At 38.4% G+C, this 72089-nt stretch overlaps 3 protein-coding genes across 3 annotated transcripts; 1 reads left to right on the top strand and 2 right to left on the bottom strand.

Annotated features, from left to right (window-relative positions):
• Positions 1–9045: 9045 nt before the first annotated feature.
• Positions 9046–9690, bottom strand: LOC135471017 (uncharacterized). Its single transcript, XM_064750065.1, has one exon. The coding sequence runs from the start codon at positions 9688–9690 to the stop codon at positions 9046–9048; it is 645 nt and encodes a 214-aa protein (XP_064606135.1).
• An 11591-nt stretch (positions 9691–21281) lies between these two features.
• LOC135471719 (protein obstructor-E-like) lies at positions 21282–25791 on the top strand. Its single transcript, XM_064751037.1, has 4 exons — positions 21282–21604; positions 24405–24578; positions 24852–25110; positions 25478–25791. Exons 1-4 carry the CDS (start codon positions 21325–21327, stop codon positions 25479–25481), a joined length of 717 nt encoding a protein of 238 aa, XP_064607107.1. The 5' UTR covers positions 21282–21324; the 3' UTR covers positions 25482–25791.
• Positions 25792–30077: 4286 nt separating this feature from the next.
• LOC135471699 (protein SSUH2 homolog) lies at positions 30078–63259 on the bottom strand. Its single transcript, XM_064751019.1, has 11 exons — positions 63142–63259; positions 37410–37499; positions 36610–36768; positions 36279–36348; positions 35479–35608; positions 33566–33751; positions 33204–33373; positions 32210–32302; positions 31792–31894; positions 31200–31304; positions 30078–30912 (listed from the first exon to the last, which is right to left on the bottom strand). Exons 1-11 carry the CDS (start codon positions 63194–63196, stop codon positions 30766–30768), a joined length of 1308 nt encoding a protein of 435 aa, XP_064607089.1. The 5' UTR covers positions 63197–63259; the 3' UTR covers positions 30078–30765.
• Between the last annotated feature and the right edge of the window lie 8830 nt (positions 63260–72089).

Genomic DNA, 72089 nt, shown 5'->3' with positions numbered 1-72089 from the left:
ACACTGTTTGTGGGATAATTTGTAACCAAAATGATCTGTATAATGTCTGGTGTATTTTCTATGCCATGGATACATATCTTTTTTATCATATCTGGATACTGGTCGACCCAAAATCGATATGGTTAAGTCATATACAAGTCTTTTGCCATGATACAATAATCAAAGACACTACCATCCTTTTGACAGATATACGTTAAACCATCTTCAAATTTATACGTAGACCATTCATAATTATATATAAACCCTCCCCAAATTTATTCCCACAACTACGGTGAGACTAGTCAGTCATAAAGTGACATTATCTTGGAAAGTGTCCATTTAAATTCACATTACAGTTCTGACGTTAAAGCCCCCCCCCACACACACACACACACCAATATAATTGTCAGGCTCCGAGCGTAACTCATGTAACAGTTCCATTAGGAGTAAAAAAGGACACATTATGAGCCAACTGATACGGTTGCCAGGTGCTTATAGATCTTTGTGTGTGAGGTGCAGGATTCAGCGACGATCATAGCTTGCCACTTTGGGAGATGTGCTTTTCTAGTGTGAACGTTCTTTCTCAACGATTCTTTGTCTCCGGGGCTAAACCTTCAACCAACGAGCTACGCAGATTGAAGTGTGAGTTTAAATACTTCTTTTAATTCATAGTGTTAAACTCCTGGCGAATCTTGGCTTCACTCAGAGAGAACACATTGCCACGGGTGACGTCATAACTATTAAAAAAAAAACAAGTGTCATTTGGACAATGGGCGTAGTGAGTAATTTGTTTTACAACAGCTGCACCAACATGCGGTTAGAGCAAACTGCACGCAGTATCACAATCTATACTACTGTCGCCGCGAATAGACTACATTGTTTTTTTTACAACAGAATTTCCTAGCATCCAGCCTTAAAACCATACTGCCGTGAGACGATGTACTACAATTGCTTGTATTTTCCTCATAAGGAAGTTGAAGTCCGAGATATCAAAATGTAGAACTTGTGGTGTTACGTGTCGAGAACAAAAAGGTAATTTTTATCACAGTGAATACCACTGATATTACAGAGAGTTGGAAATATGCGACAAGTTAAACAGACTATAGTGACACCATAGGGATGTTAAGTAAGACACATCTCGTATGCGTCGCGAGATAGTTCAGACAAGAGGCCAGAATCCTCTGTCGGGTTACAGAAAAACATTTTGAATATCTTCTACCCAGTCTTTAATATCAGCGCTTCGTTCATAAAACTAAGACCAAAACAACCGCAAGGTCACGTGCTCGAATTCAGCCCTCGCTGCCACGGCTGCGGCTTTATAAGCTACATTAAACGCTTGGTTTTTATTCCTTAATACGGATTATATGTTTCGGCTTAAACTATAAAAGTACTATAAGCTTCTCTGGTTCTGAATAAAAATGACTTTCAGCAATTTTCTAGGGTTCGAGCGGTAAGTCCGGAATTAAGTAGCCTGTTGTGGTGAAGTCAACGGTGATAGTTATCAAAACAACTTTCATTCGGTAAAACCTCAATTGGGGGATCGATACTGGTTCCCAGTATGTTCATCGATTACGTCATTTCTGAATATTTCGGAATCCGAGCTTTGACGGAAAATCAAAAATTCATAAAACAGAGGAATTACGAAACATAAAAAATATATATATATTTTTTATAAATATGTACACGTGAAAATATGGAAATGTTCGCGTAAAAATTACTTACTTTGGTGATTAAGACGCTTTTTCCATGGTACGTTTTACCCTCAGTTAAACAAAATCTTTCTTAAATACCAAAAACACTTTAAAATGTTAAAGCTTCACCCGATTGTACCTTATAATGTTCCATTTCATTTCCTGGTGGCTCTGCTATATGATTTCTAATACTTTGTGCACAATACATCTCTTGCTCTCTCTCTAAACACTATTTCATCATTTGACTTTTTCTGGCTTATAAAATATGTACATAGAAGTCTACCTCTTTGATCATTATACGCTCCATACATGTTTGTTATGAGTCTCCTGTTATAAAAGTCGTCTTTGCGAACTCTGTCCAAATCATCCGTTTCTGTGGACTGATGAACAACCAATGTTGTCTCGAATATATCTACTGTCCTCCTGCTTAACTCGTTCGCCCGTAGTACTAACCAGTTGTCGTACGATGCTAAACCTATGACTATATCCGGCAATGTAATCCAAGGAAAATTTGAAGAAGTTATGAAAACATCTTCAGCCCATTCTGTGTCCATGACGCCTTTCTCTTCACATTTCTTCCGCAGAGCCACAAGATCCACAGCGTCGCTGCGTGTCACGTTTTTGACCCGTGTCCTTCGGGAAGTTACGAACAAAGGCTGATCATCTAAAGCACTTAGTACTTTGCTGGACAATACAGACTCCAATGAATACGCCAGACTTTCGTCGAATAATATGTCTGCATTGGCATATCCATATAGACAGCCTTTCCTTGTAAGCATGGCTTGAAGAAACATGGTCGGGAGAACTGGGCGTCTATCTGCACCTGCACGACGCAGAACAGGGCAGCATAGCCATCCAGCATGCTTTGCTTTATCACAAAGGTAGTTGTCATCCGTGAAGAAAATAAGTGTAACATTCCATTTCCTCAACAATGACCAGTTGTCGATTGTATTTTCATACACTATTGGTCTTCTCGAATGTCCTGGAGCCGAAGTGAACAGCGTCAGGCCGCACGACCGGAGGTTTGGTTCAGAGACGCTAGGTCCAAGAAACACAGTTTGCATACGGTTCACGGGTTTTCTTTCTTCTTCTTTTTGCCTCAAAAACTGTCTACAAAATGTCTCATTATTGACAACTATCGTCTTTCCGGAAATATCATAAAAACAGTACACCGCCAAATTTGCTACAGCGAATAGGACGAAAATCAGGACAGCGGCAAGGGTTGGGTTTCGCTTCATTGCGGCCTTAATATTAGGCAACACAACGGGATGGCAGACTTTCATTCTTCAGGTGAGAAACAGCAATACGTCAGAGTTCTCTGTAGAAAGATGACCCTAAAAACAATGTATATAATAAGAGGTAAGAAATGTGACATATCTCGTACTTTGAATTATATTTATTTGATTGGTATTTTACGCCGCATTCAAGAATATTTCACTTGTACAACAGCATTATGGTGACAGGAAATCGAGCAGAGCCCGGGAAATACCCATGACAATCCCACGTACTGGCAGACCATCCTACGTATAGCCGGACAGGAAGCCAGCATAAACTCACAGCGACCGCATTGATGAAATTCTCATGGGCCCTTCCGCCCTGCTGGTGTGCTAAGCCTCTGGACTATGAAGGCCCCAATTTTGAGCTATAAAAGTGCACTTCATGTAAAAGAGTACACACTGGAATGATGTTATCATTCTCATGTTGAAATCTAGGTGTCCAATGAGACGTTCATGTAACAGCTGTCAACCAAAACAGACGTTCATGTAACAGCTGTCAACCAAAACAGACGTTCATGTAACAGCTGTCAACCAAAACAGACGTTCATGTACCAGCTGTCAACCAAAACAGACGCTCATGTACCAGTTCTCAACCAAAACAGACGTTCATGTACCAAGCTTTCAACCAAAACAAACGTTCATGTACCAAGTTGTCAACTAAAGCGGATGTTCGTGTACCAAACTATTAACCAAAACAGACGTCCATGTACCAGCTGTAAACCAAAACAGACGTTCATGTACTAAGGTGTCAACTAAAACGGGTGGTCATGCACCCGCTGTTAATTAAAACGGACATTTATGTACGAGCTGTCAACCACAACAGACATTCATGAACTAAGGTGTCAACTAAAACGGGTGGTCATGCACCCGCTGTTAATTAAAACGGACATTTATGTACGAGCTGTCAACCACAACAGACATTCATGTACTAAGGTGTCAACTAAAACGTGTGGTCATGCACCCGCTGTTAATTAAAACGGACATTTATGTACGAGCTGTCAACCACAACAGACATTCATGTACTAAGGTGTCAACTAAAACGGGTGGTCATGCACCCGCTGTTAATTAAAACGGACATTTATGTACGAGCTGTCAACCACAACAGACATTCATGTACTAAGGTGTCAACTAAAACGTGTGGTCATGCACCCGCTGTTAATTAAAACGGACATTTATGTGCATGATGTCAACCACAACAGACATTCATGAACTAAGGTGTCAACTAAAACGGGTGGTCATGCACCCGCTGTTAATTAAAACGGACATTTATGTACGAGCTGTCAACCACAACAGACATTCATGTACTAAGGTGTCAACTAAAACGTGTGGTCATGCACCCGCTGTTAATTAAAACGGACATTCATGTGCATGATGTCAACCAAAACAGACGTTCATGTAGCAACTTTCAACCAAAACAGACGTTCATGTATCAGCTGTAAAGCAAAACAGACGTACATGTACCAGCTGTTAACCAAAAGAAACATTCATGTACCAGTTATCGACCAAAACGGACATTCCGAGTCAGTAATCGTAAGACCAATTATCAAAACAACGTTCAACATAAATCACCAAATAACTAAAAACTTATATGAAGTAGGAATCCGAAAGCCATATCTCTTTCCTGGCTCTGGTATTTTTCATCCATAATGTGGCTGATGTGCAGTCAAGGTGTCACCGGGCCTTTAGTTTTCGACCATTCATTTTAGATCATGTACATTGCATTTTATAAACATGAACGTGCATTAACTGAAGTGTGCGTTATCTTTGCTGATTTTAAAATTGGACATTTGACTTGTTTCATTTTGTTCTCAGTATTGCATCGAAAACCATTGTCTCGTCTCCTTGTTTAAATATGTTCTGCCTATAGCTACAATATTGCCAAATTCGCTTTAAGTCATTATCGTCTATTCAATCAAACCGGATATGGCACAAATTGGTCCGGACATTGAAATATTTTACACCAATTAATAGAGGACATCAACATGGCTGGCTAACAATATCCTGTTACACGCTCCGCAGTATTTTATCGACCATGCAGCTCTTGCTCCTATGGCAGTGGACATATCCAAAACTGGGATACAGTCTTAAAACCATAACCGCTTTGTCTGTATATTACTCGTGTTATTTGATCCAAAGACCTCAAAGTCCCATCTAACATTGGTTAAATGTTTTAAAGTGGATTTATTTCGAGAAGACCTTTGTTTCAATAAATGTGGATAGGTCCATTTCTGAAGGCATGCGCAGAGTGGACATTTTAAAAATGCTGCCACATCAGATGGGGCAAATCTCTAGATGCACCACAGCCCTTACCTCCATTATAGCAACCAATCACTGTCAACATTCCCCGACTGGTGTAGCAGTATTCTTGAAATGTCCGTTCCGCCGATGTTACGCTCGATCAATAAACATTCCAAGAATGCTGCTACACGCCAGAGGGTGAGAAATTCTCAGACTGTCCATTACACACTGCAAGAATGGGGCCTTCAAGAACGCTATAAAGCATGTGCATGTGGGCATAATGGCGGTGCGGAGTCCTATTGTGTCACTCCGGCCCGTGGACACTGTTTAAGCCGAGCATAACCCACGTATGTCTTTACGTTACCGTGGTACCTTCCCCATCAGAAATGAATCGATCGTCGTCCATCCACCCAGGCTGCACTGATGATTTCGCGTTGTACTGAAGGTAATGCAAAAGCTCGATTCCACGGAAACCCTCGTCTGGCAAAGAGATAGATAGCTAACTCATAGACTAACTACACAAGATGTATACAGGTATGATAAACACAGAAATCATTCCCTCGCATTTACCTTTTGTCCGTAGCGTTGGCTTCCCCCTGTGTATAGTTAGCATTTACTATAGTGTCTGCCAGGTTGTGCACTGTCACGGTAGACTTCACGTTTGTCACAAATACGGGCTTCCTGTTCAGTGTAACTTAGCTCACTCTCTGTGTCTCGCGTAATTACCTACAATTTTCCAATGTTTACCGGTTAGCTCCAATTACTGTCTGAAGGGTAAGCTTGTGTTCTGATCATCACTAATGAACTCTGGAACTCTGATGCTGCACGTAAGTCGAATTTAAAGGCAGAATGCCAGACCCGTAGCCGGCATTATAAAGGAGCCGGGTAAAGAAGGGTGAGGCGGGTTGGTGCTGGGATGGGGTGGGTTGAGTTGTTGGCGGGGTGGGGGGCATACAAGTGAAGGGGAGCTACTACCCAAGCGAATCATGCACCAGGGCCCTTTCCATGGATTGACTGATGTTGTGGATCCCTTTTTGTCACAAGCTGAACTAGTTGTGGGTTTGTATGGGTTATGTTGTCCTTTCTGGGTCTCCAGTACGGCAGTGAATCAGTAAACACACGAGACAGACAACCAAGTATATAGAGCAATGCCTAACCTACAAAATGCACGACCGTCATTTTGTTACCATAGTGACATCAACTGTTTTTTTTTCTGAATTCAATACAGGCACATACGATGGGCATTATGGACCATACTGATTATTTCTGTAGAAACTGTATCCATTTTTCAATTTACATCGTGGTCATATCACTGAAACTTGTGAACTGCGACTAAACACTAAGCACTCACCCACTCACTCAATTTAAATTAATTAAAATCAATTTTCTCTTCATCTAAGTCATTATGTGAGTACCTTTTTGGTTTATTATTAGTACTATGTCTTTGCATATTTACACTTTTAAAACAATTTTTCACAGAACTTCACTCGCCCTAAATAACCTTTTTATATAGAGGGCTTCATAAAATTTGAATAATAGAATGTATCTTTGTGAATAAAATAAAAATAAAAATGACCTTCCTTTTCAAAGAAAACATCTGAAAATTCACACGCTGAATTGCTCAGTCATGCGATCAGTATTATCTGCAGCAGAATTTCACAGTGGACAAGATTAACATCCTTTGGTAGATTGTCATAATTTAATTTATATGCAAGGCCAATGAACATTAATCTAGTCAACTGAGCAAATTTACGTATTTTCAAGCGAAACCATAAGGCATACACAAGGTTATAAGTTTGTAATCCTCCTTAGTCATTGCAGATCCGAAGTTCAGTGCGGTCTGACATAACGCCATTAGTCTTCTGTGAATACAATAATTGTTGTTCGACATAAGTATACAAAATTTGTGTATTTCTGTTTACCAGGTATTTGTAAGAAATATAATATTGACAAACATGTTATGGACAAGTAATAATGAAGTTATCTGTGTATTCAAGTTTCATAAATAGTTCATAATAACGACTTTTGCAGGCAATATTAAAAAAAAAACATTTAATTTGTTAAACGGCCATATTTCCCACACTCTTGGTAATAGGCAGTTCAGTATAAGTATGGGGATTCACACCTTGTATGTTATGATCATCGTTTAAAATCTGACAGTGTTGCTGAGTTTGGGTGTCACTTTCACTGAAAAATGTCCTAATGTGGGCAAGCCAATTGTTGTCATCTGCATGTTAACGTGGTGTCCGTTTCCGGATAATTTGTAGTCAACCCTTTATACCGGTGTATAACCTGTTTTTACGCACGGATAGTTGAGAACCGGCCTGACAAGTTTGGGCGATGTCCGTGTATGTGCGTGAAGGCCTGGTGAGTGGATCAGGGGTGCACTGGACAATGTGAGGCGGGAAGCCGGAGGCAATATATGGTGAACTGTATTGACTGAATTTGTGTATGCTTGTATATCCACGGAATATTTCACACTGTTTTTTGGGATAATTTGTAACCAAAATGATCTGTATAATGTCTGGTGTATTTTCTATGCGTTGGATATATATCTTTTTTTATCATTTTGCTTCTTTTCCTTTAATAAGATACTAATGAATGGTAGAACTATACATATAGAGAAAATATTAAGATACTTTTCATTTCTCTGTTCCCTCTACTATCGTAGTTTCTTTCTAAAATCTTGTTTACACATTTTTATTCCTTGTTATATCATGTATGTTTTCTTTGACCGACTGAATTATAAGTCTAAAACATTGCCCATTAGTCTAAAACATTGCCCATTATCTACCCTAATCCCTCAAACTTTTCCGACATGAAATAGTAACCTTCAGTGCAATTTATGCACATTTATAATACGGTTTTAGAGACAAAACCACATTGGCTGGATTGGCTAATCTTATGGCTTCACAAAAATTATCATTTTATCAGTCTACACAGAATGCCATCAGAATATACTGGAATTAACACCTTGCAAACATGCAATAAGTTTGAAAAAATACAGTAACAGTGCACAGTTACAGTTACAGTAACTAGGCATAGTTCGACAAACTTGTCATACATGTCTCTAATATCAGCGCTTCGTTCAGAAAGCTAAGACCAAAACAAATGCAAGGTCACGTGCTCAAATTCAGCCCTCGCTGCCACGGCTGCGGATTTAAAAGCTACATGAAACGCTTGGATTTTATTCCTTAATACTGATTATATGTTTTGGCTTAGCCTGTAAAAGTACAATAAGCTTCTCTGGTTCTGTACTTGGAGAGTAAAAATGGCTTTCGACCAGTAAGTCCGGAAATTAAGTAGCCTGTTGTGGTGAAGTCAACGGTGATAGTTATCAAAACAACTTTCATTCGGTAAAACCTCAATTGGGGGACCGATGCTGGTCCCGCGTCCCCAGAATGTTTATGAATGACGTCATATCCGAATATTTCGGAATCCGAGCTTTGACGTAAATTCAAAAATCCATAAAACAGAGGAGTTAAAAAAAATTCTTTTCAATTTTTGTGCATAAATTCCTTTCGTTTTATAGTACCTGTTTCATACTGTTTATTTATTTTTTATAAATATGTACATGAGAAAATATGGAGGTGTTTGTTTAAAAATTACTTACTTTGGTGATTAAGACGCTTTTTCCATGGTACGTTTTACCCCCAGTTAAACAAAATCTTTCTTAAACACCACAAATGCTTTAAAATGTTAACGCTTCACCCGGCTGTATCTTATGATGTTGCCTTATAATTCCATTTTCTGACGGTGAAAGTCTGTGTGCTACATATGGCTCAGCTGTGATTTCTAATGCTTTGTGCACAGTACATCTCTCGCTCTCTCTCTAAACACTATTTCATCATTTGGCTTTTTTAGTTGCTTATAAAATATGTACATAGAAGTCTACCTCTTTGATCATTATACGCTCCATACATGTTTGTTATGAGTCTCCTGTTATAAAAGTCGACTTTGCGAACTCTGTCCAAATCATCCGTTTCTGTGGACTGATGAACAACCAATGTTGTCTCGAATATATCTACTGTCCTCCTGCTTAACTCGTTCGCCCGTAGTACTAACCAGTTGTCGTACGATGCTAAACCTATGACTACATCCGGCAATGTAATCCAAGGAAAATTTGAAGAAGTTATGAAAACATCTTCAGCCCATTCTGTGTCCATGACGCCTTTCTCTTCACATTTCTTCCGCAGAGCCACAAGATCCACAGCGTCGCTGCGTGTCACGTTTTTGACCCGTGTCCTTCGGGAAGTTACGAACAAAGGCTGATCATCTAAAGCACTTTCTTCCAGCACCTTGCTGGACAATACAGACTCCAATGAATACGCCAGACTTTCATCGAATAATATGTCTGCATTGGCATATCCATATAGACAGCCTTTCCTTGTAAGCATGGCTTGAAGAAACATGGTCGGGAGAACTGGGCGTCTATCTGCACCTGCACGACGCAGAACAGGGAAGCAAAGCCATCCAGCATGCTTTGCTTTATCACAAAGGTACATAGTTGTCATTCGTAAAGAAAAAAAGTGCAACATTCCATTAACCTCAACAATGACCAGTTGTCGATTGTATTTTCATACACCATTGGTCTTCTCGAATGTCCTGGAGCCGAAGTGAACAGCGTCATTTCCGGAAAGACGATAGTTGTCAATAATGAGACATTTTGTAGACAGTTTTTGAGGCAAAAAGAAAAAGAAAGAAAACTCATGAACCGCATGCCGACTGTCTTTCTTGCACATAGAGTCTCATGTTCATGTAGCAAGTTGTCAATCAAAATAGACGTTCATGTAACAGCTGTCAAAGTAAAACAGACGTTCATGTATCAAGCTGTCACCCAAAACAGACGTTCATGTATCAAACTGTCAACCAAAACAGACGTTCATGTATCAAACTGTCAACCAAAACAGACGTTCATGTATCAAACTGTCAACCAAAACAAACTTTCATGTATCAAACTGTCACCCAAAACAGACGTTCATGTATCAAACTGTCACCCAAAACAAACGTTCATGTATCAAACTGTCAACCAAAACAGACGTTAACGTACCAGCTGTCAATTAAAACAGATGTTCATGTATCAAGCTGTCAACCACACCAGACGTTCATGTACCAAGCTGTCAACAATAACAGACGTTCATCTACCAGCTGTAAACCAAAAAAGACGTTCCTGTGCCCGATGTTAACCAAAACGGACGTTCATATACGAGATGTCAACCAAAGGAGACGTTCATAAAGCAATCTGTCAACAAAAAAGGACGTTCTTGTACCAAGCTGTCAACCTAAAGCGACGTTCAAGTACCACTTATCAATCTAAACGAATAGAGGAATTCGAATCAACACATGGTCCGAACCAGTTGGCTAACAATATCGTGTTATACGGTCCGCAGTTTTTTGATCGATCGGGATACAGTCTTAAAACCATAACCGCTTTGTCTGTATATTACTTGTGTTATTCGATCCAAAAACCTCAAAGTCCCATCTAACATTAGTTAAATGTTTTAAAGTGGATTTATTTCGAGAAGACCTTTGTTTCAATAAATGCGTCCAATGTGGATACGTCCATTTCTGAAGGCATGCGCAGAGTGGACATTTTAAAAATGCTGCCACATCAGATGGGGCAAATCTCTAGATGCACCACAGCCCTTACCTCCATTATAGCAACCACTCACTGTTAACATTCCCCAACTTGTGTAGTTTGTATTCCTGAAATGTCCGTTCCGCCGATGTTACGCTCGATCAATAAACATTTCAAGAATGCTCACCCTCCGGAGTGTAGCAGTATTCTTGAAATTCTCAGATTGTCCATTACACACTGCAAGAATGGGGCCTTCAAAGCATGTGCATGTGGGCATAATGGTGGTGCGGAGTCCTGTTGTGTCACTCCGGCCCGTGGACACTGTTTAAGCCGAGCATAACCCACGTATGTCTTTACGTTACCGTGGTACCTTCCCCATCAGAAATGAATCGATCGTCGCCCATCCACCCAGGCTGCATTTCTGAAATGGTTTAGCATTGTACTGAAGGAATTGCAAAAGCTCGATTCCAAGAATACCGTAATGTGACAAAGAGATAGCTGGCATAGGCTAACTACACAAGATGTATGCAGGTATGATAAACACAGAAATCATTCCCTCGCATTTACCTTTTGTCCGTAGCGTTGGCTTCCCCCTGTGTATAGTTAGCATTTACTATAATGTCTGCCAAGTTGTGCACTGTCACGGTAGACTTCACTTTTGCCAAAAATACGGGCTTCCTTGACTGGTCAGTGTAACTTAGCCCACTCTCTGTGTCTCGGGTAAGTACCTACAGTGTGCAAATGTTTAACGGTCCACCTTGATTTGCTCCAATTACTGACTGAACTGTAAAGTTTGTTTCGAATATAACAAATGAACTCTGGAACCCTGATCCTGCAAGTAAGTCGAATTTAAAGGCAGAATGCCAGACAAGTAGCCGGCATTAAAACGGAGCCGGGTAAAGAAGGGTGGGGCGGGTTGGTGCTTGGATGGGGTGGGTTGAGTTGTTGGCGGGGTGGGGATCCCTTTTTGTCACACGGTGATCTTGCTGTGGTTTTGTATGGGTTATATGGTCATTTCTGGGGCTCCTGTACGGCAGTTACTGAGTATTGTGAATCAGAAAACACCCGAGTGAGACGACCAAGTATTTAAAGCAATGCGTATCGTACAAATTGCACGACCGTCACGTTGTTGCTATAGTGACGTCAAATGTTTTTTTTTTCAATGATTTCAATACAGTCACATAAGTTGGGCACTACGGACCATATTGATTATCTCTGTAGAAACTGTGTCCATTTCTCAATTTAAATTTCGCATTTTCTTGCCATCTGAATCATTAATATGTGAGTACCTTTGTAGACTATTAACAGTACTACGTCTTTCTATATTTACACCTAATCTGCCGCCACTGTCGTATACAAACGGGATAGAACAATTCCTCACAGGACTTCACTCGTGCTAGATAAACTTTTTATATACAGAACTTTATGAAATTGTTATACTAGTGTGTATAAATACACACTAAAATAAAAATATTTTATTTTTAAAATAGTGAATAAAATAAAACTAAAAATGACCTCGCAGATATTTTGTACATGGCTATGTTAAAGTCTGGATAAAAAACCTTTATTTTTACTCATGCGTGTGCCATTGCATAAAAAAGCGAATCTGGCATAAAATATCTGTTTTAGTGATTGAGCCATCACTGGCGAGTTACGTTACCAATTACCAATCTTGGCAAATAGATGCTGTCTACATATCCCTTACTCGCATTTCAAAAAAGCTAATGAAATATTTTCTGTTTCCATTCTTTCAAATACGTGTGTAAAACCATTACTAGACAACAATACTTTTACCCCTGTGGGTAACTCTCTGAAGTGCCACATGTATTGACTTCAAGAAGAATTTGACACCTCTCACGGCTGTGAAAGTGAAAACAATGGTAAGAGGGAGCATTCACTTATGTCAAGCACATTGTGCGCAATTTTAACAGTTTACATTTTGAACTTTTCCCACCAGTTCATAGATTTGAAAACCTTAAAATGCATACCTTCACAAAAAGCAGATTTAATCTGTATATCTCGTATCATGAAAAATGCGTTCAGAGGAAATTGTTCCATTGTCTTGAAAAGATCACATATACTAAAGTGCCAAAGTGCTAAAGTGCTGCCACCAGTCGACACCAGATATGGCACTCCACCCAGTCGCATTATACTGGCACTGCACCAACCAGTCCTGCTTTTTTGCTTTAAACTGTCATTGCTGAGTGCCAAGCTAGGCAGCAACAAGTACTGTTTCACAGTTAAGCAGTTTAATAGTTTTGGTGGAATTCCTTTTAATGGCAGTATGGTTAACATATTTTTTCTCCACAGAAGCACAAAGATTTCATGAAAAAGCAATTAATTTGTTGAACCACCATCTTTCCTTCACTCACGGTAATAGACAATTCGGTATCAGTGTGGGAATTCATAAACACGTCTAAAGGATTGCCCAGCATCTAACAGTGCATTTTTAACTACGCGTAGTTCGACAGTGTTTTCAGTGGTGGTGCGTATAATCTCTTCAGCAACAGCAAGCGAAGTGTTCTTCATATTTTCATTAAACTGGCTTAATTTATCTATATGCCAAATACTTTTTCCCCGAATTTGAATGTTTATATACATTATGTGAGGCATTTTTAAATGTCACCGATTCTGCCATAGGTCTAGATTATGGTCGACCTAAAATCTCAATACTGGTTAGGTCAGATAGCCTTTTGCTGTGACACAAAATCCAAAGACACCTTTTTAACAGATATTCGTTAAACCATCTTCCACCTTGGGTAGACCACACTGTCCATACACGCTTATATATAAACAACACAAATCTGACAACACAAATCCTAAAATTTACTCCCAAAGTTATTCCTGCGACTAAGGTGTGACTAGTCATTCATGAAATACAAATTATAGACAGGCTATAATGATCTTTAAGGGTGGACAAATTATCGTTTCATAATGTTTAATTCTAGATCAACGCTCCCTTTGGAAAACTGGTCTCCACTGTGAGAGTGATCTCCCCTTCTGGGGGTGAGTTGACTGAGTTCTGATAACCTCTATGCACCATCACTTGTGATCATCACATGGCAGGGTTCATCCCTATGGTGATACTAGCATATAGAAAACAGCGTGGCCTCATTGCGGCCTTTCCAAAATTTTCTCTCAGGGAGGCAAGACGTGGTTTGTTTGAAAGAAATTTCCCACTCTCCTCTCCCTTGGGGGTGTGATGGTTTAAATTTCTGTCTTCAGTTTGCCTCTTTTTTTAGCCCCCACCGTTTGCGGATTCTAACCTCTTTTCATTTCCAAGTTTTAAAATATTAAATTCATTTCTATTTTTAATTTTCTGTAACTAAATTCTTAATAAATTTGTCATTTTAAAAATGACCTTATTACACAATCAAAATTGTTGTGGCATTTGTTTTAGTTGTTGTTGGATACGCAAGTCTCTGATCAATTTCATCTGCACATAAATGACATTATCTTGGAGTGTCGATTTAAATTAGGATCGCAGTTCTGCAGTGTAAGTCTCCCAGCATAATATTCAGGCTTCGATATGTAATCATATGAAAATGGCCTAAAACGCGACTGCAAATACCTGCAATTCTAGAGTTTTCTGGACACTGGCAAACTCTGGACCATCGCATACTGGATTATGATTCATTATGAATAAAAAAAACAAACACAAAATAACTAAAATGTAAATCGTTATAATTTTGTAATTTTAGTTATCAGAAACCATCTAATATTTTTTCCGGCTATCTAAAATGACAAGTACTTCCGGGATTTAGGCCGTCCCAGCCCCACCCCCCTCCCTTCTCCCCCACCCCCTCCCTTCTCCCCCATCCCCTACTGGACTGGGATACATGTAGTAGTTCCTCGGCCATAAATATAAATCAAATAAATAAACAAACTGAAAGGTCACAACTTGGGGTGCGGGCCGATAATAACAACGATCACTCATTTTCGTTCGTCAGTGATACGTAACACGACACGCTTAACATATTCCCAAGGAAAATGCAGTTAGAATACTTTTTCCTATTTCGTTACATTACACTCAACATGCCCGTTAACCAAAGCAAGACTCCTCAGGTGACATCATAAATATTAAAAATCAAGTGTTATGCTGGATAATGGAGGAGTCCAGCATGTCTTGGGGGAGCTTGATCGACCTTACTTTGGAGCCCTTTTTCAGACTCTACCAGGACATTTTGAAACTGTTTTGGTTTAACATACATAAAGATTAAAAATTCATTTTATCTCTCATTTGAAACATGTATTAAACAGTATGATTTCAAGAGCTTTGTGTTGGGAAATTCCGTTATCTAAAAACAATGATATTTATTTGCAGAGACAGTATTGTAGACTTTGCGTGGAGTTTGTTTTAACGGCTTGTTGTCCTAATATCCACGCCCACTGCCCAGCATGCCGCTTCTTTTTGAATACCTATGGCGTCACCATAGGCAATCAAATATTGGTTTCGAACCCAAGCTTTTGGACTTTAACATCATGAATTAGTAAAATAATCCAATAGCTCATTCTTTAGAATGATTAAGACGTCTAACCTATCGATGTGTATAGAGCTTGTGATGTTATATGTCATTGATGATAGACAATTTTTGTAGTCCACAACACGTTATTTTTAAACAATGAAATGTCCGTACTGGGATTACAGAAAAGACCCTGCTATGCAACAAGAAAAAGTATAAAAGTATATCAGTATCAGAAAGAATTCCGGTTTACTCTTTTGACATATTGTCATGGTATTTACAGTTAACTGAGTTGCATGGTCAACTGACCGTCCACAATGGCATTTTGAAGCCAGGTCATTATCACACTCGGATCATATTAAGAAAAATATACCATTGCGTTTACACTCACAAAAAAGCAGATATCTGGCATTTAAACCCGAGATAAACGTCTCTTTGCAAAGATAATGAACGTGTTTAATTGTAACATATACTTAAACATGTTCATTCAACAGTTGATAAGACCGCTTTTATAATGTTGCTCTGATCGGACTATCACATTGCTCTGGTTTTATTATGTTCTAAGTCTTTAATTATATTCCAAGACATCTCCGATGATTATTCAGTCTGAAAAGGGCAGACAATCTGAGTTAAAATTATATGGTTTGAAAAACACTTGCATAAGAAACGTAAATGAAACAATATGCTAGAAAGTTATCCACCATTTAGTTGAAAACAAATGCTTCGAGAAGAGTGAATTTGTACGTGATAAATGAACTTCAAAGACTCGTTGATTGACTCGTATCGTTGTCAATCATATAAACAGACAAAAATGTTTCCAAAGGAACGATTGAGTCAATCGTTTTACCACATTTCTGATACATCACTGACTAGCTGATATATAATTGACGGGATTTGAGTCGATATTGTTTAATGATGGAGCTTGAGGAAAGAGGATAGGGAAAGGGCAATTGTCAACCATATGCTTGAATTTATTGTAAGCCCTTTACCTGATGGTGTACTAGCCCTGAATGAATATTTAGTATCCTACAGTGGTGAACTGGGATTAGGCCATACCAAACAGAAATTCAATATAAATATTTATATTTCAGTCCGTTTCAATTTCGACAATAGATTGCCCAAATACAACAAACTTATCAAACAGCTTATTCATTTTCTGATACAGCCCAAGATGAACGTTCAGTGAGTGTTATTCACCCACATGGCTGTCCTTTACAGTGATAGAAGACCTTTCAAACCATCTATCGTTGGGACACCTGTATACTTCCTTGATATGTTCCTCTCAATTCGTATGCTATAATGCAATTGTTACTTTTCTTTTGCCAATTTGCTGTTCATTTAGCGCTTATATGCTATACAGCATACTGAGAATAGTTTGAGAATAAAATATAGGAACAATACATGCCGTTAAGTAACATTCGAGTGTTATCTGCTACATTAAACGCAACATGCAACACAAAAAATGTATAACACACACTGACAAGCGTAGTGCCTCTTTTATTATTGTACAGCTACGGTGTAAAAGAAAGCCGGTCTGCCAGCAATCTGCGGATGGTCATGGGTTTCCCCCCTTGCCACCATAATGCTGGCCGCCGTAGTATAAATGAAATAGTCTTGAGTATACGGCGTAAAATACAAATCAAATTAATCAAAAAATCAAATTAAAACAAAGCCACTTTGCATGCCACGAGCGTCTTTAGTTAGTCGATACTGAAAGTGAACTTTCGTCACATGAAAAACATTTACAGTCAGAGAGTAGCTGTTTATTTCCATATGAATGATTATGGCTTAACCCCACACCGGCAATTTTGCAGCCATATTGTGGAGAGAAGCCCACATTGACGGCAAACTTTACTGTAAAAATACACTTAGGTTTTGCTACACGCACATATGCACGTGTACGTTTATATATGGATCAATATAAGCCATCTGAACACAGATTTGAAAAAGTGCAAGCGTTAACATGAAGCATGTAAACAGCTTTCATGTGCACAGACAAATTACTTGTGGACCCTTCACAGCTGAGTGAACTGTACGGGCAAGTTTTTGTTCTAGAGCTATGCGCTTAAATAACATACCTAGGAGGCCCTTGTGCCACTGCCTGTAAGATAGTAGATGAACACCCTCTTCCTCAGTTGCCCTTCTCCACCACCAAATCCAATAACGTCGAAAAATTTATCTATATGAGCTACTACTTCGAAAATCTCTCATTGGTTACAGGCTATTTCACGTTTTGTAACCTCACAACCTGTGAATAGATCAACCGAGGATAAGATATCTTAATTTTAAATGGTAACGAATTATTATATTCACCAGCGGTACTGAACTGCATGTTTAGGTTTTTAAGTCGTACGTTTTAAACCACCGCTAATCCATATGCTTCGTACACGCACCTCTATATCATGTTCCGAAATCGGGGGTAATTTTGAATATTTAATGTAGCTTGATGGTCCCTGATGTGTGGGTGCGTGTATGTGTGTGCGTGTGTGTATGAGTGAGTGCATGTTTGGGGTTTAACGTCTTACTTAACAATGACGGCGAGGAGACATTAGGTGTATGTACATATACTATGTCTCCTTCTAGCTAGAGTACATGCCGCCAAAGTACTGCCGCAGCAACAAGTACCACTGATAGTCTTTGAAATGAACCGGCCCAGGTTTGATCCTTTAACCAATTGCCCACCGAAGCGGTCCATGTAATACGTAACATAAAAACGAAAGTTGATGATGTGTGGATGGGCCTGACAATTTGCCTAACAGAAAGCTTGCAAACAGGGGTATTATATAATAAATAAGTAATAAAATGAACAAACAAGGAAAATACTCACAGAGAACAAGATCAATAGGTTTACTATTCTGGAAAGCCGGATTAAAGTGAAGTTTTTTCTTATTTCGGGCTGTATATTCATGTGATATGTAATTGTATTTCCCTTTGACACATGGCGACCCCGTAAACTTTACATTCATCTTAACGAGGCTATTCCAACATTTTTTTAACAAAAACCATATTCCCTAATCAAATAAAATTTCTGTACTTATTAAGTGTAGCTCAAATTATTTGCCTTTCAGTACATATTAGAATCGCCATTGTACTATATATTTATATTATAAAAAATTCTAAAGTTTGAAAGCGACAAGCTTTATCAATTACTTAACTTAATTACTGATTTTAAACGAAACGCGTCCACGAGGCTGTTATTTTGTAAAAGGCACTTATTTCGACAATTCTAAATGGTGGTTTCCACAAAGCTGGCCGTCGTTGGTCACCGCTAAAACTAACATCAGAGATAACAAAGCTTTACTCATTTCTACTGCAGGTTACTTTTCATGGGATGTTTCGTTCTTCATCGAGAATTTCTCATCACTAAAATCTTTTTCATTAAAAACTGTCTTCTCGCTTCCAGACTTTACGACAAAACAGTGATGGTATAAATAAGTAAATGTAGATGGAGCGTCCAAAATCTCTTGCACTGTGCTTCAGGATTGTGTGTAATTCAGTTTAACTGTATATTCGTTCAGTTTCAATCAAAGCTCTAGTGAGATACATATTTTATTATCGAAAACTTATACACCAAAATGGTCTGTCACCAGCCACCGGATGGTCGTGGGTTCGCGCGGACTCCCTTTGGTGTCCTCCCACCATTTTGGCGAACGTAGTAAAAGTGAAATAAGGCGTGAGTAGGGCGTAAACACTTATCACATAAATAAATAAATATACCAACATGGCACAGCCTTTGAATACTGATAACATTCACTTGCCTATATCATTCTTTGTCTTTCCAACATAAATGAAAAATGTTGACTGCTTCGCTTTTCATGATTCCATCCTTATTTCATACTTTATACACTTTCTTTGTTCTTTGGTAGTTTGTGTTAAACGTCGTTTTGAGAATTGAACTTGCAATTATTTCGGTTAGGATGCAAATGTCTGTTTCGATGCATAGATTAAGGTGAAATATTCTTGAGTATAAAACACCGATGAAATAAATAAATGAAACATAGTGATTTCATGTGTACGACCCAAGGAGATTGTTTTATACTTGTTTTTCTGATGCCATATATATACCTATAATATACACTGTGGTCACTATAGTTCTAATCCAGTCACGGCCCACTGGTTCGACAGGGGCTTTAGGTACAGAGGTTCGAAAGCTACTTGGAGAGCTGGGGATGTTTTTCCTGGGCTCTGTCTAGTTCCACATCCATAATCCTGAAATATCAAGAGACTAAACATTCATGTCTTAAAACTTTTTGTTCAAGTCATTAAAATTGACCCTGTGTGGTATATCCTTGAGGCTAAACTGAAATGTATCATTATGAGACGATAATGGAGAAAACTGATATAACTGTTAGGGTTTTATGCTATGTTTATGTACATGCTTAAACAGTAGCTACTTAAACGCCCCCTATATAGCAGTATGGCTTAACCGTAATTTTCTACGAAAAAAGCACTGATGTTGAAACGCATTATTCGTCACTGGTCTAGAATCACTTAAAGTGATATGTTTTCATCACATGTAATGCACAATCACATTAAAACAATGAAAATATACAGGGCCCTCTTGCACAGAGAGATACAATGGATTTTAGACCCTATAACTGAGTTTACAACTGATTTTAAAAATAAGTTGCGCCGCTTGTACAAAGGAATTGTAAGGAGGTTGTGAATTTTGTAAAGTTACAATCGCGACCGTAGGCCAAATTTGACTCGTACATAAAGGTGGCCTGTGTAAATAGACATTGGACCGGTCAATTACTTTTCTTGCCTTCATTTTCAAAAGAGTTCTACATCAAAATTAATCAGCAATTAACAATATCTGAAAACATGCTCGTAAGATCTTTTTGAGATAATTACATTGTATATCTTTCAAACCGTGCCGAAAAGTACTATATAACAGTATACCTATTTGTACTTAACGTTAATTTTGGGGCGACTGAAAATATTTACAGCTGGGCGGATCGTATCTTACAATCCCTTCGTGCGAGGGGCTGTCGATTGTTAGCTAAGGCTACGATTGTGATCCTGGTCATTTACTACCAACTTAGACTTTCGACTGCTTTGTGCAAGGCACCCCACTTGTAACTAACTCCATGAGTGGAAAGTTCTGTCCGCAACGTGCGGGTGGTCGTGGGTTTCCCCCGGGCTGGCCGGGGTCATATAAGTAAAAGATTCTTGAGTATGGCGTAAAACACAAACCAAATAAATAAATCAAATCACATTGTAGGCAAATAAAAACACTCTATGTTATGCAGATTAAATCCGGTCCTTGAACATGGAATTTATAGATAAATGTTATGCGTTATGTTAAATGTTAATTCAGATGGTCACCTGCGTGTCTTCAATGATTAGTGCGTGAAAGTCTGTGCGTCGCTCAAAGTTCATCATTAGCTTGTCCGTGGTTTACTCAGGGCCCTGTGGTTTCTTCACCCAACTGAGGTATCGCGATAAACAAGAATCAAATAACTTCCATTTTAGTAGAATGTCATATACATTCTTTTGTGACTTTTACACGGGAACAAAGCCCCCTTGTTGTACAATGAACACGGAGGGGGATCATACATCCCCTATCCTCTCTCAACGTGTGGGCAATGAGCGCATGAATTATAGGCCTTAGGCGTTGCACTTCCCAGAAGGTACTCCAATTACATTTCCAAGGTAATCATATGAGGACACAAAGTACACACAGTTTAACGTCTGTTACGGATTACCCAATTTTGGCACCCATATGTTACTTCAAAAGTATACAAGCAAAAACATAAATCTTGCTTTTGCTATTGGTCCATTAAAGTAAATATGGATCTAAGGAAAATGTTCCGCATTAACATGATAAATTATATTAGGTTATCTCAGTTACACCTGTCTATTTATTTAGTTTGAGTTAAAAATTCTACAGCTTAGTAAATAGATGTTGGAGATTGGGCGATATATTACATATCTACTTTCGAGGATTGACGTAGACGCAAACTCTGAAGATTGTAAATCACGCTGTGATCATAGAAAGCTTACCTAGGCACCTTAGTATATAAAAAGGACTGCCCTGCCTGTTTTGGGCGAGCCCTTTTCTGCTCATCGAGAAAACCAAGTCAGCACGCCACAAGATGCATCTGCTACAAGCGGTCTTCACCGTATTCCTGGTCGCTTCCCCAGCCTTGTGTGAAGTTTCTGAGCCAGCAGCTACACCGCAGTACGTCCCGAAATGCCGGGGTTTGCACGGTCCCAAGAATTATCCAAATCCCAAGCAGGCAAACACATACTTCCAATGCGTGTATGGTCGACCTGTCAAGCTCTGGTGTCCGTCAAGACAACTCTTCAACGCCGCTAGAGGAAAGTGTGTTCCCATCAAAAACATCGATGAATACCCTGACGTTGACCGATCCAGTAATATATTTTCCTATTTACCTTCTGTCATATTCTGATATATCTAAGTCTTGCTTTTTGGTTGCTACTTATAAGAACAATGAACAAGACATACTTCTCCGAGGTGGTAAATAATTCTTCCTGTTTGCATAAATCACCCTAACTCTTAAAGGTACCTGAGCAACTTGTAAAAAATCTGTTGAACATGTTCCAACCAACCCAACCTCAAGCTCGTCATGTTCAGATTTCTGTTTAATTTCACACTATATTTTCCTTTGGATTTTCCTATCATATCTGTTGATCACTTCATGTGTTTGCTTTAATATGCAGGCTTTTTGTACATTTTTGTACATATGTACATACAGTATAGGCCTATTAATTCCTTTCAGACACTTATTATGATCTTTTATAAATGCATGTGACAATTCTTACACAATGAAGCGTCTTTAAATTTGTCACTACTGAACTGGATCCTTCGCACTTCTTTGGGAATATTACTCAGTGGAACCTGGTGGATATTACGACTTTAAGTCGGACAATGGTCTGGACACAGATTTAAAATAGGATGAGGGGAGGGGAGGGGGTCTGAGTGACGCCCGTTCATGGTCTTTGAGTGGTATATCGGTATTGGACATGATGCTTATATTCACCGACATATGTTGCATTTAGCCTTCTATAAATCTGTCTTATTACAGCAAACATAAAGGACGATTAGTTTCTATACACATTTACAAAGAAAATATTCACACCCTTTTAAACTGTGACTCTAAAGTTGGGGAACGTACAAAAATTCCAAACGACGAATGTCAAAATGAGTCACAATGTAATGCGTTTGCTTTATTTTTTATATTCTTTTACTGTTTGTCTTATAACCAAAAAGAAGACTACGTGTTACTAAGACATTCTCCAAGGGTTTTAATGTGTCGAGAGTGAATTTCCTGTTGTTAAGTTCTATTGTATTCCCATTGTATAGTTATGTCTGACACACCTGATAATTCTAGTGCCGGATATGACAATAGGTTTACAATTAGTATGTTAGTTTGTCAGTCTATCAGTGTGTTTTACAAAGTTATTCGTCGTCCTGAATTGCCTTCGAATTTCGGACAGTTCGTCCATTTTGGATATAACTATGGTCGTTTGTGTTCCTATAACAGTATTATCGTTAATAGGGATTACACTTTCTGAATATAGCACAGATTCTAGTGCTGAAATTTGGCTAAGACCACTGCTGGTTTCGAACCAGCGACCTCAGAGTCACGCACCAAATCGCCAGCATTAAATGTCAACCGTCTAGGCCACTCGTCTGCTGTTTCGTATAGTTTTCTGGGCATTTTGCAAAACGGTTCATCGTGATGAATTGGTACATAGATTCCCTTTGACAAATTTCAGTTCAAGTTTCTGTCAGTTTCATTTCATTTCAGGGCGAAATTGCGACTATTTTTGTTAGGACTTTCATAGTTTTCCAGACTATTGGTTGTCCTAAATTGAATCATGGCTTAGTCCATTTTCATCAAAGTTATGGGCGTTTTGATAGGTTGTGATGTTTGACATCTCAAACCGGTCGGGGGGACATTATTGCTTTCGCCATATACTTCCAGGATGCTGTTACACATGATTGAAATATTCTTTATGTGTCAGAAATCACATCGGCAAACATGAGTTTAATGTTTGCTTAATGCGTATTAAACATTGACTTCTGTTCGAATTACTACTTACAGTTGTCGTTTAAAGACTTCCATGATGCTGTTCATAATATGTATAAATAGCATACGCCTTCTTACGAACGGATTTGTCACGTAAATCATGTAAATGAATGAAGTATTATGGTTTATTGTAGGCTATGTACCTTTATGTATGTCTGTTCCATTTACATTAACATATGCTCACACTATATTACAGAATGCTTTTACCTCCGTACACAACACGTACAGAAATCACTATATAGCAGTGGGTCAGTAAGAATCAGATATTTGCCCTGGAAATTATGGAACGAAACGGCGATTGTGTGTTTTTTTGTAATTAGCTGCATACTTAGGGGTTTTCATTTTCATAATTCTGGATGCCCTTTCCATATGTACGTACAAGAGAATTATATATTCATTGTAAAACCTAAGAAACTTAGGGTGAAGGCTTTTGATGGAATAACCGTGAAACACTAGTTTTTGCAGTAATAACTTGTGACGTTGGTTGAAATCGTCACATAACACATGGGATCTAACAAATGCTACAGGGCTAGATATGTACACGCCATGTGTAGAACCTTTAACACAATACCAGAAGATTTGTATACAGAGTCAATTTATTCGCCTAGAATATTCCTTGCGTCTTTTTGTCATATGAAAACTCTCGACTGCTTCTCTTCATATGAGTCCGTGGTAAATTTCAGCTTTATAAACCTTTTTAGTTCCATGGTGGTTTGTGTTGAACATTGCCTTGGGAATTGCCTCCTCATTATTGACCTGAAAAGTCCGTTATGGTTAACGATCATACGCATGTCGCTTTAGACTCCTTAATATTTGGCAAGTTACAGGCGAACTGTTCCATATTCGATATACGTCGTTTTAGTATAGAAAGCAATTGGCCTCCATCGAACTTCATAAGACCAGACACAAGTGTGCCGTCGACCTGTTTTTTGGACCATATCTCTGAGCACAATAAAAGCAAGAGAACCCTGAAAATCCCTGTCAGAGAATATGGTTTAACCCACATCACCTTGGGCTTAAAAGGCGAGCAAGTTTATCACTCCTCCATTACCTCCTCCTAAATAACCTTTCACAAGTTGATATAAGTTGACAATGTTTATATGTTTCCCTTTCTGCAGAGATAAAATGTCGCTGGCATGGGCAATACATATGTAATCCCTTAAATCCACGTTCCTTCTACCAATGTTCGCATGGAGTGCCTTACCTTCACGACTGCCCAGGAGGGCTAGTCTTCAACACGTGGTACAACGTCTGCAACTATTGGGCCCCTATCAATGGATGTGGATCTACTAGTAAGTCGCACTTAAATGATTTGGGTTTTGTTTGCTTTCTGTCACAGCGAGGATAGTGATTTTAAAAGTTCGGCTTTCCATATAATGAAACTGAGGACGTTAAAGTGCAATTAGGCAAAGTTTGAGCTTGTGAAATCCAGACAGTGTCATCCTACATGATTGGACTGGTAAAGTGTAAATCTGTAACTAAGGCCTTTACGAGATATAAATTTGCATAACAAACATTGAATTCATATTTATTAGACATAAATGTTCGTAAAATTAATTTTACAGAATGTCCGGATGGTGAGGAATACAACCCGGACACAATGATGTGTGAGCAAGCCGAAATAGATCCGTGTCAAGCAAAGCAATTACCAACCGGTTTTTACCCTGACCTAAGCACTGATTGTGAATACTACTACCGATGTGAAAATGGCAGTCAAGATGGCGACATTCTCAAATGCCCCGAAGGGCTCAGATTCGATCCGCGCACCATGGAATGTGAATCGGATCTTTCAATCATTTGTGCTCCATGTGGCACAAAGAATTGGCAAGTAGTCTAAGCATCAGTTTTATTTATGTCAATAATAGAGGATGTATCACTAAAATAACTCACTGAAGCGATACTTGTGGGTTCACGCTTAAAGTATGTGGCAATAATAATTTATATGGAGAAAATGTGAGTCATTGATAACTGTACGTAAATCTGATGAGCTGTGGGCCAAAGCTGCCTGTCAAAACGTTTTGCTGTAAGCTTCCTAAGTATGCAACATTCCAGATCTTCATCCAGATATGCCTGTGCATGGACATTTAGCTTGTAAAAAGGGATAATATTTCTAATTTATTGCCATTTGAATTTTAAAACTACAATTAACGTGATATTTTTCATTAACTTATCATTGCCTTTTTAATTCCAGTTAAAGCATGGCGACGGACTGTCATTGGTAATTCCATTCCATAGACCTACATATCCTATTCCACTCCGCAAGACTGATTAATGACAACTGAACAGAATAACTACTGAATAAAGTCTGAATAAAACCTTTTTAACAAAGCACGAGTTTAAAAACTCAATTCTTGTGAGAATACACTGCATTGCTGTTTTATAAAGCGATCTATAGTTGAAGATTAATCATTGTCATTATCTTCTATTCATTATCATTCAAATGAACTATGGATCAATCTACATGGAACACTGAGTCAAATAAATCATTGCCTCAAGCAATTTTGATGTTCTTGTTTTCTTGTTGTTTTTGAGGGAGAAAGGAATCCGTCTGGAATAGTTAGGAATATGATGCTGGCTACTTCCTGTGAGGTTCCATTCAAAGTTTTCTACATGATTAGGAAATTTAAATAGGTTAAAGTGTTTACATGGTACCATTCCATGTTGATAGTAGGATAGTGTATAGAAGCTGCAGGGGCGATGTCTCTTCTCTACCGATAGGATACATGCGACTTCACAAAAAGACACCAGAGAAAATTGATTCGAAATCCATCCTTAACATCGGATTCACCACCAGCAGTCTCTTTACCATATGTTCCTAGGTTATCAAGTCGTGTTGGTAGATAGCGAGTGTATGTTGCTGTTTGCTCCTTGTTTATTGTCACTCTCCGCAATATTTGTAGCATGGAGTTTACAGGCCAATTCGAAATAAAAAGCTACAAATGATGTAATGTAAATTGATGTTCTACTGTAACACATGAAAGTAATCGACGTATGAGAACAAAATGCACATCTCAGTCTGAAAAGGAAAATTACTGTAGTTACAGTTACCAGAAACCAATAAATACGATGGCCATGGAGAAAAGTGCCTTCAGGTACTTATCAGTTGCTTTCTTTCCCATTAGGGTTCAGTATTATTATGGTCATATTACGGCAATGTATCCTCGATAAAATGCAAACTGACTACAAATATATGTTAGTGCTGACTCACTGAAACGTTATGATAGAGACATCATAGTTGACAGTCCCTTCCAATAGTGGACCACACCGGGCACGATTACTTGGCATAATCCCAAGTAATTGCAGCCAATTAGTTATTTTATTCATTTGATTGGTGTTTTATTTCACTTTTACGACGGCGACCAGCATTTTGATGGGAGCCCTGAGGAAACTCACGTCTATCTCCTGGCTCCACTTTCCCTTAATTATGCTGAATGCGAGGGGAAACCGAGAATACCTACTATCAGGTCTTGTGCATATCTTGAGTTCGGTCGTGTATTCAACTATATAATTAATTAATGTACATTTTACATATTTTTTTTAAAAAGATCTTTGGCAATTGAAACAAACTGAGACTTTTCCCAGTAATGTGTTTTCATTAATCCCTTTCAATGCCGAGGATATGACAACACATCTCACTAGTGGCAGCGCACGGCTAATCGTATATACCGGGACGGTCAGTACTTGGCTCCGTTCCTAATACTCATAGAGCCAAGCGAGCAACGAAATCTGTACTCTGTCAAATCTTCTTCAGTAAAGTTATTCTTCTGACTCTTGATGAAAATGCTTAACCGTCATCATCTATCTACCAAGTTTTTTGACAATGAGACTTATAGTGAAAAACTAAGAGTGAGTGAGTGCTTAGGGTCTAACGTCCTACTTAACAATTTTTCAGTCATATGACAACAAAGGTGTCCGTAAAGTGCATGCACGTGTAATGTGCCTCCTTGTTGCAGGACGGATTTCGCTCATTTATCTAGTGCTGCTTCAATGAGACGACTTACCGAAGTAAGCCTCCCCACGCCAGCCATTATACTGATACGAGTCAACCAGTCGTTTAACTATCTCCTTAATGCTGAACGTTAAGCGAGGAAGCTACAGCTCCCTCTTTTAAGGCCTCCTGTGACCCAAACCAGGATTGACCCTGGATCTATCGGTCCCGAAACGGACGCTTTACCAGCTGAGCCATCGGGTCCGGAGAAATCATTAAGAAAAACTGACCAAACACCTAAAGAAATACAGTACTATTGAAAGCAAACAATAAACCTGTTATATATACAAGTTCAACTTGGCGTTATCGGCATATGATATATCTTTTTCAACGATTGTCTGGAAGAATAGTAATAAATTATGTCCTTTCTAAACTAAGTCAATGCCGTCTTCAATACATGAAGACACAAAGAACGAACGTATCAAAATAAATTGTCAACCATGTATGCAGCCACACAACTCGGTCCAACTTAACACACATCGAATAACTGACGTGTTCAGATTTTCATGATAGATGCACTTAGTGACCCTTTATATTGAATGACCTTTACTACAAGAAACCACTCCAGAGGTCGACTTCGATTGTGTATTAAGAAGAGAAATGGGGTCTAAAGTACGCATTCCAGCCGCCAAGAATAAAGGCATTGTGAACCTTTTTCAAAACAGTTATAAAATAAGGCTGTTTTCATGTAAGCAAGATACATCAAAAGATAGCGAATACTCCGGCGCCGCACGATTTAATCGAATCGAATCCACGTGAGGGGTTTCATCTAACACCGTTCAGGACGAATTTGCACGTTCATATTCTATCTACAAAATGCGATAGCGTTGAAAATAATTCGCGTAAAAATTCTCATTCCTGCCTATATATCATCCTCAGCATATGTGTCAAGCTTCTAATTGAAGAATGAACGAGTTGCGTTTACAAACACTTCCCCTCCTTAAACGTAACTCACACAGGGCATACACATCTGTATGTCTTCTCCTTCGTGTGCCAAGTTTCACACAATCCGACAAAACTATGAGTTACAAAACCCTCAAGAGCACTTTCTTTCTTAAGTTCAGATTAAATCTTGGATAGCCGATAACTCTGTTAATAAATAATGCAAGGTAACCCCAATATCACATGCACAAGTGTGTATTATCCCAGCCATGCTCATCAAGTTTCATAGAAATTGGATAAATACTGTAACACGAGTTGCATTCAAAAGAAAATGAATACAAACAGATCTATGAACGGGCCATTGGACAGACAACTGCCATATTAGACATCAAACCCTAGTCAATTTCCGATTATATTAGTTGTAATATGTACAGATTTATCCCATAATTTGCCCTTGTCCTTGATATAATAACAGTGACGTAAATTTTCAATATTCCACGCGTTATATGAAATATCTGCAGATTTGACTGGTCACCTGAACTTACATTGCATACATCACGGAGGTATTAACTCCATGCATACACAAAAGCGTACTACGTACCGGACTACTTCTATTGTTTGCTGTCGTAAAAAAAAAAGCCACGGTAGCGATCACTTACTACACCGTGACACTGGTTTCCACCGGTTTTTGACACTGGATGGGAATAGAACTTATCTTCGGGAAATAGAGAAAACAGCAAAATTTGATGAAACGACATGAAGTGCTTGACCCCGGCTTGTACCCCGAAAACAAGGTGCACACAAACATGAGTTCAACCATCATCGACAGCAGAATGCCTCGGTATCAGATTTTCACGAAATTGAACACCTACAAACTTCCCATACTACTTTGTAGAGCAACAAAGAGTTGTCTCGTGTGTATGAACTGGTCTGCAACTGATGTACCTCAAGATTATTCTTAAATCTAGTCCATTCTACTTACCGCATCGAACACGACAACTGGTCACACTGTGACCTTTAGATTCAAAATCACGTATACCACACAGAAAGTCCAAAAACTGGACCAAAATCAAACCCTTTAAAACACCTTAAACACTATTTTGTCGCATTCTGCAAGTTCCAAGATGGATAGTAAGACCAGTAAATAAGTTTTGCGATGAACTGTTCGCGTTAAAAACCTAACTTTGAAGATTTCGTTCAGTATACTTTTCGAAATCACCGCTCCTTGCACCCTGCATGTCATCGCGTGACACCAGTTGTCATAGATATATGACATAGATTTAGGTCACTGTTTTGGAGCCAAATGTTTTGATAAATGAACTTTTAAGAATGCTGATATTTTTGAATAAAATTTAATCTGGCTATCGTATCGTTCACTAATGGACTGTTTTATCTTTTCTGGTCACAAAAATCACAGATTCATTTAATGTTTTCCAGAACTATATTTAGTGAAATGTGTGTTCGGTTCCAACCGTTTCAAATATATCGATATCTCATTTACATATTTGTCAAAACAAACAGACATTGTCTTCACTATTAACCACCTAAAACCGTTCAAAATAAATCATGGGATGAATAGAATATACAATTCGTGACCCATAGTATCAAATTTATTAAATTCGTGATGTAATTTTTATTTGTTCCTTGCCTAAGGCTCGGAGCAAATGAAAATAACACCACTCCCCTGGCTCTGCCCGGTTTCATCCGGCACGGTCGCCGTCGTATAAGTAAAATATTCTTGAGTATGGCGTAAAAAACTAATCAAAAAATAAATACAACCGACCTCTGAGTTTTATTCAGCATGTTCAACGCAACAGCGGTTAAAAGATTGAGTGAGTTCTTGGGGTATAACGTCGTACTTAGCAATTTTTCAGTCATATGACAATATATGGCGAATCATGTGCATGTAATGTGCCTCCTCGTTGTGGGACGGATTTCCACGTTTTTTCATGCTGAAGGTCTTGTAATGTCTTAGGTGTGACTCAAACCAGGATTGACCCTAGATCAACCGCTCCAGAAGCGGGCGCTCTACTAAGTGTGCTATGCGGACCTGTGTGGTTAAAAGAAACCTGTTGGTTCATGTGTTGCTAGACTGTATTCCAGAAGTTGACAATATAACTGTATACCTAACGATAAAGAATGAAAAACTTGTACATAGGAACACCGTCCTAGTTATATACCCTTTACTTGAAAACTCGGGAAACATAGACCTGTGCCTGACAACCTGTCGTCTCGAAATGGAAATCTACCATAACTCACGATACACCTCATTACATCTTTCGCAACATGTATATCCATGCAGTGCAATTGTGAGATGTGTGCACAACTTAGGACCTATACATCAATATTCCAAACTCCGGCAGACAAAATATTTAAACCATGACACCCAGTTTTCCTAGTTAAGTGTGTAAAGTGATGTCAGATGTCAATCTGGTCTGATGTGAATCTGAATTCGCAGAAGATCGTAATCTGCTCTGAATATAATTTAGGGTGTACAGCATACAGAAAAACCAAGACCAGCGACGACAGTGTGATGGTTGGCAAATGGTCACACGTAAAGACATTTCGTGATCACAGATTGTTGATGTATTCACATTGTATGAAATCTATCACAATATAGTGCATCCCCAGCAGCACTGTTGCGGATACTCGGGAGCGTGGACCTTCCTTTCATTGCCGTACACCCAAAATCGGAAACTTGCATCTTTCCACTGATACAGTACCTCCGTTACAGGCACCGCCCTTAATTGCTGCCGCTAAAACGAATAAAATTCAATGTTAATGACCTGTTCAATCAATCTATATACTTTTCACATTGTTGACAGGGCACGTTTCCAGTTTGTTGTAAATTTGTAAGTGGATATAAAACATAAATGCCGGTTTTCCTCTTAAAGTCTACAAGAAGCGGTTATTAACTGTTCAGTAAAACTCAGGACATCCACAGACCTAACACAGAAGCTGGAATCTTTTTATTTTTGAATTGTGTCAATTGGCTCAATAATTATATGTATTTATAATATTTGCACATTTGAAATTGACGTACCTGACTTATCTGCTTTTGAGCAGCGAACCTCTGTCGGTGATCGCTCACAAGTCGGGCGGAAGCATTACAAATTTCAGCGATTGGATATGATGTTATTGGCCACACCTATCAAAAGAGAATGACGAGATGTTAGCGGCAAAGTTTAGTCCTACTACGTTGATTTATTCCTATATATATATATATATATATATATATATATATATATATATATATATATATATATATATATATATATATGTGTGTGTGTGTGTGTGTGTGTGTGTGTATATATATAATTATATATATCTTGAGCTCTTAGTCCAAACTTACGAATCTTTATGGATCGACAAGATATCTAGAAGAAGATGAAAATCGATTATCTGTTTTAGTTTTTAAGGACTACCACTCTTCATGGATTCAGAAAGGAAGACACTATATAGCAGTAATACAATTCTTGCGTGTAAGCTCCTCATATCAAATATCAGCTGTTCAAACCGCTCAGCATATGATGATAACACATTGCCTCTTTGACGGGCACCTGTGTCAATAGATATTGCTAGGAGAACCCTTTGTTCTTGGCTGTAGTGTGTAGTTATGTTTTCCTGATACTCACAAAGGGTAATGTTTGCTCCATTATAACGGTTCCTCCAACATGACGGACAAGTTCATCTGGCATGTCCGTTTTTTCCAGGATGTGATCGTCATAGTTATTCACGCTAGACGTTGAAATTAAAAAATTAGTTAAAATATACTGGATAATGAAAGACCGTTTTACAACTACAACTAGCAAGATGTGCTTATTTTCTTTCTTCGCATTCATCTTGTTAGAGAGTGTACACTTCGATTAATACTTCTTTCAATATCATTTGTTCATGATATCGACCATATACATAACCACAAGAAAATTTATTACCGTATGTATACCATATATTCATTAACATAAACATGTTATTCTTAACTAATAACTTAACTTAAAACACCTATCACAATCATTTTCCCATAGAAAGTGGAAAAATACAAGCTGAACTTACAAGGCAACAGTTAATTCGATGTAGCATTTTAGTCGTTTGAAACCCTGACAAACAGAACATGTGATTCTACCGTCTCCTGAGCATCTTCCACAACTGTCAACATAAAATACCAATAGATTATATTGTCAGTACAGGCAGTGAGTTTGATTAATCTTAGCATCGTTGTTTCATGATTTTTGCCTTGTCATGACTTTGTTTCTAAAGCAGGAATGCGTTCAAGACCAACATACTTTGTAATGTCATGCCGAAGACAGTTAGTAATGTCATGCCGAAGACAATTAGTAATATCATGACGAAGACAATTAGTAATGTCATGCCGAAGATAATCAGGAATGTCATTTCGAAGACACTTGATATGAACCACCCTTATTACAGCATAAAGACACCAGATCTACATGCACCGTGATTGTCAATGTAAAAATCGTAAGTGGATATACACGGCGAGAGATTTTCTCCAGTGGATTTTTGTGCATTCTTTTACAACCATTATGAATACATGTGTGTTATACCTGACTGTTGTAGTAAAATGTACTATATTCGAGAAAATATGGGCTTGTACACCTGCTTGCCTAGCCCTCTATATAAATAATATTATTTGCAAATTTTCAATCAGTCGGCAAATGAGGCCCAACTTTAACAAGATAAACTTGATTGGACAATGGTGATAAACCCATCGGCTATGACTGATCATTTTACATTGCCTTGGTAATCTCGGAAATTAGATGCATGTATTTCCACGAGAACCATCAATTAGCAGCATCTTTTTGGGGTGATTGCGGTGTTTACGAATGTTCTATTTGGCCATTTTAACCTACATAAACTGAAGCCACGCGCTATCAGTGGTTTAATATCACCTATCATACACGTACAAACGACTCTTTTACAACAACAGCCATTTCTGTGATTTCCTCTCTAATCATATATATATATATATATATATATATATATATATATATATATATATATATATATATATATATATATATATATATACCGTTTGTGGCCATCTCCACCACAAGTGTTACACGGGGCATTGTAATGTCCTCTGTCGCGGTCGTATCGTTGAGTATTGCCTCGCCCATGACAAAACCCACAACGGACCTGCCCTCTACCTTGACATCGGTGGCAACGAAGCCAACCATGCCCATGGCAGCCATGACACCGCTGTAATATAAACAGTAAAACCAACATGAGCGCGATTTTTGATTTCAGCATCCAACGCTAAATAATATTTAATTGTATGTGGAACTACAATAATAAATAATATCACATGTATGTTTCAAGTTACAATGCGACAGAACAAGTTGTTTCACAATTCAGATCTACACTTAAAACACACCATGCTGTTCGACATACCTTAAGTACAGCGGTGTGAGGTACTTCGATTTTCTTTGTATGATCATGGAACATTTGGTCAAATGTGCAAGGGATTTGCCACGGTAAAGGCGGTATACCGTATTCTGGGCCATCTACAAAACCTCCCTGATAGGGGCGAAATACGTATCCTGTAGACCGGTTCTCGCAGAAGGTCTCCAGTGTATACTGCAAGACCATAATAAAAATATAAGACGCTACCGTATAGAAAAGCATCCGAATATGTTATATCTCTTAATGTATTCGTATTGGTTTTGTTTGTATTTGTTCCAGACGCTTTTAAGTAATTCCAGGGCTGTTAAAGGACAATCGACACGATTTTCCGTTATTTGACACTATGAATCTGTTAAATCTCAAAAGGGGATCTCGGATGTTGAATGTTATTGATAGAGGATAATAAATGGCATTTGTAAAGAATTAGCGTATTTCTCCATTTTCTAACAAAAACTTTCTGGAATTGTGGAGCAACCATATATGGATAACATGCTTCCACTGTATGGGATCAATTCACAGAAACTCATAGATTTCTGGTGTGTTAAAAACTAATAGCAAATGATCACGGCTACATGTAATGCACAAACGACTGGGCTAAAATTCAACGGTTTCTCTAAAATTAAGTTTACAGAAGGTTATAAAATGGATTTTTGGTAACGGGCTGAAGTGGAATGTCTTTAAAAATGTCATAAGGTTCAAAATGTAATTCCTGAAAAATTGTGAGCAATTGTGTGTCCGCAAAACAAAGCCATCCTAGATTATCACCGCGAGCTAGGCAATGTAACGCAACACGGCTCCTTGGAGACCGGAGCGCAGCAATGTCGATAATTAATATGGGATGGCATGAAAGCGTGTCTGAACGACATTCATATATAGTGAGAAATATTTAGGCAGGTGTGTGTACAGATTCCTAGGGGTCCAGTCGACATAATTCCGTGGATGACCTGCTCACAATAGTCATGCAGGTTATATCAAAACAGGTCACATTTCTTGATTAAACTTCAGCATGCGTGTCGCCAACGGCTACACCAAATTAGGACAAATACAATGTTGTTATTTTTGTTTTAGTTATATTTGGACAGTGTGCGTCTCTCAGGCCCATCTTTGCACTCTGTACATTTAGTACTATCCACAAATACTTTGTTGCCGTAATTTATGGTAAAAAAAAAGTCTAAACACAACCATTCACTTAAAGTTTATAGTTAGCGTGCTAATGCGGTCGGTGTGAGTTCAAGTCCGGCTCATGCTGGCTTCCTCTCCAGCCATAAGTGGGAAGGTCTGACAGCAGCCTGCGGATGGTAGTGGGTTTCCCCGGGCTCTGCCCGGATTCCACCCACCATAATGCTGGCTGCCGTCGTATAAGTGAAATATTCTTGAGTACTGCGTAAAACACCAATCAAATAAATAAATAAAAAAATAAAGTTTATATCATTTTCGCATCGCCTCAAATCCTAGCAAATCTTTATGGGCATTCGTCTCAGCTCAGTGGAATGCATATGTACTTGACTTCACTTAACGGGTGTATATAGAGTGTGAGTTTCAGGTTTCGGGATGGTCTCAACCGTAACAGCGGACCCTAAACTCGGGAATGAAAAATATGTAATTATACCTCATAGTGAACAGTTACCAGCAGAGAATATGGTGCTGGCTTTCCAAATATCAATCAGTTCTTTAAATATTAATAAAATACTTTAAACACCTCAAATCAATTAGTTCTTTCATTCTAAATATGCATAGAAAAGATGTCAGAATTGCAAGATCACCACCAAGCTGCAATTCGAATTGTATAGAAATAAAAAACTCAAAGTAAATCCATTAATTACTGTCAATGCTTAACCCATTGGCGTTATGGAAATTAGTGAAATATTGAACATATACATGTGTAGAAAAGGGCTCCTTACGTGCAAGGCGCTCAGTGGTAATATTTTATTAATCTCCATTTGCCGAGCAGCTTTCTTTCCGAAACAGCAGTGTTCACTGACGTAGTTTAGCATGGCCTCGCGGCACTGTTCCTTGTTCAGATTAGCAATCCTGTAAAAAGTCAAGAAAATTCGCTTCAATAAAGCACATTGTGGGAGAATCAGTTTCTTCCACGATTTATGATAATAAAGCTTAATATACCACAAAAAGTAAATTATTGGAAATAATACATTTCAAAAGTGGTAAATTTCTTGGGATCTTGTCATATAACCTGCATTATATACGTATAATGTGCAATCTGATTCTGACCCTTGCGCATAACATATGCATGGTGTCATACGTTTGAGCTTTTTACGTATCCATTGAATTATAGGCTATCGTTTCCATTTCGGCAGATGAGGTTATCAGTTCTCTATAGAAATTTAATTTCTCACCTACTTGGCTATATTGCCATTTCCCACTCCCAGGCATATATCGTCATTTTTCAAAGGATTTGCACATACAATGTGTGAATGTGGTTTATTTCTTTGCCTTCATTTTTGCTGGTTAATTTCGTTAACCTCACATTTGCTATTTAAATAAAGCCCAAGGGGATAGCACGGGGATTAGTATGCGGACAAATAAACCGTCATTTCATTGAAATGGCCCTATCCATCAAATCAGTCTAGTTGTGGTTTTCTTAGTTGTAACCTTTGACAGGCTGCTGCTCCTGTTGCGTGCCATTGTATGTAATTAGATATTCATTGAACAACATAACTAATGGTTATATACAGTTACATACTGGTCGAATTCCATACCAGGAGGGTCACCGGAGGGAGGCTGTGGAAGCACTAAAGGTGGAACCGGTTGCGCTGAATGAAAACGAAAAAACCAAGCTTTTCTTCATCAGATCTCTCCGATCTTTATGAAACTATATAAAATGATGCGAGATGTAAAAAAAATAACTGAAAAGGTATGGTAGTGTGTTACTTTTTAATAGATTACCAGAGACATTTCCACAGACATTTACTTACACTCTTAATGTAATAAAATTGATTAAAATTACCTTTTTGAATTTATACTTTTTTAATTGACTGGGTGCGTTTTGATTAAAAACTTAGTATTATGCATACTTCGGCCAAATCCGCCAACTTTCTCGTATCCTTGGAACTGCCGCACGTCGTGGATTGATGGTGGTGGGTAAGTCGGATCGTGGGAATTTGGGTCATCGATTGGCAATGGGCCTGTTCCATGGAAGCCAGGTGGTGGCGGGCTTTGGCTGGGGTCCCAGGCTGAAGTTGAGAGATAACAGAAACGGACAAAATGTAGAACTACGACAAGAGAACAAGACATCTGCTCACAGCGATCAGAGTCAGAAGTGTACGGACAATCTGTCGGGTTATGGGGTAGCTTTATAAGGAATGTCAACATCTCGATGAATAAACCAACCTATGCCAAACGAAAATAATTAACACAATTTCGTATGCAAATTCACGGGTGTTCATACTGCCCTGTTGACTATTTTTTTGGAGGAAAAAGGAAGCCCAGGTAAATCACGTCAGGTACACGTCAGTCATCCTGATTCTTTCATTGCTCGCTAGAGGAATCAGAGAGACCGAGTGCTAAGGCACATACAAGATTGCATTACTCAAACGGAATTCAAAATATTAAAGAGATTGCATGTTACTTAACTGAGGTATGATCCCAGTAAGACCGATATCTTTTTTCCATCCCCTTAAAACTAGTTTAGCTTATTTCAAGGAATACCAAAGAAAATAGTTCCCATTTACAGGCTCCGTAGAACACATATAATCACACATAATATATAAGTAATACATACAGTTGTACATACGTGATTTAGAGATAAAGTTATCTTTGTGGTAAGTAATAGAGTTCACTGTGAATTATCGCAAAATACAGTGTGTGTACACACGTTGTATGGACGTGAGTTCCCTCCCTGGAACACCCGGCGGTGGGGGTCCGTGAGGCGGGGGTCCGCCATATCCACCGTGCGGAGGGGGCCCTGTCAACATAGAGTAAAACACATATTCACATACGAAGTACCTCTTACTTGACTACATGCGTGGACAGCCTCTATATAGAGGCATCAATGTGACAGACAGGGTAAAATAGTTCAGCAGGTATATTTATGAGTCTTCTGTTGGAGTGATCCTTAAATCAATACCTTATATTAAACAATATTTAACTAAAAAATGCTTAGCATTTCCAAACGGACGAGTGTCGACCAGGAGTGTTTCGCTCATTGACATTTGATCTGTATTTACATAAGACAGGGCATACAAAATCTGTTATTGTAGTATCTGCTCCGACAACAGGGATTATAATGTGATTTTCACTCATGAAACCACCTTCCCAAGGGTGTGTATAACGCTGTTTTCAGAGTAACATGGAGAGAAAAAAATACACGTTTTGATGTTATACCCTACTGCTTCTCACATCGAAGCTTCTATGTCACCGAGCGACATTGGGTAAAGTGGGTAAACATAGTCTCTAAGCAAATAAACAGCGTTGTTGTCACTTGGCAAACACATCTGACGTTCGTGATGGGTTTACACTGCATCGATATCTCTAGTACAAAGTTAATAATACAGACTTCACTAGATGATCTTACAGCACATTATCCATTCTATGCTGTAGGTTCTGCTGGCTAAATTCAGTCGGATTTTACCTGTTATGTTTCAGTGTTACACTGGAATAGATTGTTTGTGAATGCATTATATCAACGAGTACATGCAGGAAAATAAATGGTATATTTTACATATGGCGTGTATGTCACTGAAATATTTACACAATCCCTGCATATGTGAAAAAGTGTAAATGTAGGAACTACTGCACTGAAAAATCTTGTGGTGATATTTGGTTTAGCAGAATGACACATGAAATCCCTCATGCTGCCATTCGACCTATAGTCCACCGCAAAATCAACTCGTTTGTGCCGTTGTTTTGCAGTTGAGGCTTGTGCCGTCGTGATGGAAACCATTCATTAAAATGGGCTACCTTCAACACAGCTCTTTAGCGTTTGATTCCATGCACGCTGAGGCGAACCGAGAAGCTGTACATGAGAACACGTTTGCATTGTCGGTATAATACACTCAGCAAAGGCTTTCCAAACTCATACATTCGTCCACAATTACAAAGGATGAGTTAAATCATTGCTATTGTTGCATTTACAAAGTAAGTATACGTCTCCCATTTCTTATGATTGTATCTGGTATAGAACTCGCAACAACACATATCCCAATAGTTCCAGGCCCTTAACCAAGTATGAGATGGCAGTGTTAATGGAGATAACAAGCCAATTACATTACCCCAAAAAGAAATAATTGTATAACCAATCCATATGTGCGTCAGACATTTATATACCTCTCGTAAACAACAAAAGAACCAAGAAATGCAAGACCTATATCCGAATCAACCCAAAATATCAGTTAGCAGAGCAATATACAGGAAACTATTATACAACTAATAGACCAAACTTAGACCAGAGACAAGTAACCAGGGGCGACTTACCGCACTAACGTCTAGAACTGTTTACATATTGATTACAATCCTCAGACCTCAAAGCTTTATCTTATGTAAGTTTCATTTGACTGATTTCACCCATGAAGTATTGTGACAGAATATGGAGCTCTCGAGATCGTGTGTCGAATTTGTCTGCAATTATTAAAGACACAAACGATGAGTCATCTGTAGTCACATCAGTGAACCATTAAGGTGTCATCATGTTCACGAAGCCCCAGTTCTATTCGCTGCAGCTTTCCGTTTTACAATGTAGGCGCCGGCTTAGAACAATAATCAAATATATCGGCGTGATTTTCCACAACATCACATTGGCTTCCGGCTTGTTGCTCCGCCGGAAGGGCAAAGCCTAGTTATCAGCCTCCAGATCGATATGGTATCTAATCACCTCCTACTCCATGACTAAGCTGGTGGCAGAGAAGTCGGCCATTGCGTGTCATAGATACACCTGTACGGGCCGCGCATGCCTTCACCGCCAAAACTTAAGACTTAACACACCCTACATAAAGTCATCAACTGGCAGGTGCTCTGAAATTATCGCATGAAGAAATCTGTGAGCTAACGCATTTGGCAAGCCATGCACGTACAGCCGTATGTTTAGCAATGCAGGGAGCGCAAATCAGTTGAGTGGTACAAGCGCTTGCCTTTCAGTCGTTAGGTCACACTGCGTGTTTGCAAGAATCCGTCCGAATTTCTTACTTTTCATAGTGATTGTTACTATGGTTGTTAGTGATTTGGTAGTTTACGTGGAATGTTGCTATGGAAATTGGTTTTGCGATTATTGATAATCTGTATACGAAAATCCGTTTTGACTCTAGATACACTACGTGTGTGTTCAATCCCGTTCTGAATTCTTTAATTGTCACCGGCGGTAGTAAGTGTTCGAAAGTGCTCGGCAGCTTCTGTTTTGTAATCTTGCAAAAATTTCGTTGCAGATCTCTTGCTTTGCACATTTGTGAGAAACTTGGTCAGTAATTTGACAAAAGGTTTGTGGTTTACTATGGACACACCGTTTTCTATCAGCCCAAAACCTTGCCACTGTCTTAGGAGAGTAGGGTGTTAAACAACAATAAAAAATAACAACACAGATTCTACACAACTGCTCATTCAACAGTAGGTCAATCCACTGCAGGTTTCCACATGAAGAATGGCTTCGGGAACTATGGTATCCTACGAGCCTATCAAAAATTTTTTACGTGTACTTTGCTATGAATTAGGTTGCAGAGGCAGTGCCGATATAAATGAATCATGACCGCGTTACTGGATTAATGCAAATAATGAGCACTGCTTACGCTGCTTATGCAGCGCGTGTGTCACTATAAAATGACACCGTAGCGAGCAAAACCACATACAGCAGCGACAACAACATTCTTTTATCTATATAGTTAGCAAACGGTGACACCCAACCGGTGAAAACTGGTCTCTTGTCAATTAACGCCAACCAAGCAAGAGCTATGACTATCTATTTAGGCCCACGGTGAATGGTAGCGATCTTTAGATCGTGGACAATTGTGGTCGATGGAAACCTAAGAAATAATTTGCATCTAAACTGACACTTCGACTCTTTCCCGGCCTAGTATAGTAAGTCAATATACGGTGCTCGTACGACAATGCTCGAATTTACTCACGATGGCCATCGATCACTTTTGGTCGCAGCTGGTTTTTGTACCTTCAGAAAAAAAAAACACCTACTACCACACTTGATTTCAGGTTCGTTAAGATTCGCTAAAATCTTTCAAGACTTTTTACTGGTTAATTTACTGGTTACCCATAGATTCCAAACTCACTCTATATTACCCTTGAATTACTCAAAATAAAATGTTTAACAATTTATGTGGCTTGTACCAATTAGAACATGTGAGCACAGAATTAAATAGACTTTTTGGTGTTGATGATTTGCTGATGATTTGCAAACGTTCATATTAATGAAACTTACTCCTGCATTGACTATAATTAATAATAAATGGATTCATCGTGAAACACACTTAGTTTTATTAGACGTTACTTATACCTGAGAAGAAATAATTTCTGTAGGGATTGTAACTTCAAACACAAATCAATGTTTCAAATGCATATTCAAAGATAGTCAAGCAAAATAACAAATCTATGTGTCGAAACAGATATTCGTATAACAGCCGTCAACCAAACTGAGCGTTCCAGTAGATCATTAATAAACTCTGTGCCACTAGTACAAACCTTATCTACTTATTAACTGACAAATATAATGGTTTGATCCATTTTAACAAAGTTCCTACATGAAGTTACCTACTTGCAAGAAGCAAGAGTCATCTGTGTTTAAGTGTGTTTGAAGTAAGTTACAAACACACTTCACCAAGACACCATACAATAAAGGCTAACGACGTGAATAATATATGTGTCATGTAACAAAATTTTCAACTAACTTCAGGAAAACATTGATTGACTGGTCACAGTTTATGTTTCCCAGACAGGCAAAATTGCAAGGAATTAGCTAGATATCTGCCAAGCAGCGTACAGCGATTTTTAAATTCATAAAATTTTAATTACGTGACAAATTCTGTAAGCTGGGATTGAACTATGACATCACTGGCTGGTGTGAGTAATACAAGCCCGGTGTGACCTGCCTAATGTCAATTTCCCAAAGTCAATCATCTTCGCCGTTCAGTGGCACAGGGTTAGCCAATCACAACTGCAGTACAAACCACATAATCAAGAGAACACATACACGATATATGTCTCCAGGCTAAATCAATGTGTTTCAATTTGTATCTCTCGAATTGCGTACTTTGGCTTGTGCGCATTTAGCGAGAAAACTACTGATTGTAGTTACCATAGTTCTCGAGTTTCAGGTCATTAAAAGTTTCAGCTTATTTGACTATATCTCAAAAAGTTACAAAGATAGTCAAAAAATAAAAGCAGATTCTGAATCAGCGGCTTGAACTACACCAGAGTACGCTAAAAATTGAAATTTCAAAACCAGTCACATCTTTGATCAATGGCGAGTTTCCAAATTTTTAACTGGAACTCAACGATTTTTCGAAACCTATTGACACCAACGGCCTACCTGCATGTCAAATTTCAGACCAATCCGTTAAGTGATTCTTGAGAAGATGTTTAAATGATTTCATATAAATACAATATGGCCGCCAATCCACGTCATATGGAAAACACGAAATGGGAGATCGCACAACGTCAGTTATTGGGGGATTTCACTGCAAAATATCACGTCAACTGATCAAACTGTTTAGTCTGTAGCGATTTCAAAAATTTGGATAAATAATACCTGGGACACGCCTGGGGATGGTTTTCTCTCATCATATAGAACACACATAAGTTAAGTTAAGCATACTAAACAACATATGGCTAAATTATTTGCTCATTTAAATCTATTAACATTTGTTGCATGTCCATATTTTGCCTTTGTCAAGATGGCGATCGGAAGTGATTTTTAACTAGATTCCAATTTCTTTCTCAAACTTTATTTCGCTGTCTATGGGTTATATTGTGTTAAAATTTCAGTGTAATTTATTTTGCACTTTTTCACTTTAAGACTTTCAAAACATTTTCACGTTTTTCATGCCACGTGCTTTCATGTCACGCAAACTTCATACACAATATATGCCATACATTTGTCTATTGTTCGAAACAAAAAGCAATGCTTTTAATGCCGGTGTTATCTGTGTATCCTAATTAATTAATTTGGATATTTAAACACACTAAAAATGCATTATTTCAAAATATTTTCATATACGACTAATATTGAGCTATGCCAAATAGAATGGTATATAATTTGAAGCAAATTGGTCCAGCCATTATCCAGAAGAAGCTTTTTAAAGAAGGGTCGGGTTTATGAAGAAAATCCAATATGGCTGCCATGTCACATGACCGATTGTCACCAAAAGTCACGGCGCAAAGGTTTAGACAGAGATCTATCATGTGTTAAGATTTCAACATTCTAGCTCTTACCAATTTTCTACAATTCAGAAACAAAATCGTGAGGAATAATAATAACCTCAAAAAAGATAACTAGAACTGCAAAGCAGTTTCGTCGGGGTCCACGTCGTTCGTTGTTGTATTCATCATTGTACGCCATCAAATATTAGACATGATAGCTATAAGTAATGGCACAACCGTTTCAGGAAACCATGGACAGTGCAGCAGAAAGCAATAAATATAAGCGTCAAGTCCGACATTTCTATACCATTCGTAGTCCGTAAAGGGCGTTCCAAGTCGATAATCGCAAGATCCATTTCCAAAACAACTTTTAACACTAACTCCCAAAGACAAAGGTATGTAGGAAATTATGCAAATAAGAAATAAAGCCGGTAACAAACAAGAGAGAAGCGGTCATCAGTTTTCAATGATGCCGGGCAGACAATGAATATTCCAGGCATGAATTCCATATCAAAGTTCAAATTCGTAGTCCGTAAATGAGTTCCATGTCAAATGACAATTAAACAAGTATCTCAGTCGCGCTTTAATTGCAACTGTTCATAAAGGCATCATGCTGATGTAATTAGCATGGCTACCTTTAAGGCCCCTAGCCCCAGGTTAAGCGGTATTAGATACAGTTTGAAAATGACGAGCGTTACAGACCCTAACCGATCAGATTGTGATTCAAAAGTAACGGACGATTACGTCTTTCCCGTTAATATGTGAAGACCTCATGCTACAAGAGGCGCCATCTATGATGTTACACATGACATACAAGATAGACGGTTACACTGGGCAACCAGCGCCATCTATGTTGTTAAATACCATGTACGTGATAGATATGTAAATAGGGATAACAGCGCCGTCTATGTGGTTGATCACAATGCAGATCGCCAGAGATTCTGAACATTTTGTCCATACCTGCCAACGAGAGTGTTATACTCAGTGTAAAATTTGAGAAACTTAGAATGAAGGCGTTCGATGGAGTATCCTTGACAAACTAGTTTTTTAACTAGCAACTTGTGACGCAGATTAAAGTCATCACAATTGACGCAAGATCTGACAAATGCTACAAGGCGAGATATGTATACGCCATATGCAGGACCCTTTGGTATATTGCTATCTAAATAAGGATAATTTACAATATCAAACTTGCAATTATCCCTTTTGTCGTAAAGGCGGCGTGAAAGGAGACCTTGTTCGTCTTTGTACAGATATAGATCCAAATAAGATGTATCATCAGGACTATCTGTTGCCTCCTTTAAATCCAATTAAGATTTCCTTCACAGCTTCAGCAATATGGGGATTATTTAACGCCAGTAGATCATCAATATACCGCTTGGTAAATGAAAAGGATCGAGCTTTAAAGATATTACTTTTAAGTAATTTCTGCATATAGTCGTATTCATATGAAAACTGGTATAGGTCTGCCAAAAGAGGCGCACAATTGGTACCCATTGGAATACCTATGCACTGTTGGTAAATGGTATCTCCGAATTTCACATAGATGTTATTAATGAGAAATTCAAGTAATTTATTAAATAATGTAACATCCCATGAGTGGTAACCTTTATAAAGAGTAGAACTAAAGAAAGCCGGATTGCTTCTGACATTAATGTAACGGTGACCTGTTTTAGTAAATACCGAGAGAATTGGCGACTTTCTCAAGTTTTAACCGGACGTCAACGATTCTCTCAAACTTATTCAAGCTCGGACGAGTCTACCTGCATATCAAAATTCAGAACAATCCGTTCAGTGCTTTTGGAAAAGATGTTTAAACGATTTGCTACAAATCCAAAATGGCTGCCAAAAAACGTGACATAGAAAGAAAACGAATTGCTGGACTGATAACAGGTACAGGGTAAGTTTACAGCAAAGTTTCAAGCCAACCGGTCAAACGGTCTGGGCGTCTAGACAGTAGCGCGATCACAAAATCGGTGAAATAATAATAACAATAATAACCAAAAAAAAATAATAATAAAAATAACAATAAGAGAAAACACAACTATTACAATAAAAATCCCGTTTGGAGAGAACGGGGTCCCTAATAATAATACGAACGATCTCAATAGGTGTCCCGCAGGACTACCTGCATGGACCCCTAATAATAAGAAGAATCCGAACAATTACAATAGGGCTTCCAGATATGAGGTTTGAACCTCTAAATATACAAATGCGATACTGGTGAGTGAACCACTAGGTCTACAATACTATAGCAATGAACTATCATCACGCCACAGGCTTAATTTGATACTGTACGTGGTCATGTTTTGCAGGTAATCTTTCCCCTTTATATTCTTTCAGACTTGGGCATCGTTGTCAAATGTAGTATCGGCAAAATCTCTGACCAGCTATTCTGTGCAGCATGCATTCCTGTTATATGCCAGTCAATAGCAGAAGAGGCGAAGGACCCAGTCATCAAGGATTTTGCACTTCTCAGATAGCCACTACTTCACCACTCAGGCACTGTCGTTTATCAAGGTCTAAATTGCACACAGTTTGATGAGGCATTATTGACGTCATAAACATTTCCGAAAATTCGATCAGAGTGGCATGACCAGATTCATATTATGTGAATGATTCCAGCTGTTCCATATAATGGATCGCCTATTGAGACTTTTATAATAACCCAATAAATGAGATTTAGTCAGACCTATAGTTGGAGAAAATTAGGTCAACCGCTGCAACACACTGCAAAGGAACCATCACATATAAGTTACACATTATTGCAAAGTTGAACACATCCCCTACGAACATAGGCTTACTGGTCTTGATTAAGCCCATTTTAAAGCTATTAGACGAACCCCCTATCGTATAAACACGGTTATTTGATTGAGTGCGAAAGGAAGGCAAATAAGGGGAAACCTCAATTAATCTCTCGTTACTTATGCTCATGGGAAATTAATTTCAGTACATACAGAGGTACGTGAATTGCCCAGTGGACCTTTTGTCACAATAGCAAGTAGAGATTGCCGTGCACCAATATCACACCTGTCACAAAAAGCATGTGAAATTTCCTATAAACATCACTCTCCAGGAGATATAAATCAGCAACACACCCATTGTCCTTGAATCAGTAAATGTATCTCGGGTACGCTCAGTACATCCTGGATCACGCAGTCGTCGTATAAAGGCTTCAAGGTAGACATCTGCATTTATCATTCAGGAAACTGCAAGCAACGTCTCTAGTTTTTGTTAGTATGACAAGTCTATTCAATTGTCACATACAATCAAGACAACGGAAATGTCTTCTTAGCACTCATCTCCCGTTAAGTTCTATAAAATAGAACGAGCAATATTTATCAACAAATGTATGTATGTATGCCTGTGGTTTTATGTCGTACTTAACAATTTTGAAGTCATGTGATGAGTCATTAAACGTGTGCACACATACTGTGTCTTCTTGTAGCAGGTCGAGTCCATGCCGCCACTGAAGTGTCATTGTGAAAACAATGGGCATGAAGTCCCATCCAATCATATTATACTGACACATGGCCAACCAGTCTTGTTTCCTTCTTCCAACCTCTCTGTGCTAAGCGCCAGGCTACAAAAATAACCATTTTATATTATCAAGAAGGACTAGTGCAGCAGGTGTGGGGTTTGAAAATAATTTCCAGGAGGTTGGGACATACTTTGTGTCCATCACACGCTTCTGTTGTATTCCCTTTAATGGAGTTCTGGTAATATATGCCTAGCATTATAAACTTGGGAGTAAAAACGGAAATGGACGTATTTTTGGTTTCAATGTTGCTGGATTTCAATGTTGCTGGGTTTCACTAGTGTTGTCATGTGACCGCCTCAATGTAGTCGACCCCAAGCTGGATTCGAATGTGTAATTGGGAAAAGAGCACTGAGGGCGCTTTATTTCAGTATTGTTCCTGTTGCACCCCGTTCCAACGTCGGAGAAATTTTTAGTAAAAATCTCCTTCGCAAAAGCCGGATTTTGAATTACACCAATTCTGTCTCCACATCGGCCTTGGCAACAGGACTGACGAGTAAACTTTAGAAAAGAGATAGGCCTAATGTGCGCCAGGCGTTATTTCCGTTCTACATGTAGCCTATGCTGTCGAGGCCGTTTTGCCAGTTTTGCTACGTGGCACAATTGCAATAATTGCAGGAGAATCGGTCGACCGTAACTGGCTTCTCACACGAATATCTGTGTATGTCACATTCACTATGTGAACGAAACAGAGGTTTGAACAACAAATCAAACAAAATAAAATATATAGCTGTTGCGTCCCTTTCAGTGACGCGGGGGTTCAAGCCCAGATTTCCTGTCTATAAGACACCAACTCCATGCATTCGGATGTCCAATGGTACTACGAGACCAATTAAAAAGGACCACAGAGGCCTGGTTTGCACAAATAAAATAACTTACAGAGAAGGTTTTCGAGAACACCTCTATGTTAGAATGAAATCTGTAGAGTCGGTCGTTCTAGGGGGAAGTATTCCGATGAAATTGCAAATAATCCAATATAATCCTCGAAGTCATGTGACATATGGCCAAAAGGGTTGAATTGAGTGTTATAAGATGACAAGATTTCAATAGCATGTATTTGTAATGGCTAGGGAATAAGTGCAAAATTTTGGAGTAAAATGATTATCTAAATAAAAACAACAGGGCTTCCAGCAGAAAGACTGAACCCTAATGGGCATTAAAGAAAACAAAATTAACAAAATGTATAAAAAATGAACATAACTGGAGGTTCGAAAGAAGCTAGTTGTGCAGTAACTACCACATCCTTCGTTTCAGTTGTCTCCCTTTACAATGATGGTCTTATGAGAACGTTGAGAATGCCATCAATAACAATCTAATTAAATCCAACATTCACTTGGAATTTTCATGACTAATTATTTTTAATTAAGACATATATTTGCAAAAAATAATTGTTTAAAACGGTGTTTGATTTTTGTGTTTATGATCTACACAAGTATTTCCTTTTGTATTGACACGATCTTTTTATTTTGGAAGGATGGATGAAAATTTAAATATTCCGAGTACGAGGGATGAGCCTCCAAAGAGAACATGTTAATTATGCCAAAATTACCAAAGTTGATTAAAGGAGAAAGTGAGCATTAAGATTTTCTTGACACTTTTCAAGGAATTCAGAGGCCTTTATTTTCATTTAAAGGCGATGAGTTGTCTTTTGAGCATGTGACACAAGATATCTATGTTCATATGACTATTGCTAGTTTTAAGATAAACATCTTAAGCGCATGTGGATGGAAAAGAAGAAAATGAAGTGAATCTCAGTTTTTGACTTACCATCCAGGAAGTTGTTGTAAAGTCTGGCTTTATCAAACCGTATAGCAGCAAGCATTCTCGTGGCGAAGATGTACTTTTTCGAATAGCGTAGATGTCCGACTATCACAAGAGTCACGTGAACATGCAATTGTTTCAAATGCAATCCCTGTTGCATACGGTACATATGTAGGTTACTACAAAGAATTCTTCATCATGCACACGAATCAATGGATGCCTACTGTTATCACCTTATTTATGAGAAGCTTTATGGATCTATTTTGACACATGCTCACAGGAGGACAATGGGGTAGAATCCTTCACCAAAAGCTCCGTGTAAATAGAGTAAATGCGTAAAACGTGGGTTGTCATTATGCTGTAGTCCATGCGTCGAATCAAAGACACTTCCATCGTATTAATTTCTAAGGATAGTCTGGCGACAAGCAGGAACAACGAACACCTTTTCAGGGTAGGTTTACCGCACGGCGGAGGCTATGTATAAAGTACGTGACGGTATATTAACGAGTTGTGCGCACCACGTTCACTTTCTCCTGCAAGGTTACACTCGCCTACCACCTTCGGCAACTCTCTCTCCAATCGATCCAGCCACAGGTTTGTACCCAAAGCGAGGCCCGCTGTTTTAACTATGTGCACGAACAGATAGATTGATGTACCTGGTTTGTGTGAACAGAGGATAACTGTCAACTGAATTAAGGTCAGAGCGATACGTTCTAATTACTGAGCTCCGGTGTAGTGTGTTTTACATATAATGCCCGTAAGAGCATGCGCTGTCCATATATTTTTTGTGTTCCAGTTAACTGTTGGATTTAATTTGTCATTTCACAACTGTACCAGTAAAGATGCTTTGTTCCTATTCTACCTGTTACGTACATATTGATCTATAAGCTGGCTGAAAGGCAAACGATTTGGTAGTACCACCAAGTAGAAGTCTTAAGATCAGCCTAGATTCTGGTAAATATTATGGCCAACAATATTATAGTAAAGGAGATGACATTCAGAAGTAGCTAGAATTACAACAGAGCTGGCGAACAAAGAGTCGTCTGAACTGAATCATCGATTAAGGCTCTCATGAACGTCAGAATGGACGGTATTTGACGACAGTCTAAACGAGAAAATCACCTGGAAGTGGTCTCCTTAGAAAGCCTTTTGAAAAGGTCAACAAGGGATTTCTTAAAGCACGGCACACAGTCAGATAATCAGAGGGCAGTTTACGCTTTACTTTCGGTGATTGCACGGCAACCGCACAGTGCATGAATGACAAGTGATCGCTCAAATGAGTATGATTATTACCTTCTGTCACCATGACAGACTGGCATGTGAGCTGGAGAAATAGTGAAGCTATTAAAAAGAAGTAGAAATTTGCACAACACAAAACAACCTTAGAATTCTTACCTATAGCACTGGCTAGTGTTTACCTGGGATCTCTGCCCGGTGGTAAACACTGACCAATGGTTTTATAGTTGGCGAAGTACATTAGCCTCAAGTTGAAGCAACGGATATCACATGACGATAACCGGGTGCATTAGATAACTTTGAGTATCATCTGTACTGAAACTGATATACTTGTCATCACAAATATAGTCTAATGAACCCTATATAATGAAATAAATATTGGTGGCCGTTTTTTCTTCAAGTTCATATTTTCGCGATTACCGCGGTATTTAAGTCAACTGCCGTATCGGTGGCAAAAAGCCATTGTGTATAAAATGCATTTCAACATCGTACTTATCACTGTACATTTATACAGTCAATAGTCGCAGGCAAAGGATATGCAGGACAGAATGCATGGACACACGTATTATATCGAGCTTTTTGTTGAAACTGCACCATTCACGTTAATGGGAAATTATGGGTACAGGGATGGATCAGACTACCAGTGTTTGATAATGGCTTGATGTTAGCGTGATTCTTGTAGCGAGATGGTTGTTGTCGGCTGTAGAGCTTCTCTTCAATAATACCGCTGACGGGTCCCAGGCTGCAATTACTCATACCACCTGTTTACTAATTACCTTGGAGATACAGCGTCACGGGTCCTCAGCTGCTACTCACACTACACGTATACATCAATAATCATTCGTTCGCTTCTTACGCTACTCTGTTCACTCTCACGTTACCATTTAATCTTCTGATTGCGCTACAGAAGAACAATCCACTTTGTACACATGGGAATTTAACATTGTTCTCTAATGCTAATGAGACTGCGACTTTCTTTGAGCAGAGATTTCTTAATGGAATTATTAACACGTGTACATATTCATTTTTTGTTTTGTTTACAGTCTGTGTACACGAATTCCTACAGACAAATCTAAACACACAGAAATATCCAGTTTTAAATTAATTCTGCACAAGAAGGCTTAATGTTAAATTCGTGCAGTTACTTTTACACCTAGAGTTTTCAAGAAGTATCATAACGTTTTAGGACGCATTGTCGCCTGAGTGTGTAAAGATTATGATCAACTCTCCACATTGACACAACGGGTTTGAAAAAGGTTAATGAATAAAATCTTGACCGAGGATATCACCTCGATTTAATTTAAAACATTATATTGTTGAAGTTGTATTCAACTTGTTGACTCCCCGGAAAGTAGTTTAGATTTAATTTGTTCTGCTTTTGTAACCCTTTTATATGTCTGGCAGCTGTTTACCTAATGCTTTCTTGTTTGTAGTATCAATCCATGTCTTCAGAAGCAAGTATTAACGAATTCATTTACGGCAAGAATCGGATCAAACCTTTGTCGATAAAACAATCTGAGCTGTACATTATGTGCAAGGTAAATTGCATGCAGTGTCATTAATTAGACAAGTAGACAGTTTTACGCAAAAGTTTAACCTTATCCTCACGAATGAAATTCACATATATGAGAGTACGGAAGGGAAGACCACGTTTTGTGGTATTAGGCCAAACACTAATTTCACCTTAATATTTCAGAGTAACTAGCGTATACATCGTTCTTTGATGATCATTGATATTGAGGAATTCGTTTACACACACAACAATATTCATATTAAAACGCTGAACACACTGCTAACTGTAGACAACCGTTTAGTTTGTAGGACGACAGCCTTTGAACTTGGGAGTGTTGAAATAGTATATGTATGCTAGTTAAAGCGGTAAAATGAATCTGTCTGCACTGTTATGTCAAACTTTTTATCTTTATTGAACATTAGACCTTCATTGCTATGTGGTACTGAACTTTTATCTGTCTTGCTAATCCCATTGATCAGTTTTCAAAGCCTGTTCTGAAACGTAATCCTTAAGTCATATTCACAAAAATAGATTTACAATGAAAATGGCTTCAGTAATTCAGGCCAAAGAGACACAAAATCAATAGAGAAACATGTAACGGGGTGAAATGGTGTCAGATTACCAATATATAAAACAGGGATACAGGAAAATACCCAACAAATGCTAAATTATGGTTCCATACATTTTAGCTGAACTCCTATCTCAACGTGGAACGCTCACATCTCTTTACAAATGTTAATATTTTTAACATTGTTTTATTAAAGGCCAGTAACCCGTCTATAATCCACAACTAATTTTCACATGTCCACAAGTTTACAAGATTCAGAGGGAAAGGGAAGTTTTTCTCCGAGTGTCACATTCCCCAAATTCATACAGTACAGATTCACTCTGAACAATAATAAAAATGTTGCTGCTCTACAGATGCTTGTATTTTCAGCATTTGCCCACAATACTCTCTGTGAGTGCATTTTCAAGGCTACATGGGTTGCGTCGTTAAAGGGACATATTGCCGACGGCGGAAAAATTGTGCTCCAGTATTTAACGTCATCTACACATAGTTAAGACTTCCAGAGGACTACTGACAAATATTTGACCTTGAGTTCACAATCGCATAATCAGTTTTATCGGTTCTTTCATGTCGCTATATTTACAAAACATGACCGAAGATTGACTTTCTGACAGAATTACCCTCCCTTGTAGCGAGATCTGTTGTGTAGATGACTGGAGCCGTTCAGTTAACTTCAAATATCTCACACGGTGTTGTGTTGTAATTATGCAGCCTACTAAACAACTTGTAATTTCAGTTCTGCCGTACATTTCGTTGGGAATTGCGAATATTTTATAGAACATGGGCGACAGAAATGTAGATAATATTTCAATCCGTCATATTGTTGGTTAGTAGATGTGTGATCCACGAGCGAAGGTTACTTTGTGGGAATCTCCGTGCTGCCTCATTTGCATGTTATCTCGTCGGGAGGACAGTTTACATCAGTGACGGATTTCCTCTTTTAATTGTCGTAAATGACAAAAAATATAGACCAATGGCGTTTCGTTAGTTCAGCTGAACCAACTCCAAACATCTGATTATTTTCGACAGTATATCCTTTAAACTGTGACAGGTAACTTTTCTCATAGATGATTTCTTGGGGAAATACTCGTCTAAGTAAATAGTTCTCACTCTGATGGTTGAAAAAAAATAAACACGCAGTCTGTGTTTGCATGGAAAATTGTCATGTATAATACATTAATATTTAACCTATATCCGCATCCATTAAATAGAGCAAAACTAGTATGACGTGTTGACCGTAAAAGTGACATGAAAACGGTAAGACATCGATGCCCTCCCAGTGATGATTCTCATTCATACAGATTTGTTTTATTTACTAGTGTAATTATTGTTTATTATATATATTGTACATCGTGACTTTCTATACAATATCTCGAATATGTTAGATGTTATATTTTCAAACTCTTTGCTATAAGCACTTACAGTCAGTTTCGCTTCTACCACAGACAATGCACAAAATCGGGGTGAGGCGTGAATTGCAACAAGTGGAAGATGACATACCCCTAATCCGGGTTCGAGAAACTGAAATTACACTCAAAATAACCCACGACCGGAGGACTTATGAAGGTTATGAAGGTTTTTTTGTGTTTAATGGAGAATCGGCGAAACCACCGCCACCAGACGGCGCAACATGCACCCCGGACTTCCGATGGTCCAAGGCCGACAACTCTATTATATCAAATAACGTTGCTGTTTACGCATTTCGGAAGCGCGCTGCAATAATGTTCGAACAAAGTGAATGCAGATATACAGATAAAAGTCTACAGGAACTTAAAGAATTGCTACGAGAGAGGAAATTGAAATTGACGGGCTGAAAAAAAGGATTTGGTTGATAGGTAGGTTAAAGTTTCTCCATTCTAACTATTACCTCCCACATATAGGCCCTATGTACATGACCACGACTTTTCATTTTCGTCTATAATATGCTCCGTGGGATGTCTTTTACAGTACAAATATCATGAGATTTTCTAGGTATATTCTATTTTTGTTAAATGATCTCAACATATTTTTCACAGGTTAACGTTTGATGATGCAAACAGGCCTAGCACTAACGTAGAACCAGAGCCAGAGTTCAGTATGACATTGCCTGACTGTAGATTGTACAAAGACCTCCATCATGGCCGTCACCAAGAGTTCCCTATAACACATAAGGGAATAGAGGAGTTTTTGTACAGCTGTGACAAGAAGTACGACAAGATTCAGCAGTTGTACCAGCAGAGGTATACTCATTCTTAATAAATATATCATATACGGTATTTAGGTCGACAGTAAAGACTGAACACGTTTAAAACCATGGGGGTTATAATCATAATAATAATTTCTCATGCCAAATCTCATCGTGTGTAAATTGAACATATTTGCCTTACATAAACCCTACTGAAGCTCGGTTTGTGATATTTTTCCTCCAGATATCTTCGTTACGATCGTTTCTTCAACGGGGATACCAGTGTGTATATCAGAGCAGCAGTCTGGGCAGAGATGAAGAAAAATACGTCATATCAAGTGGATTTCAGCCTTAATACCGATGGAGTTGTTCAGGAGACCCAGTGCGAAGTGCAGTTGGGCAGGGCCCATCTGCACATTGTAAGCATGTAACCTGGGTGCTCGTTGCCCTGACGTCCTTCCACGGCACAGGCGAAGTTTTGACAGAGGTCACCTGCACACAGGTAAGCATCTATACCCATGATAGCCCTTGGTCGCCTCTGTAGCCTATAATCAGTAAGGTCTAGTATAAATATATAAGTCTAAAATATAAATATGATTAGAATTGTAAATCATGACAAAAATCAATAATCCAGCAGATATTAGTTTTTACATACAAAGTGAATGTAAAATAGTGAGACAAGAAGCAAACATCACATAAGTGTTGCTCAGGTGTGGTTCCCACTTTCCATTATGTTTCATTCCCATCTTGCAGGGAAAAGGCAGGAGGCTCATAATTCAGAAGTGCACCCTGCACATACAGCTGCCTTGTATCTTGAACATCACTACATGGAGATGACAATGGAAGATCATTTTCTAAAACTCCAGGTACGATGACCACAGTACAGTATAATTATTGACCTCAGCATTAACTGCATACTCTCATCAATGAATTGCTTGAGAAAAGTGTACTGTTACACCCGAAATTGATAAATTGCTAGGTTACTCATATCAGTGACTTCAGTGTCACATATGATGAAGGTTATTATTTTAATAACACTTATTTAGTTTGCTGTATTTTGTGTACTTCAGGTGTCACATATTAGTGACCTACAAATCCAGGAAATTGAAGAGGAAATTAGAAGGCAAGCATCGTATGTAAAATGGGAATGGAAATAATTGATATTAGTCATAACAGCAGTTTTGTAGAACATACGTTAGCAAAACTGGACAACTTCTAAAATAATCATTTGAACAAGCCATTATTAACAAATTTTTGTACAAAAATGTATGTAGGTATAACTTTAGCAGGCCTGTACAAAAAATCTGTAATATATGAAAGAATGTGCTGCTCAGTGTGTGTTGAAGATTGAAACACAATGGATATAGCATATTTAATAGTTCAAATCATGAAGGAGTAGTCACTAAAGGCCGCTACGGAATGCACATATTTTGCATTTTATTCAGTGAAAGATTTATTTTATTCTACGCCGTACTCAAGAATATTTAACTTATATGACGACAGCCAGCATTATGGTGGGAGATAACCCAGCAGGGCATGGGGGAAACCCACCACCACCTGCAGGTTGCTGGAAGATCTTCCCACATATAGCTGAAGAAGCTAGCATGAGCCAACTCACAGCGACCGCATTGGTGGGACCCACCTGGGTCATTACGCCGCACTGGAGCGCTGACCCCGTCAGCCACGGATGCCCCCTTCAGTGAGAGAATCTGAATAATCAAAACTGCACTTGGAAATGGTTTTCCCAGTCCTTGTGTATGTATTATTTCCATCTAAGTTTGTTTATCTGATTGTTGGTTAACGCCATACTCAACAATTTTTCACTTAGGCAATTATGGTCAGTATTGAAGGTGGGGGACACTAGAGAGCTAGGAGAAAACACTGAACTTTGGCATTTGCTGAGGGGTTGTCCCACACACTTAGGTGGAAGACAAGTGCACTCTCTTCCATGAATTTGAGAATGAACAAACAGCCACACAAGTGTTATCAAGGCCCCACAAGCAGCAAAACAGTGTGTTCTGCAATTCCATGCTCACGGTTTGGTTTGAACCCACACCTGATGTGGGTAGATTACTGTACTTAATGCATCAACAAATGTTTTGGATACACCTACATTATATATAAATCCTGCGTTTCATAATGAAAATATTGCTCTAAAGCATGACTTACATACTTACTTATGTATGGTAGCAAATAAAGCAAATATTGTGAGTAGAGCAATGTTTTCTTTCAGCTGTGTTTTGACGGCATACAATGGCATACTCAAAAGAAGTGTTTATCTCCAAACTTCACTTGGCTACAGTTATACAGTTAAAATATCACACTGTGAAAGAACAAGGCTGTGAGATGATTAAGCTCAGTAGCGAGCTGATCTCTCCTTCTCTGGAGCTCAGCTTCAGTGAGATTTAACTCCACGCAGACAATTTAACTGACCTTCTAACCAGCAAGTACAAAATATAAGGACAGGCTCAAGTTGTAGAGATCAGTGAAATTATCTGCATGGAGTTAGATAGGACAGAAGCTAAGCTCAAAGTAAAGAGAGAGTAGCTGGCTTTGAGCTAAAAGCTCAAAATTTTAAATGTCTTAACCAGACCTATAAAATGTTTCACATGTACCCTTTTACAAGCTATTTTTCTGTCGCTAAGACTGAATTATTGGGCATTCTGTTTTTCTTGGCAAAGAACTGTGGAATGTTCACATGAACGTTGAACCTGATATGGTATAAACAAGTCTTGGACATTAAAACCTTTGTCAGCGAGTCTCCTGGGTCACACTTAGTGAGGAGAGCACTTCTCTCACATATTTGATGATCACTGGCAGCACCACCAATTAATCTGACACATAACTGACTAAGCCTCCAGGTGTAATACCAGCAAGAAACTTTGCTGCATTTCTGTTCTTATAGTTGGAATAAGTTCCTTGATGAAGGATTGGCTGATGGGGTTTTTGAACTGGAATTTCAGTTCCATCACAATGACTTTAGTTCTTGGATATTTCTCCTTAAAATCAGATGGAGAATAAAACTGACCTAGATCTCTGGATGGCCACCAATCAATATCTTTAAACTGAAAATACAGAAAATTAACCCATGTAATGAAAATATTTGCAACTTCTTTCTCACTCATAACAAACATACCACTTAATTCATAATTTGTTCTAGCTAAACATAATTTCATAAGCCTTAAATAAAACTGGTCTCCTGATACATTGAAGGAACAATGTCATAAAAATAATGTAACTCAAATGCAGCCTCCCCTAAACAATAAAATATAGTTTTGAAAATGTCATAAGGGCTAGTGTAAAAATGAAATCTTTTTGGATCAAAAATAAAATCTGTTGATGATGCAAATCCCCTGTGTACAGTCTGTGAGGCAACTTCCTGGACACCTATAGGCATGGAAACTGCTGGTGAACAAAAAAAAACAAATGTTAAATTTTGGCATTTATAGATAATTTCAAATGTTTTTTGGAAGGGAGGGCGGGTCTCATGACAGTGGCTAGCAAATTATCATGACAAGTGTAACTCAAAACGTTTCAAGAGGAAAGGCTTATTCATGTTTATGGTGTGGAGGCATGATTTCTCACTTATGGTTTGAGCCATCTGATTTGATCCAGTGACATCAATGGTAAGAAGATACATATTTGGGGATACCATATCACTAGATATATCAGAGTTTACAGGTAACAAGTATAAAACAATAACTTACTCAGCTTAAGCTGCTTAGTGCAGAGCACATTCGATGCAAATATTCTGGACATTAACACACAGAGACATTATGGATGGGAAAGATGATGGCAGAGTGCTGGGCAGACTTACTTTCTTTCTCCCATTGCCCACTATCCATTCCAGCGTCTGTCTCCGCGTCTACCCCAGCCCATAAAACATCCAAAGCTATAATCCTTTCCTCTTCTACTCTCTTTATCTCCTCCTTTATTTCTTCCCTTCTTTGCGCCCTCTTTCTTGCTGACACTGTAGGCGATCGTTTCCACGAAAAAATATGGGGGACTGTGTTGGGCTGTAAGTCACGATGTTTGGCTGGATCTTTGTCAGTAAAGTAAAAAAGACAACATATAATATAATATTCATTTAATCTTACGGAACGCCACATTAGATGAGATTTGTGCGACATATTCTCGTTTAATTTAAACAGAATACAAACAATGTCACCCAGTTTTGCTATATTTCATGTATCGAGCACTTGCCATCTCTTGTACGGAGAAAGTAGACATAGTTATTCAAATCAAATTCTAAAAACATTCATATCTCTCCCGGCTTTTGTTACCCTGCATTTGCCACCAAAGAAATGCTTTAAAACAGTTTTGACAACACTTACCGGTACTTTCTGTGGTCTACTTGAAATAACCACACTCCGCGAAATGAGCCCGGCAAACTGTCATCCATTTGAATGGCTTCCACTTCGGCTCTCTCCGTTTCACGGCCTTGATCCACCTCTTTCTCATCTGAGCGTTAGATGGGAAGGCATGCCACCCTTGGCCATTGCCATGTGGGACACAACAAAGGCCAGACATGACCTCAGAAATGTCAGGGATAATGGCAAATGAAAACTTGAGTCAGCAGCGAGGACAGCGCCACCTGGGGATAACCTCCCCTGATAAATATGTATTGAATGAACAAACTTTAGGTTAAAACTACGGCTGCCCCGATATGTTAAACATAAAGATTTTTATGACTGAGAATGAGTATCATATATATGTATACGCATTATTACATCTGGACCCAATTGTTCAAAGCTGGTATAAGGCTTAATACCAGTATTAACATAAAGCCAATTCTTAAATTTTGCACTTAACCTAATGAAAATTGTGTTATATTATATTAAATGTGAACTAAAACTGCCGCTGTTATATTTTGTCTTTGGACAACAGCATTGGATACAGTGTTTGGCTAAAATTTTCAATGTAAAATATGGCTTAATACCAGTATTAACTCATACACTTTCGAACAACTGGGCCCAGATTGTCGTATTAATGCAAAAGATGCCTGTGTTCGCCCACTTCCTGCTAATATTGTGGTACGCAACAAGCAATATAGTGCTGAATGCACTGAATTATGAAATACTACGGCTACCTGACCATAAGCTTATAACACACCAAAAGTATTCAGATAATCGTGAGGTGACATGTCAGCTGTATTCTATGCCGTTAACTTCTAATGACAAGTAAAATGAATTTGTATCAGCATAATGAAAATCATTTCATACCAACGTCATGCTCAAATTTTTCTAGGGCTACCGTAAAGTTTTGTCGGCTATATACTGGTTTCGGGGTCAACAACGATGAACGAGTTATGTCGAGTTATTTGATTGGTGCATGATCGATTCAACCTGCCACAGCCCTATATTTAAGGTCTGGGTGAAGAAACCACGGTGTTGAGTCAGTGCGCAATGATTCATCGTTACCATCTGTGCCAGTGAATGCGACAACGTGACCATGTGGCTTGAGTGTTGTACATGTGGTGCCTAACATGTATATCGATTCCATGTTCCCAGTGACTAATTCAGATTGCTGACAGAAAGCTACACATAGATGAGGATTCAACTACTCTTAGGACTGAGAGGAAGGCACTAAGACAGACTCCTGTTACAATGTCAGGTATAATACCTGAATGCTTGACTTTCATGAACTAAAATATTTGCCTAGTGCCGATAGGCTGAAAACTAGGCTTTGGCATTATTGGTTGATTGAGCCGTTGATTGAGTGGTGTGCATGATTTTCCAGGGAAAGCAAGTTCACCGTCACTATCGTATACTGAGGGCATGCAGAATCATTTTCTTTTACCATACCATAGAAGTCTCCCATAAGAGTCTCCCTTTTAGATTGCCTTAAGACGTTGTATCTGTGATACTGTGGACGCCTACGTTTTGTTTGAAGAAAAAACTGACTATACAAATCATATACAACATGTCATGGCTGTGTCATATCTAGAGCAAATGTGTACATGCTGAATAACGACGTTGTTTGTTCCGGTGAATCCCATTGTTAAAAACATAAATCATATGATGATTAAAATGACGGTGTTTTACGCCAGTCCCGCGTGTTATCGAAACTGAGAATTACAGTATCTCGTTACTAATGCCTGTCACAGGAGAGCACGAACCAGCCAATGTTAACCAGACAATCTTCAGACTGCCTGAAGGAGTTCTCTAAATAACGGTGACAAATACGATATCTAATGTTTTACCGTTTCCGGTAATTTATAAAAACCAAAGACAAAAACAAATAATTTTACTGAAAGCGGTCAGATTCCATTTCTGATTTTAACATGACACATATGTCAAAAAAAGTGAATTAGATATTTGAGCATCATCCACGATCTCAGACGGAAAGTCGATATTTGTCACTCGCCTTAACGTCGTGTAATCGGAAGGAAACCGTACAGATAAATATGTTTACTTTTCTGAAATGACTGGAGCACATCTCGGAACCATTTGTTCGCGGTAGATCGAATTCTACATAGCCGCTAGGCCTAAGAACCCAGATGCGATATTGGCCTTTATCCGAGCAGGGAAGAAGTCCCATCTATCTAGCACTGGCACTGTCTGTAGATTGTCAGAATATATAGTGTAACTAACTCTCGCCAGAGTACCACACCTGCAGATTTAACTAGATCTGAAGCATGAAACTGTACACAGAAAATCCACTATTAAGCTAACCTTGATTCTGGATTTTTCGTACCGGTACATAGCCCGTTTCAAACATATAAGCGGATGAAACAAACCGAACAAAGAAACGCGGTGCAATTCTTTATTGAGATTACATACACGAATTTAAAATTCGATCTGGAAATGAAGATTTGAAACAAGAGATCTTAATATATAAACCAACTGAATGAGCCATTTTCTGCCTCTACGCATCTACATTAGGATCACTGCCTTAGGGCCTTGAAAGTATGTAGTACATATTTGCCAGCAGAGACGACAGTGTGATAATTGGCAAATGGTAGCTCGTAACCGGCGAAATATGGCCTCTTTTATGGACAACTTATATCATTTAGGATCTTATTCTAACTCTTCACGTAAATGTATAAATAGCATCGAACTGCTCGCCCAGTAGAACCATGGCTTAAACAGAATTATGTGAAAAGAATGCAGAGATGTTATTTTCAATTCAGTGTTTGCAAAATCTGTGAATCACATGTGGAAAGGTTCGTCAATTTTCGCTTAACGGAGAGGGTTTACCGCTTTTTCGTCTTACGGAGAAGTTGAGTATTCAGTGTTCAGAACTTATCAATCGCTTATTGTGTACTTTTATGTACTGTGCAGCGGTAATTAACTAATTTGATATTCATTTAGCAAGACTTCTCATATCCTTTCAATCAAAATATTTCACGTATAGAATCCACAGGTGTCTTCTTAGTTTGAACTTAAAGTCTTACCTTGCACTAAAATGAGATGTTTTAATGTCCATGTATCTTTTAATACACTTTTGAAAACTGAACACCTTAAAAACATTTTAGAATCAGAATTCATACGCCATCCCCGTGATTTACATGTAGTTTTTATAAATCAGTATGCTAATAACATTATACTACTTTCAGAACATAATGTTTCCAGTGATGAGTTGCACCATGTGGTAAATCACTCACGCACACATATTCACCATACCAATGTTTCCTATGCAGCCAATGAAACTCAGATATATAGCGACCATTAAAAGTAAGTGAGGTCAAGTTAAGATCAGTTTACAAAATGAAAGTCACTTAATTATTGAAAGAAACATTCACAATAGGGCTGAAAGTTGATGTTGACATTGCATTACTAGAGTTCCTAACTAACTGCAGTCTGTCAGAGGATTATACTGCCATAGCTACAGTCCTGTTAGAAACGTGTATCACCTTAATGGGCATTCTAACGATATCAGCACATACTGGTCGATTCGCCCGTGAACTAAGGCTGCTATAATTGTTGCTGATTGAATTCCATTCGTTATATGAGTCACACGGATGAATCCATGCATCTTGTGCAGGAGTTGTCACCCTTGGTCGGCGACAACGAGGACGACAAACAACGATCACTGTTTGCTTGTTGCACCGAGCAAGTCGCCTGATGGTCAGAATATGGCATCCAGAGTGTCTGGCTACATCTGTTGGAGACTTACTACCTTTCAATGAATGCCATGCCTAGAATACTGAGTGTCTTCCCTGTATCATTGACTCCTTCTCTCTTACTTGTTACCAGCTTTATTTACTGTACCGGTACATGTTTACAGTATTTCTTACATATTCTATTGGGAACTCGCCTTGGAACGTCCCTTTATGGCTGACGAGTGGCACACGAATGCTAGAAATCACGCTTAATTTTGTATCGTTTGCGTGAAGTGTATAAGTGAATAATAAAGTAGGTCGTTGTGATGTAACCCTTTTACAAAGGATGTTTTGGAGTGAGAGCGCACGTTGTTCGCCAAAAACCGTACATGCATGTGCAAAATTCATGGTATTACGTTATTGGTTGTTTTTGTGTCTAAATTTGTATTGACGCCAAACCGTGTGTCATGTCTGGAGTCATGATGTCATACAATCAGTATTGTTATGACATTTACTATTTTTAGGACTTTGATTTATTTTGCTGTTCACTATACATATATATGTACTGTTATTTCCAAACTATTCTCCCTTAATAATTTATTTGATTGGTCTTTAACCCCATACTCAAGAATATTTTACATTCCCTAAATAAGAACAATTCTCCTTTAAATATGGTTTCTATTTATGATTCCATGATCAAAAAACGAAAGGATCAGTATTTGCAATCTCGTATAGTGTCAACCATGTGTTGTTGGGAAAGAGATACATTTCCCCGCACACACAGTTCCACCAATGTCGTGACAGACTCATAATTGGTGAGTTTTCTGCAGCTCAATCATGAATCATGAATGTAACTTCTATGAACGTATAAAATGCTCTAAAACATTATTAATAATGCACACTGAACCAGAAAGCGGAGAGAACGAATACAAATGACAGATTCACTTGGTATATCAGTGTACAAAAATGATTTGATCTACAATATGTCGGCCAAGTAAAGTATATATTTCTTCAGTCGGTATTTAAATATTGCATTTAACTCTTAACCCAGGAAAAATAAAAAACTATATTAGCGATTCAGAACAGATTTTTCTCTTTGAAGTTGGCATAGAACCCAGATTAATATGATAAATATTTAAACTCTTGTAAATTAAAAGCTGTTTAAATTTTGCAAATGACCAATACAACTTATGAAAGATTGAAAAGTTCATACCATCTGCTATTACATAATGTCAAAACGCAGTAAGTTGTTTTTCCAATGTATCAATTGCTATATACCCAAAATCTACTTATCCTTTAATGTATATCACTCAATAACAGATGTGAAACTAGTATGTTGAAATTGTGACTTGAAACATATCCATTGCCTCAGTGATACACATATATGCAGAAAACATTTCGGTCAGCACAGAAATTTAAACAACTTACCAGAAAACAGGTCATCAAAATGGTTCGTTCTCCTTTGTGGAAAAATCAGCATCATTCATATCCTACAATACAGCGTGTTCAGTGGTAGTTTGCAAGGTACATTACTGATGCCTCCTTTCGCCAGCCTCGCTTAATTTCAGGGACGAGGCCAGTGCTTGGAAGTACGGGTCCATGTAAAGTGAATAACTCCCGAGAGAATATGATGTGATAATTTCGGTAATATATGTTTACACATCGGCTGTAATCTGCATCACATGTAAAACAGTATGTGTGAAGCAACGCCTACTATAACAGATTGCTGGATATTGTCTTGCTGCAACCCTGCTCTATGCTGTGCCTGGCTGCTGTAAAAACGCAGTTGCACAACTCTGCCTTAGGTCTCTAGTTCCTACAAACCTTGGCCTCAACGCTTGAGTCGATAATTGGCGTTGGTCCACATGAAAGCTGTTTGGCGAACTATTTGCTGAAAAGGTAATGCACACACATCGACCGATTTAGTGGGTTTATATGTCCTATATCGAGACGGCGGTTAGAATCATGAAGTGGTGTCAAAATGAATTCATGGAAAACCTATGCATTTATTTCCTTGCTTTCATCAAAGGCAGCCTATGGTATTTTGCAGATACAGTCAAAATGAATTTGTCAATAATAGCTTCAGGCAGACTCTATTACCAACTCAAAGAAAGCCGCCTTTCAATCGATAAAATGTGTTTCTCAAACCTTTTTTTCTTGGACATGTGGAATATATGTTTACATAAGCAGAAAATAGTTTTATGTAAAAACCAAGATTGCGGGGTACCTATTTTAATATAATTCTGTATATTACCAGTAAAGGATGTAAACACACACACACTGCAGGATAGGACTCACATGATCACTCTAAGGACATTAGAAACTGTATAATAAGTACTTGCAGTAGATATAACACCAGCTGTCGGAAGGTCCAGTTAGGTTAATTGCTTCTCTTTGCTCAAACACAGGCTAAATCCGCCACAAACTTTTACAGTGCGACCACTGGATTAAAAAATAACGTCTCTAGCATTTCCTGTTAACAGTTTAGATAGTCACTGAAGTGTAGAGCTGAAACATATGAAGCATAAGACAATGCATTGCGACCCAAGTTGAACAAAATATTTAATAATATATACCTGTATATGCTAGAATTGGAAGAGTTGTTTTACTATATGACCTGATACTCTGCATGTCTGAAGAAGTATTTTTGAGTCATTGTAGAATTAGTTTGAAGAAAACGAAAATTCTGATTGTACACAACCTTGTAAGAACATATTTGAACGTTCAAAAAACATATATTTCTGACAACAAGCCAGACAAAGAATTATAGATCTGAAAAAACACCTCAGCATCCGTCTACAGTATAGCGTGCCTTGTAGCATTTGTTAGATCCTGCGTGTTGGATGGCGAATTTAATCAACGCCACAAGGTATTTCTGCAAAAAACTAGTGTGTCAAGGTTATCAAACGCCTTGCGACTACTGACTTAGAACGTCATTAGTTTACGGCTGGTACCTGGATGTCTGTTTCGACGGATAGAGTCACTCCAAGTTTCTTACGTTTAACAAAGAGTGCACTTCTCATGCAAGTAAATATGGACAGAACGTTCAGAATCTCTGGCACTTTGCTTCATGATTGTGTCTAATTCCTCTTAACCCAGGGCTAGAGGCTGTATCTTGTTGGATTAGATCACCACCTTGGGTAGATGAACAGTTTCAATCAAAGTGCAACTGAGATACATATTTTGTTATCGACAACTTATACTCTGGCATAATACACGATTCAAATGTTAATTTCACTCAGTCGCCTAGACCATACCTTGCTCCTTCCCTACATCACTGAAAACTGTTGACAGCTTCTCTTTGTATGATCCCGTCCTATTTTCGTATTTTATATACTTTCTTTGTTATTTGGTAGTTTGTTTTAAGCTTTGTTTTGGGAATTGGCCTTGCGATTATTGACCTGGAACGTCCTTGTTGGTTGACGCCTGGTATACGAATGTCCGTTTCGTCACATAGATACGATGTAAGTGTTGTTCAGCTGTAATTCACTGACATGGGTTTAGAATATTGTTCATATTCTAATTCCGGATTTATCACAGAATTAATCTCATCCATACTTTTGCACAAGCATTCCGATGTTTGATTCTTGTTTATTAATTCACAACATTTATGTACCAGTTGGAGATCGAAATCGCACTTGTCTGTTAACATTTCTCCTTTCGGGTTTTGGGAATTCAGAAAATGATATCCTACCGTATAAACACTGTAGAAACCGAACAAGGGTCGTCCTTCTAAGCCGTTGCTCCCGTGCTTCCTATGGACCCATTTCACAGTCATGCTTCTCGCAACTATTTCTTAAGTGACGTATGTTGCAGGTCATAGCGACGCAATTCGTTGTTATTTACAATATCGAATCTTTTGTGAAAGTGGGATCCGACAGCTCGAGGATAACCTGTAGGCCTAAGCGTAGATCTATAATTCTTAAAATCAAGTTTTAACGGGACATTGGCACCTTGTTCAAAGAACAGCCTAGTTTACAACGATGATTGAAAAAGTTGTTTGTAACATTGGGTAACTGATTATTTCAGGAAGTGCCTGTTGTGTCACAGAAGGTTTATAACTGATTCTTAAGGAAACATTTTGTACTGGAAAAAAGCTAACAAAAAACAACTCTGTGGTCAACATAAAAAACACTTCAGTTTTCTTCTATCACGAGTACTGTAATGAGTAAGTGTCTATTCTGTCGATAATTTAGAAGGAAAAGAAGTGCAGGCTGTAAGGATTGTATTAATTACCAATATGCACAATTAATGTCTAATTATTACTTTCTTGGCAAGCGAAGACTGAGTGGAACATTATAGCAAGTATCGTACGCTTTACTTTACGGAATTACATGTGACAGCCACAAGGGATTTAGATATAAAGTCATGTAATTAGCCTCGGAAGTTTCCCTAGGCGAGACATCTCAAGCCGAAAAAATGGGATAGAAAGCCCGCATCTAAAACATAAAACAATGGAATTTCCAGGTCAATAATCACAAAGCCTTTTCCCAAAGCGATGTTCAACACAAAACTAAGAACTAAGAGGGCATATAAAATTAAAAAAAAATAGGACGGAATCGCGCAAAGAGAAGCAGATAATAGTTTTCAATTATGTTGGAAAGACGCAAGGTATGCTCTAGGCGAATAAGTAAAATCAGTATTTAAATAATATGTATCTCAGTTCAGTTGCGCTTTGATTGCGGCTGTTTATATATCCTATATGGCGATCTAATTCAACATGATGAATATAAAGTCCCTATCCGTGGGTTACGCTCCGTCTATATCTAAATGTCCTTACAACAGAATTATACTGATTGTAAAACGTCAGAAACTGAAGAGTTTAGGCGTTTGATGGAATAACCTTGACGCACTAGTTTTTGCAGTAATAACTTGTAACGTTGATTGACATCGTCACATAACACACAGGATATAACAAATGCTACCAGGCGAGATATGTACACGCCATATACAGGGCCCTTCGGTATATTGCTGTCCAAGTAAGGATTTCTTTCCTTATCTCAAACAGACGTTTCGGCAGATTCTTTAACTATTTTTCTGAGAGTATGAGAGGAAAAATATTTGAAATTTCTAAAGATGAAATGATTCATATGATATCTATCGTCAAAATAAACAAAGCAGTCGGTAATGATTTGACATGTCATCGAATGATCAAAGCCAACCGTATATATGAACCGCTAAGATATCTTTTCAGCGTGTCTTTGACGAGCAGGCAATTTTCAAAAAGCTGGAAAATCGCAAATATTATCGCTGTTTAGAAAAAAAAGATGACCCACATCAACCATCAAACTATAGGCCAATATAGTTGCTTAGTTGCATTGGGAAAATTATGGAAAGGATAATATTCAAACATGTGTTTAACCAGAGTAGAATTAGAACGTTTTTGTGTGACACTTTCTCTCTCGTAGATTGTATGACTAATGTGGATCAAATATTGTTAATTAAAAAAATCTTTCAACCTGGATTTGAATAAAGACGCGACATTGATTACTTTGAGGTTTTGAGGAAGCCTGTTCCATTCCCTTGGGGCTGATGATCTGATGAAATGTGTGGATACATTTGAAGTTTTGAGATTGAAAGAATAAGATCCAGTTGGGTAATTGTGAACGTCAGATGTGCGAGTAGCAAGGATGAGTATCTGTGTATTTGTGCAAGTGAGAGGATTTTGTGGTTCTTAAATATTGGACGTGTTACCCCATAAAATATTTGCAGAGGAAAAATTAGAGAGTAGTACAAAATAAGCAGTGTTTTTTGTTGTTTTTTTTTTTTTTTTGACATTTGCTCGCATTAGTTTGATGATGCCAATATTTCTGGATACCTTCTTACTAACAAAGTCAATATAAGATGTTCATTGAATTAAAATAGGCTCCCAAGAACTCGTGTTCTTGCAGGCTGGCTATTTCTACGCCATGCAAATATAGAGGTGGCGGAAGTGCCTTATTTTTGGATACATTTATGTGCATGTATTTTGTTTTACTAATATTAAGGGACAAGCGGTTAGCTGTCAGCCAATCGAATATTTTATGCAACTCTACAGATATAGTGGATACAGCGTGTAGGCGCATAAGTGCAGACACTGATCTCATCAGCAAATAATGTAAAATCCAGAATATCTGGTGATGCTGTGATGTAAAGGAACAATAACAATAATATAGGACCGAGAATGGAGCCCTGGGGAACACCACAATCTACCTCACGGTCTTTTGACATATTTCCTTCAAAGGAAATTGATTGGGATCGGCCAAATAGATAGCTCTCGAACCATTGAGCACTGTGAGCTCGAAACCCATAGTATTCGAGTTTTTGTTGAAGGATTTTGTGGTTGACAGTGTCAAAAGCTTTTGACAGGTCAAGGAAAGACATGACAGAATGTCGTTTTTGCCGTTTTTGGCACCTACGGGGTAGTTGTATAGAGTGCACGCCGCATGTGTAGTAGAGTGCCCAGGTCTAAAACCAAATTGGTTGGGCGAATTGATATCATTGGCTGTCAGAAAATCATTCATCATGTTTACAACCATTTTTCCATTATTTTGCTCAGACTAGGTAATACCGATATGGGACGGTAGTTTGTAATGTTATTGGCGTCACCACCTTTAAAGATGGGGGTCATTTTTGCAGATTTCAACGAAGGCGGCATACATCCCGACATAAGGAACAAATTAACTATATGTTAAGGAGAATATTGAAAGTTTTCTTCTACAGGCTCACCTAGAAAATCTGAAAAAAATGTTTAGGGCTTGGGGTATATCAGCATCCAAACTGGAAGCAAGAGTCGAAAAATTCATTAAATCTGTTGGAAATGATACTTTTATCTGAAACAGATAACCCATCAATATTAAAACATTTAGGCATGTTCTTGCATTTACCACGTCCCATTAGATTGACTTGTTCTGAAGTGTTTTTTCGAAAAGAGTAAGTTGATGTTTCAAAGGGCTGTGCTTAGTTTTTCATTAAAAAGACACACGTGTTTGCCTGGGGGGCGATAAATAATTCCAACATAGAAATTTGATGGAGCAGTGATCTCCACTTATATCCACAATCTTCATCGAAAAAAGAAAGATCATCGCATATCTTGCAAGACTCAAAAGGGCTATAAACATAGAGTGCAACACCTCCTCCCTTCCGTTTATCTCGGGAGGCAGAATATAAAGTGTAGCCTGGCATGGAATACAAGCATTCGGTTAACGGGTTGAGCCAACTTTCCGAAAATCCAAGGACTGAAAAGTTATGACTTTGAGTAAGGGTAAGGCATGTAATTTCGCCAAATTTTTTGCTAAGCTACGGGCATTTAAATGAAAGGTTGAAAACTGATTTTGATTGTCATAATCGAGGGTTTCTTGGTGTTGAGTGGAACATTTAGAGCTATAGTATAGTCTAAATTACTCCAATATGCAATTTCATGTTCGTTGTCATCAATATGAGTTTTAGATGCATCATATCCATTCAGTTCAATTGGATTGAAGCACATCTGGTCAATAATATCAAGATTATATGTTGGGACGGTGGACAAGGCAATTGATGAGGAAGTAGGTGTTATGTAGGGAACATTATGGAATGGCAGGCGGGAGAATGAATTGTGAGGTGGAACAAACATAGAAGAGTCTGTGTCATTATCCATATTCAGTTCAGTAATATGTGAATAATTCTGTACAATTATTCCATATAAAATACCCAGGATGACTGTTAATTATGGGTGTAAGGCACACATGGAGAAGTAATACATTTGAAAAAATACATAATGAATACAAAGAAAGTGAAAAGCCGATTTGCAAAAGAGCAACAATATTTACACAAAAAAAACTAAAAATTAACCATACGGTTGTGTAGGATTTTCTACATGTCACACGACAAGGTAAGTGGATGTATTAACATGAGGTGTCAACATAAAGTCGAAGGCACATAGCCCGTGCAGTGTGGGTGGATATAATGATTAGCTGTTGAGAGTTGAAAAGCGTGCGCACACTGCACACTACGACACAGGGGTCACGAGCAGTGTCTGACCGGTTTTCACTGTGCATCGTCTTACAGTAAAGCAGCGTGCATGCAAACTAGTGAAACTAGGAAAGTGAAGCTGCACATTGTCCAAAGTTACCAACTGAGAAACAAAGGGAGGGGGCATTTATTTTCATACTCAGTGAGCGAGTCGCTAGTTCTCGGGGATAGACACTTCCTTATTGTCCAACAAAGATTTTTCCTCGCAAGAAAAACACACCTTTTTCCCTTCCATGTAGTATCTATTCCTCAGATCCCTAGCATTGTTCTTTCGACGCCCGTCTCCGGGTACCAGATCTTTGGTTACAAATAAAGATGAATCTTTAGACATGGGAGACTTTTGAGCTCTTTCAAGCTAAGAGAGGCGCTCGAGTGAACTTTGCCGAGTTTACATGTACCTTGTATAGTGTATGTTGAATGTCACTCACTGAATTCATCATAAAATCACGGAACTTTTTGTGCTCATCGACCCCTTCAGTCTCAACTATTACTTCTCCCACGTCGCAAGGATCACTGTAGTCTAGACCTTTAGACTGGCTTTTGTTGTAAATCTTTTGTCAGGGTTGTCAGAATTCTGAGGTTTGGGTGGCATGGTGGTGGTTCTTGTTGTAGTTTTTACTTAATATGCAAGCATGCATGTATGTACAGGTACATTTACTTATGTAGACAATACTATTTATTTATTCCAATCTAAGGTTTAACCATTTAATTTGTAATTGGTCATAATTTTTTATTGTGAATATCTGTAAGGCTTAATTCTTGTGCTTATTTTACTTTTTTACTTTATTCTATTTTATTACAATATAATTGTAAGTTAGCAGAATCATTTTCGAAATACCATATTTCAAATGTTGCAATTAAATGTAAATAATCTTGTTGAGGAAAACCCCTCGTGGCCACTGGCTGTGGGCAATCCACTATAAATAAATAAAGCATTAAATTAATTTAATTAAATTAATTCTGTGATTGTAGCCAAAATAGTGTGGGTAGCATGTAGTAAGTACTCGAAATTTTGCTTCAGAGCTGCAAGCAGTCATGTGTAACCAACCCAGTTTCTTCAACAAAGTGAAAGGGATACACCTAGCCAGCCGCGCTATATATGATAACATAAATTTGAAGGCCAAAACTGAAACCCCGTAATACTAAAGAAGCTACTTTTTCTACTTGTAGTATCTGTTTCTTGTCCAGTTACAAAAAAAATATGAACTCTCTTACGGCCAGGTTTTTCTAATGACAGAAGAATGAAGTTCTTCGCAGGCAGAGTTGTGTGCACTGCTTGATTTCTTAGCCCTGTTCATATGCGCATACAAATGGGCACAAACAGACAAAAAGTTCTCTGGTTAAAAAGTGTCGTATTGTGGAGTTTAAAACGGTTAATAGTCGTAAACATATGTCACAGAATTACCCTGTACAAAAACAAATCCACGGGAACACCTCAGTAATAACGGTAGTATGGAACGTCAATACGTGGATAATTAACATGTGTTTATGTGGTATCAGGTTGCAATACTGAGTGAGTGAGTGAGTGAGTGAGTGAGTGCTTGAGGTTTGACGTCGTACTTAACAAATTTTTCAGTGACGACGAAGGAGTCCGTAAAGTGCATGCAATGTGCCTCCTTGTTGCACGACGGATTTCACCACTCTTTTATCTAGTGCTGCTTCATCCAGACGCCTTACTGAAGGCAAGTAAGCCGCCCCGTCCGAGCCATTATACTGATACCACCAGTCGTTGTAGTATCACCTTCATGCTGAACGTCAAGCGAGGAAGCTACAACTGCCTCTTTTAAGGTCTTAGGTGTGACTCGACCCAGGATTGACCCTGGATCTACCGCTCGCGGACGCTCTACCAACTGTGTTATCGGGGCCAGTAGGTTATAATGCTTATCTGTGGTGAATAAGGTTACGATATTGACGTTGTGAATCAGGTCATGATATTGACATGTTGTGAATTAGGTTACGATATTGACATGTTGTGAATAAGGTTACGATATTGACATGTTATGAATCAGGTCACGATATTGACATGTTGTGAATCAGGTTTCGATATTGACATGTTGTGAATCAGGTCACGATATTGACGTTGTGAATCAGGTCACGATATTGACATGTTGTGAATAAGGTTACGATATTGACATGTTGTGAATAATGTCACGATATTGACATGTTGTGAATCAGGTTACGATATTGACATGTTGTGAATCAGGTCACGATATTGACGTTGTGAATCAGGTCACGATATTGACATGTTGTGAATAAGGTTACGATATTGACATGTTGTGAATAATGTCACGATATTGACATGTTGTGAATCAGGTCACGATATTGACATGTTGTGAATCAGGTTACGATATTGACATGTTGTGAATCAGGTCACGATATTGACA

Source organism: Liolophura sinensis, chromosome 7 (genome assembly GCF_032854445.1).
Source record: "Liolophura sinensis isolate JHLJ2023 chromosome 7, CUHK_Ljap_v2, whole genome shotgun sequence".
In the NCBI taxonomy this organism is placed as follows: domain Eukaryota; kingdom Metazoa; phylum Mollusca; class Polyplacophora; order Chitonida; family Chitonidae; genus Liolophura; species Liolophura sinensis.
Note: the sequence above shows the minus strand (reverse complement) of the source record. Positions and strands in the feature narration are given on the sequence as shown.

Coding starts and splice junctions, on each gene's coding strand:
- LOC135471699 (XM_064751019.1), bottom strand. CDS start 63,196: ATGATGCTGATTTTTCCACAAAGGAGAACGAACCATTTTGATGACCTG. Junction 35,609..36,278: donor CCTGGTATGGAATTCGACCA/GTATGTAACTGT, acceptor GACTTTTTACAG/GATTGCTAATCTGAACAAGG. Junction 30,913..31,199: donor CTCAAAAGCAGATAAGTCAG/GTACGTCAATTT, acceptor TATTCGTTTTAG/CGGCAGCAATTAAGGGCGGT.
- LOC135471017 (XM_064750065.1), bottom strand. CDS start 9,690: ATGTACCTTTGTGATAAAGCAAAGCATGCTGGATGGCTTTGCTTCCCT.
- LOC135471719 (XM_064751037.1), top strand. CDS start 21,325: ATGCATCTGCTACAAGCGGTCTTCACCGTATTCCTGGTCGCTTCCCCA. Junction 21,605..24,404: donor CCCTGACGTTGACCGATCCA/GTAATATATTTT, acceptor CCCTTTCTGCAG/AGATAAAATGTCGCTGGCAT. Junction 24,579..24,851: donor CAATGGATGTGGATCTACTA/GTAAGTCGCACT, acceptor TTAATTTTACAG/AATGTCCGGATGGTGAGGAA.